General features: G+C 37.5%; 1 protein-coding gene across 1 annotated transcript; it reads right to left on the bottom strand.

Annotated features, from left to right (window-relative positions):
• Window positions 1–32,617: 32,617 nt before the first annotated feature.
• On the bottom strand, window positions 32,618–64,863 carry LOC122793335 (vomeronasal type-2 receptor 26-like). Its single transcript, XM_044061292.1, has 2 exons — window positions 64,845–64,863; window positions 32,618–33,531 (listed from the first exon to the last, which is right to left on the bottom strand). The coding sequence occupies exons 1-2, from the start codon at window positions 64,861–64,863 to the stop codon at window positions 32,618–32,620; spliced, it is 933 nt and encodes a 310-aa protein (XP_043917227.1).
• Window positions 64,864–72,089: the final 7,226 nt, after the last annotated feature.

Raw genomic sequence — 72,089 nt, 5'->3', positions numbered from 1 at the left:
TGACTACTTATTTGGAAGAATGGGAGTACCACACGGCTTGGTCCTCCGGCCTATATTATTTAGCCTATATTATTTATACCACATGACTTGGCCCTCGGGCCTATATTATTTATACCACATGACTCAGTCCTTGGGCCTATATTATTTAATATCATCTTTTTAACAATTCCCAAGAATAAGCACTGCTGGATGAACAAACATGCTGATGACTGTAAAACTGGTTTTATTGCCCAGAAATTATTTTATATCAAATACTTGAACACGTACATGAAGCACATAGGAGAATGGGTTAATAAAACTGTCATAAAGTTCAGCATGGAGAAATGTAATATAATGTGTTTTGGGAAATATAATTTAAATAAAACATAGTTATCATTACTACCTTTAAAGAGGTAAAACATTACTAAGATTCGGAGAAAGCAGTACCAACCAGTTTTATCTTTTCACTCCCACATTCAGTAAGTGCCCAGCCAATGAAGCAATGGAATATATGATGGAAAACCTTTCAGCAATGGATGTGACTTGTCTAGTGTCAGTATACATAATACTTGTATTACAGCAGTTGTGGAATATAATAAAATATTTTGCATGTACACTATTGGTTAATTGGATATTCTTGAAATAATTTAAATGAAATTTATAAAAGAAGATAACAGTCAAAGATCTATATTACAGAAACAGATGCAAACATCTGAATGTGTACACTAAATGTAATATGTACACATATGGGAAATGTATTTTTTTGTGTTTAAAATGTTTTATGGCACAATATTACAGACATCATTTAATGTGGAAATCTATAGAAGTAATTAAGCACAAAGGCACAGAATTCTAAGATGCCATACTAAACTATCCAAAATAAAGTTATGCCATTCTTATAAAAACTCAAGAATGGCAATATTATGGAATAAAACGTTAGAAGATCATAGAATGTAAAAATAAAAAAAAAATAGATATTTGAACGTTAGAAAAGGTATTCAACCCAATGATATGGTAATCGGTGTTCCTTGATGGTCATTAGGCTAGAACATTGTTTTACACTTATAATTTTATGAACTTATGAAAAAACACTTCTGAAACTAAACTCACTGACTGCAATACTTCTCATTTGTTCTGCTGCAATGCAATCTGAATGCTGCTACTGGTTCACGAAAAGAAGACTTGACAAATCAAGGCTTTCAAACATAAAAAAACTTTACTGGTTTAATTAAATAGCTCATTTAGAAGAAAAGGTGAGTATCATAATATCACTATAGCACTGTAGATGAGAATCACCATGGTAACACAGCAACAATTAAACTTTTTTTACAAAGAAGTAATGCCTTATGTCAGAATATCTTTATAAAAGATTTGCCTGCCAGAATGGGAAATTGACAGCAAATTGAATCACCGTTACTGAAACACTTTCTATAAAATTTGGAATTGACATATCTGGCATCTAACATGTAAAATTCTACAACCTCCAAAGAAAACAACCTGGCTAGCACATTAGCTGAAAGTTAAAATAAAACAACATTGTAAAACATTTCACATTTATTATTATTTTTATTTTTTATCTATTTGCAATTCATTATCCAGTTTCTGCCATTTTGCAGCACTAGTAGAAATTAAACTGGAAGATTTTTCATAGCACAGTTTGTCTTTTTTTGTAAGATAAATTTTATATACACGCACACACATATATATATATATATATATATATATATATATATATATATATATATATTGAGAGAGAGAATGTAAAGGGTGCAGCCTCCACATTGTGAAATGCAATAGAGATTGCTCCTTTAATATGTTTAACAGTGACATTTGAAGCTCAGTGTTACTTGTGTTAAATAGCATTTATTTATTTGTTTGGTTGCAAAACTTGCATTTTTGAGTCTTGAGCTTCAAATAAGGAACTATTCTACTATCAGGTATCATATTAGGCTCTGTTACACATTTTGTCAATTTTCAGTTTTGCTGATTTGTGCTCTTGATGACTTTTATTTTGTTAACTTTAGCATAAAATGTGTTTTCCATTGTTCCCTTCAAGTTCATATAATTAAATAGTGTGTGAGTAAAACCCCACATGCATAGAAATATTTTGTTTACGTTTACTGTGTGCTTGATATGATTGTCTTATTTAGTATAGATTGTAACAATTTTTTGTTTCATGGACTTAAGAATGTACTGATTGTTTTGTACTTCCTGTTACTTAGGATTAACACATTTGAAACTGCAAAAATCAGTATGTGTATTTCAGACTATGTTTTGAATTATAGGTCTATTATTCTGCTGTGAAATTGTTCAGTGAAAATATTATTTAGTGATTAGGTGTAGTTGTAGTTTTGTATATGTTTCAGTGGTTTTCTGTTTCAATAGGCATTAAAGTCAATGTCTTTTCCCATTTATTTGTGCTGCTGATAGCTTTTTGTGAACATGTGATTCAATGGATGTTGAACATGTTTATAAGCATTACATTGTTTGGTGCATTGCTAATTTAATAATCGTTAATGCTGCATTACTGAATTAACTTTTATATATATATAAGAGCCACTTGTTATTACTTATACATTATATAATTAACATATCTAATTATTTTCATTGTATAGTTTATGACCCAGTATTACTTATTATTTCTAAAATAATGGCACGTCAGTAGTTAATAACAAGTAAGAGAGACTCAAAGTTGAAATATTCAGTAGCAATTCAGTATAACACTGTGACGGAATTTAAACAGAACAGCACAAGAGCATAACATATATTATGACAACATCACTTCAGTGTTGACATGGCATGTTGAAAAGTCATTTTGTTAGTTAAGTGATCATTAGTGTAGCAATACTATTATTGTCCCTATAAAAGAGTAGTCTGTGTTTTAGTTTTGCAGGGTTGTAAAGACATTTCTATTCATTGTACACTGTAGTGTCACTGAAGTAGTGACTACAGGTTAATAATAACAATAGCAATGACTGTTATCTGTTTTAGTACTGTGCGGCTGTACTGTGTAGCTGCAACACCACTTTCATTGTGTGTGTGCTTCTCCATACTTGAAGTACCGACACTACTCATCTACATCCTATTCCTGTACTTCCCCATATCAGCTCTCATTTATGCAGCTTACAAGTAATACCTGGTCTCAATGTCTTGTATGAGAAAAGGTTTCTGACAAAACTGTGTACCACACTTCATGAAAACACTAAAGACATATAGCAATAGTGCTGAGCAAGTGATCAGAGAGACTATAAGAGCCATATACTTCTTTAAGCAGGCATACTTAAAAGTCCTTGCCACCTTTTATAAATACATAATAGTGCCCATCTCCCAAATCAAACAGGGCCATACATGATAAGCCTGTTGCAAAATTAAGTCTACTCTTCCAGTCATCAAAACTTGCCTTAAAGGCAAAGTATTACTTTATTTGACCTGTAATGGTAACTTGTTTAACATGGGCTGGAATACATTCAGTTAGGAACAAATCCCTCTAGCAAATTTTGTTATTTGTTGGTGTAAATTTAGGTCCCTAGTGCAAGTGCTTGGAGAGTCACTGGCCTTGTGATGAAAAAGGAGGTCAAATAGAATTGGGTCTTTTATGGTATGAAAAATAAGACACAGGTTACTTTACAGCAGCCAGTAGGCTACTGAATATAAGAAGAGTTGTCCTAATATATCCATATAGTCAAATAATTTAAAGCCTTTAATTTTTTTGGTTAAAAACCATTAGGGTCTTTCCAGTTCAGCAATATGCTTGGATATGCACATACCAAAAGGAGTACTGTATTCAATGGTGGGTCTGATTAGGGAGGACTACAGCAGTAAGATGGCTTCTTTAGTTCTTGAAGATATTCCCTTGAAAATTAACCGGGACAGATAAAAATATTAACTGACTATGATGGAAACATGATGATCAAATGAGGGAGAAGCTTTGTCTACATAAATACCCAGATCTCTTATGACCCTATCTTTTTGAAAAGGAGTACCCCTTATAACATATAAGATGGGAACAGCTTTTTTTGTCAGATTCTACTATGTTGCACTTTCTTGAATTTAGCCTGTGACAATTTTTAGTACAACAGATATGTGCATATTCCAGCCCTTTTCTGATTCAGTGGATGAGCAGATAATAGTGCGCAGCTTGCAGTCATCAGCAAACCTGGTCATCCACACTTCAGTAATAATCATTGGCTTGAATGTCTGCAAAATAAATGCTGAACAGGAGAAGACCCAGCTCTGATTCTTGCCATGCCTCACTGGTCACATTTTACCAGCAGCTCTCAGTAGTTGGGATCCGATAGCCAGATTTCAATCCAGTGGTCAATTAAGTCTAACTTTTCAATAATACCAATATAGCAAAAGCCTTGGCTAGAGCAAGATAAGCAGCATTCCCAGAGTGCAACATTTTCAATGAAGTTCACTGGGTTCAGCAGACAGGGCATGCCCTTTACAAAAGCAAACTGAGTGGGCTCTAGATAAGTTAAGTTGCCAGTACCTGAACAAAAGAGTACAGCTGTGATACATTTCATGCCTTTGCAAATAAGGCTGGTGAGGCAGATGGGCCTATAATTACCACAGTATGTAGAGAGGCCACGTTGTCACCTCACAGCAAGACGTTGTCCCATTCGATTCTCAGCTAGAGCGTCTTCTGTGTGGAGGCATGCGTGAATGGGCGTGCCTTCGTTGAAGGTTGTGCATCAGGGCTGGTAACTCAGCACGTAAAAATCTACTACCAAACATTAACGGACCGGAGTTCCACTGTGGCGACCCCTAAGCGGGATAAGCCGAAAGACACAACATGTAGAGAGGCCATTCTTGAATACTCTCATATAAGTTCTCCAGGCATCAGAGGAAAACCCTTTGCATATACTGAGGTTAAACGGTTTAATTACAGGCTCAAACAGTATATACTTGGCACTGGTCTGAAAACAGCCTGGCCAGTTATTTACTCCCATAGAAACTTTTTTAGCATCTGAATGTGATTTTAAGACTCATTCCAAAGTGAATACAGGTGAGACCAAGTTTTCCAAGACAGTGGGTGCAACAATGTGGGCAAGTGGGATAAAGTTAGCACTGAATTTGACTGTTCATATATTAGCTCTGTCTTTGATGTGATATTATAATAGAAGAGCTCCATGCATTGTTAAACAGTATTCCTTAATTTCCTGATATAACTAAAGAAAGATTTGCAGTTTCTTTTGGCATCTGTAGTAACATTAAGTTTGTACTCTGCTTTAGATGTTAAAATATGCCCTTAAAGTTCCTTGCTGGCATGTTTCAGCAGGGTCTTCATGGAGGGGATAGGGATTTCTTGAAACTTGTTATTTTCCTTATTTTGTTATATAGTTAATTAATCTGGGAGTTCCACCACAGAGGTTTATTCCATTTTATATTTAGGATGGATGGGTACAGACATTTGTATGCATCTGTTTAGATGCTGGTAAAAAATTGAGGTGACTCCAGTAGCCCTCTTGGTTGACTGTACTTGGAACATCCAGAAGTTAAAGTACCTTTTCCCTGGAGAAGTCCCAAATCATGGTTTCATTTGGTTGTGGGGCAGTACCATTAAGCTTCAGAGAGAAGATAACTAATTTGTCATCAGATTCAAACAAGGATGTGGAGATGTGTGGTGTGGAACAGGCAGGGGTTTGACTGGTAAGCACCAGATGAAGGATATGAGACCCTCTAGATGATGGTTTTCCAATTTGCTCAGTACATCAGTATTAACAAAGTCTAAGAAATGCTTAACATATTCATTCTAGAGGTGCAAGCATGCTAGTCAATTTTTCAGTAATTGAAGTCTCCTAGCAAGAAGGTATTTAGTTTCATATTTAACCCCCTTGGTAATATTAATTTCCCCAATATTTTTGGGACATTGATGGGGAACTATAGCTTGTTATAAAGCAATAGGTGGTGGTGTTAAGGGTAAGTTGGATCTTCAGGAGCTCCAATTTACAGCTTTGCTCAGGGATGGTGTTTCTAGCTAATACAAATACTCTCATGCAGTTACCCAAGTTCCTTTTTTCAAAACAGGTTTATTGTTTTAACATATAAGAGAAATATCATAACAATTTTATACAAGTAATTAAAAATAGGTATTATTATAATATTCAACAAAACAACTAAAGTATTTACAAAGACATCCACTACAATCAGATCAATTAATTAAACTAAAATACCATACTATTGAAATTAAAATTTTTTTAACAAATTTTGTAAATTATCCCATACAATAAAATAAGATGTTTTTCTATTTGTTCTAGTCCTAATTGTGTTTATTTCCATATGGCACACTATATTCATAACATTTTTAAATTCATTGAACGAAGGTTGCACAGCAAAATAATGGGTATAGTTCCCCATACTAAAGGGGTGGCGTAAGCCACAAAACTATGGGCTAGGCTTGTAAATGCCCTCGGGCAGATAGCCTAGTATGAACCTATGAACCTATGAACCTATGAGGTGTATCTGAAATCCAATTTCTAGTTATTATTTTCCTACTGCTAGAATAGACCATAACAAGGGAAGCTTAACCTTTTTAACACTTTGAGGTACAGGTGTGTTGAATAATATAAGAGATTTAGAAATAATGAAATTATCTGTAAAAAGAGCCTGCAAAAATTCATTAATTGACTTCCAGTATTCTTTCAATTTTATACAGTCATAAAACATATGAGCCCAGTCAGCATTAATTTCTACATTACATCTCTTACATAGATTATCTTTATTATTTATTTTATTCATCATCAAAGGTGTATAAAAAGATCTATGTAAAAATTTCCATGTATAAAGTCTCCAGACAATGGAAGACGTAGTTCTATAAGCAGATTCCAATATATATTGTTTATCTTGTTGATTTGGTGGGTCCCCATTAATAGAAGTGAAAGTTACCCAAGTTCCTGAAGGCATGATGGATGCTATACCCTGGTAAATAAAGAGTGCTGCCATTACACTGAAATTGTATGTCAGTAACTACACAGATACAAAAGTGTTTTAGTTGTACAAGAGCCTCAAGTTCGGGCATCTTTCTGTTTACACATCTGGCACTGAAGAGCACCACTGTGATGGTGACCAAATTTGAGTTTGAATTTGCTATGCAGGAATGTCCAGTAGGAAGACTCTACCTAAAAAGATTAGAGAAGCAAAGGCTTTCACCAATATACAGAAGCCCTGGTATGAGAGAAGTAAGCTACCCCTGCCAGAACAAAAAATCCTAGTTACCATCTCAATACATACCAGTACAGACTGGATCTTCTTAGAATGACACCAACACCCTTGCCAATTGTTAAAGCCAATTAGCTTTTTTTGGTATCTAGGTATAATTTCAGGTGAAGGCAATATACTATTCAAGGATAGTGTCTTTCTTGCCTCTAATAGATGTATAGTAAGTTCCAGCATGTCTATCTACATGTCTTGGGTGGAGTACCACAGGTCATTCACTCCCACATGCGGTACCACTAGGCAGAAATGATATTTGTCTGGTTTACTTGTGGTATCATGGATCCTGGCAACTGACAAGCAGCATACAGTCACTCTGTTCATGTCCAGTCTGTTGTGTATGGAATCTATATGCCTAACTATAGAGTCACCTATGACTAAGGCATTTGCTGGTAGACAATATACTTAGTGGCCTCACAGGCTTAGGCCTGCTTTCCTGATGACTCTTGGGTGATCTGTGTAAAGTTACTGTATGTGGGAGTGGTGCTAAGTGTGCTGAAGGATAAGATCTTTTTTAGAGTGTGTTCCAGAAATCTTTGGAAATGTTTTCTTTACAGCTTCAGCATAAGTTATAGTCTTTATGGTGTGATGTGACTGATGTGGTGTTGTGGGTGAGTTTCTTTGACATCTAACTTACTGCACCACCACTAATTATATTGTCATTGGAAGAAGATGTATATAAAACTACCACAGTGCTAATGCAAGCACTATTAATTCCTTATATTTCATTAAGCTTATTGTATGCCATTAGTAATAATTTTTCAAATGCATATAACTTTGCTTTCTATTACCTAACACTTTACTTAAAAAAAATGTGTATTTAGTTATTTATTACTTCTGCCTCACAAAATGTGCATATATTGTGCAATCCATAAGCTGATATAGTATATACTTTCTGATAACCTGAAACTATACTTCTATCTGTATATTTGTATATGTGTGTGGGGGGTGGACTTCATTTCTACCAGCTATTTGTTTGACAGCTTGATAGTGTTTTACTGGCTTTTGAAGTGTTTGAAAGCCAGTAAAACACTATGCTGTCACACATGCAATATAAAGATGTATGATGGGGTCTCAATGATCATAACTCTTAAGTATTCTTGACATGGATGCCACAATTCATTTCAAAAAAGGAATTTACTGGCATCCATGCTGAGAACACATAATAAAGTTGGTTATGTTTAGAAACCCAATCATAATTATCTATGTTGTGCAGTCAACACACAGCTGTACTTGTCCTTCTTTCAAGAAACTATGTCTGTTTTAAACAAGTTAGCATCAGATTTGGAATGAGTACACAGCTGGGTGATAAATAATCAGCCAAAGATCAACATTACCACGATTGTCACCACAGCTATTCATGTCAGTCTCTGGAATTCATCTCCATTGTTGACTCCTAGCATCATCTATGGTGGTGGCAAGATGGAGTTAATGTCAAATGTTTGAAATTTAGAGGTAATTGTTGATGAATAGATCGTCCTTTAAAATCGGTTTTCTCATTTTGCTAAGTCCTCTTGCTTTCATTTAAGGAATATTGTCCTTATTAAACCTTATTCAACCTGAATATCTTCACGAGGCAATACATGCTTTGGCTTCTTCCAGGCTGGGCTACTGCAGCACCCTGTATCTGAGGCTTTAGAACTTACAGCTTGGCCATCTCGAACTTGTGCAGAATGCCACAGCTCAGCCACTAAATGGATAACAAATGGCATTACATATCATTACACCATTTCTGCATAGCCTGCACTGGCTAACAGATTATCATCTACAAGGTTCTATTTTATTTAACCCTTCATGACTTGGCCTCCCCTTATATTAAACTGCAACTGGCCTAGTGTCAGCCTCTTTGTGCCTACCTGGAACCCTTGGAAGTTCCAAGGGCTCAGTATCAGGTGAAAATTAATTTGGTTATCAAGGGCTGTGCCTTTGGCACCTCTTACCTGCAATGATAAGGGTGTCACCAATGCTCACATAAATATTTGTTCTTGGTTATGAGATGTAGTGTCACTCTTTGCCACTTTGTTCTTATGTCTTTTAATCATTGTCATATTTTATATTTATTGTTTATTTACATAAGGCCATGATCTTACTGTAGTGGTGCTCAAGTTTTAAGCACCTAACTAAACTTGGCCTTGGACTTAAACGCCGGGACAGGATCTAATACCATAATACCCAGAACTAGATTAAATGGGTAACTGAAATATTAATAAAATATAAGTAGTGAACCTATTCTAGCTATCTACTTGTCCTTATATTATGGTTCATTTCAATGTCATGAAATATTAATCAGTATAGTTCATGTAGTTCATATAGTTGTGGTCAATTGCGCATGTATGATTTTATGCTACTGGATTATGCATGGGATATGTGATGCAAATGGATGAGGATTAGTATTAATACTTTAGCTGGCCATATGTTACATTACTATCTTGTGCAGTGCCTTGCTTAACTAAGCTGAATCAACAGTGTCCTGGATGCAGTGCCCCACTGAGTTCCACATATTTCAAAATTCTTCCTTTTTGTTACCAGGCTCTGTGGTGCAGGGGACTGTTTTCCAACTGTGTTCCAATTGAATAAGGTCAAGTGGTGGTACTGACACTGGAGAACCAGGCAGACAGGGAGAGGAGTGATGTTGTGTGGCCCGCTCAGCCACTAAATTGGGACCCAATACTATTACATACCAGTATATCAATTCTACATAGTCTGCAATGTCAGACTGATTTGTCCACACAAAGTTCTGTTTCATTTATCCCTTTATGACTTGGGTCCCCTTGATTTAAAATGAAACTGGCCTCTTTTATGCTCTGGGGGGGTCCACACTTAGAGGTACAGTGGGTGATGTTTATTCTCTGGTGGAGACAGAGAACCTCATTGACCATGCCTTGGACTGGGGGAGAGATGCCTGAAGGGGGAATGCCCCTATCAGAAATGAGGGGACGCCCTCTGCTGAAACCCCACTGCATAACCCTAACCTATACTTTACCAAGTGCATGCATTTGTGATAGTGGAAACTGAAGAGAAAACTTCACACCACATTGATAGTTATCTTAATGAGGGCCCTTCCCAGGCAATCCTCACCTCAGTGATGGGGAACGAATGGGCCATTTGACCATGCAGGGGGCTGATGATCAAATATACTAGGGCAAAGACTATAAAACAAAAGTCTTCTTTCATTAGTGATTCCTTGATTTTTCCTATAACTACTGTTAAACTTATTTAAAATAGCTCTCTGGCCTAGATTTAAACATGCAATAGGAGAAAAAGCCTTTTCTAGAATCGGTCTCTCACTTTGGAACTACCTCCCAAATGATGTAAGGATTAAATACACATTAGAAAGTTTTAAAAAGTCATTGAAAGAATTCCTTCATGAAGATGCAAAATACCCATGCTTCCACGATACTGGCTAGTGCTAATGTTACCTAAAACACATATTGATCTGTGACTAGTTAAATACATATATTTTTACATATTGTATAGTTGTTATATATTTACCTCATTGTACATACTCTATACACACCTCTTATCCATATATAGCCTTTGTGTAATAATACAGTAACTTTTTCTATTATCTTACTGTCTACCCATTAACAATGAAACTCTGAGTGCATTTTTTGCCATTTTCCTGTGCATTTATCATCATTTTATTGTGCACATTTTCTTTCGGGATGTTTTTCTCACAAGCTGTAACTTTAAGGGTCAGTTAACCATCTCACTTATCCAGAAAACAAATTAAAAAAAAAAATGAATCAACTGAAAGACTGATAGTTTTCAGCCTCTGTCCTGCTCTTGTTCCCATGAAAAAGAGGCACAAATGGTGTTTTATAGTCTTTAGCACCCTCCCCCAGTTATAATTCTAGTTCTCACTGCAGTACTTCTATGAGTTCTAGAGTGGATACTATCAGATCTTTCCCATGTCCACCTTCAGTTTTTGGAGGGTTTTTTTCCTTGTTTTACAGGCCTTTCCATCTGTGAAAGGACAGGAAGTAGGCTGTTGTCCATGGCATGTCTACTGTAAGGATATGATAAGTCTCTCCCTTTTTCCATTATCAATGCTGAGCAGAAATATTCATTTAGTAGCTCTGCTATGTCATAATTGTTTCAACCCACCACATTTATTTTAAGTTTCACTATTGCTCCTTTTTTCTTTATTTGCTGTCTTATGTGTGTGCCTGATTTTATATCTCCCTTACTGAGAGCATCTCCAGTCTTTGTTTATACTTTGGTCTTCTCTTCTTTGAAAGTCTGTCTTACTGTATGCTTTAACTGGTATTGGTCTCTTCCTCCTCCTTCTGTTACCTTTGCACTAACTAAATGCTATTATATTTTTCTGTGGCTTGTAATGGCATGTCATTTGAGAACCACAGTGATTCTCTCTGTTTTTCTGATTTTCATGTTTGCTTCATTTGTTGATTCAGTAGTGTAAAGATGTATACTTTCCTACCATTTCTCTGCATTAACTTATGCCTACAGGCATTTCTGCAGGTTCATCTTAACGACACCTGTAAGTGGCTAATATTGCCTGTCCATCTTTACTTTAATAACTCAAAAAATATGCTGCATATACTTTGTTGAAATTTTTAATCTTAAAGTTTACATGATGAGGAACACAACTGTATTAATGTTGTATCTCTGTCAAGTTCAGCTGAAGAGATGCTGACTGCCATTCATATACTATTTATTAATATTTTTATAACTTTCATGTTTCTCTAAATATCACAAAAATCAAGTGAAAGAGAACTGCTTAGCCTCATATGCAATTCACAGCTGGAGCACAATTGCTGCTGATTGTAGCTTGAGTGGTTTCTAAAAATTGTTTACAAAACATTAAAAAATAAATGTTTACTGTATTTAAATCCAGTTTAAGACCTAGAATCCAATGAGTGTTGCCATTGTAAATATTCTGCTGAGCGGTTTGCCATTTTACATCTTTAGCGACACTTTTGGATAGAACCTGAGTTTGTTAAAATGGTCAGGTTGCAGCAATTGGATGTTAGACTACAAACTTCAAGAGTTACATTGGAGGGAATAAATTATAGATAAATGAAGAAAAACAACATCAGAAAGGGATTCTAAATTTGCAACTTGTGCTAACAATCATAGTCTCTCCATTTGTAAATCTGAATCAGTTTTTTTCAGCCACTATAAATCAGTTTCTTTGAAGGTAAGGATTCCAGACAAGAAGTGAACCTCTGCTAGAAATGTTAATGGTTAGTTCACCATTACTTATTTTGCTGATGTCTCTGTCAGGTATGTTTAATGGGTCAAAGAAGACAGTGTTTATAGAGTTTTCTGTCCAGTAGAAGATTTTTAGAATCCCTTCCAGCTGTACATACCCAGATGCTTTCTTCAAGTCAGCCTTATAATTTCTTTGGAATTCATTGAAGAGCTAGTGACTGACAGCATTAAAGCAGTAAGGGAAAGTAGTCAGGAACAAATTTCAACTGACTTGCAGATGCATCCCTTACTGACCCAAAAGTCATGAGTTAAAGTGAAAAGAACCCACTCATAAATAATGCTAAATAATGCTAAAGCTCTCGGTTGTCATCTGTGATATGACACATACACCCCACGACCACACATTACTGAGTATCTAGTGTTTTACTAAAGTCTGTTAAGTAATAAGTCTGCTTGGTGCTTTGATTGTATTTCTCAACTATATTTCTGGAATTAATTTTCCTAATAACTGAGGTCAGTAGGTGTCAAATGATGAAAGACATGCAATGAATGCAGTCGGGTCTATATTAGAACACCGAACTTTCAAAATTTCGAGTGTTCTAATATTGAACCCTATTAATCGAAAATGTAAAATATTGAACATACAGAACAGTGAATTTTTTCCTAGGGAAAATATTCGCTGTTCCATAACACATACACACAACACAAGCACACCAAACAAACAGCAATCCACACACATACACCTAAACTCTTACACCTAACCCTACATTAAACTATACATACCCCACTAACTATCCACTTACCTTAACCCTAACCCTAAGGTCCATCACTATCGCACAGTCACCTCACCCGCGCCCTAACCCTAACTCACCTACCCTGCCCTAACCCTCATGTCCACACAATCACACACTTACCTGACCTGCGCCCTAACCCTAACTCACCTAACCCACCCTAACCCTCACATCCACACAATCACACACTTACCTGAACCTGATCCGTAACTACGAAAAAATTTGGTTTTCTGTTTCTTCGATATTTTCAGCATTCGCTGAAAACAGGTTGATATTAGAACACTCTAAATTTTGAAAGTTCGGTGTTCTAAGGTGTTCTAATATAGACCCATGCAGTCTTTGTACTATGCTATTATTTAGCAATAATCCACATCTGGGTGTGGGTATCACATAATATGCCTACAGTTTGCATGATCTGATGATGAGAATGAAGGCCAAGTGATCAACAAAGCCATCTGTGGGTAACTCCTTTGATCCCCACACAGAGGTGGGGATTATTGCTATTATATAATGACATTATTTAAGGAAAAAAACTGCATACCTTTCTTAAGTAATTTTATTGTCTCACAGTACTGTAGTGTTCTTCTGCCTCCTCCAAATGGTACTCACTCATTGCAAATGCATATGGCACACAAGTCTCTATGCTTGTACAGTACATCACTGCATCTTTGTAACGGGCTCTGTCTCTCTCTCTCTCTCTCTCTCTCTCTCTCTCTCTCTCACTGTCTGTGTGTTGTCTTATTGTTTTTTTTAACATTGTTGGGTTATGTCTCAGATAATTTAGTAAACAAATTGGGACCAAGTCTAAAATAATGATGGACAAAGGTCAGCATTCAGATAACTTTTATTTAAAAGCTGAATAAAACTACACCTTTTCATTCATTCTCCAATTATAGGGCTAATGGAACTCTAATGCCTGGGATTACTGACTGAAAGATATACTCAGCAGTTTACCAGAAAATGAAACATTTTATGAGGGACAGGGCAACAATATATGGAAAATCAGTGACATTCTACAAAACTGTGGACAGTTGTGGTACACTTACTAGCAGAGTGATCAATTGTGGAGAGTTTTGCAGACAGTCCCTGATTTTCTCATATTTTTCCATGTCCCTCATATAATATGCTATGGATGGAGTTATGCAGCATATGCCAATACAAAGTCTGACCACTCACCAATGGTTCAGTTGCTGGAATTCATTTACTAAGGGCTGTCCAACCAGTGTGCAAGTTTTTGAACAGAAGTGAATTTTAATGCATCACATGTATTATGTATGTTCTTTGTTAACAGAATATTTTCTTTCAGCTGACTGGAGTTGTAGGATACAGTACCCAAAACTTCAGCTCCCCAGAGGGGCAGTATACTGGAAGAACATTGCTTCTTACAAGGGTAATACAACTTACCAGACAGTTTACTGGAGACCCATTCCTCTGTGACTCCTACCTTGTCTGGTCAGCATTATTCAGTCTACTTTGCTTCATTCATGTGTGTTTTACCTAGCTCTCTTTAAACTCTGGGCCCCTCTTGCTAATAGGACACATATATTACTGCATCATCTTTTCCCACTGCTAGCAGCATGCACTCCAGTGAACACCACTGGCAAGCTCTCTTGATATGACACATGCTTTCTGAGTCTCAGTGGGAACTTGGGAAAACATAGAGGTATCAGCACCAAGGCAAGGCCTGTTTGAATTAACTCTAATTGCACTGTCCAGCCATCACTTATCCCCTCCCCCTCCATCCATCATCAGATCAGACTGCTAATATGTTATCCAATAAGCTTTTACTTAAAAAGACTTTAATGCTTTTTACCCTTTAGTTTACTACTTGCTTTGTGAACCTTTCCTACTCTGATACCTACATAATCCTTACTGGTTTCGGCTATAACCATAACAGTCCCTGCATCATTTCAGAAAACTCTGACTTGCCTATGAGATTAGTTAGGCTATAGATTTAAAGAGTTACACTGGAAGGAATAAATTATAGAGAAATTAAGCAAAACATCAGTAGTATGGGATTGCCAATTTGTAGGTTGTACTAACCATCAAGTTTCTCACTTTGTAAATTTGAATCACACTATGTACTTTGAAGGTTCTATATACCATCAAAGAATATGGATAGCAATGGCAGCTCCCTATGTCCTTGTATTTGTAAACATAGTGATGGTACAGTGGGGCTGTTATTATATTTTATATTCTGAATTTAAAAGTGCTTGCTGTTTTTAAGGCTGATTTCTAGATGATATATATATTGTATGGGTGGGAAGTGAACAAATATAAAGGAATTTGATAAATATATTAATAATAATACTACAGAGCTCTTGGAATTTACAATGACAACATTCAAGGAGTGAATGTATTTCTTGGATGAGGAAATAAATAAAGATCTAGAGAACAAAGTCTTTTTATTCAAATATATTTAGAATAATGACATATTCAAATACATCTGTGAATATTGGGCTCAACTACCTCGCTACTTGCTAATGTGAGCAGCTTGTTTAACTTGCACTTGCTGTTTATTTTGAGATTATTGGTCCCAGCTCTGTCGCTCTTCCAGTTTCTAGTAACTTGTTAAACTTGCACTTACGATGTATGTAGTAAGGTTCTGTATGATATAACTAATGTTTTAGGACTAATTTTACTTAACAGAAGCTGTTGTTTTGTTTAGTCCTCTTCTACACAAATGCACATCTGTGTAAGACTGACATAGCTTAATGTGTAAGGAATCATTGTAGCTGGAAAAGGTGGTTTATAGATGTTTATAGATATTTACATGCAAATAGGCACATATATGTTAATGCGATTATAGAGACTGTTGCAGTAATCCTATTACACTGCTGCTTGGTTTGAAATGAAGTAGATATTGAGGCAGCCCTAATCCTCACATCAAACTATGGTTCTAATGTGGCATTTTCCTGCTTGGTGTTGTCAAACATTATAGTTTTATGTAGTCATAACTCATTGAAATGTTCTCAGCTATTTTTTTCTAGCTATTGACCTAACCAGTAATCCATGGGTCTTCCCTTATGGTGCCTTGCTAGGTCTTCTACCTCTCTGAAGAAAAGAGTCACCAAAAAGAGCTAACAACTGCAGAAAAGAGAGAAAAACCTAAATATTAAAAAAAGGACATTCCTAACACTTGATGAAAGTATGTCCTCTACACCTTAATACCTATACTGTGAAATACTGTATTTTAGTAGTGATAGTAGCGGGCATACCTTGCTGGGATGGCCTCCTCCCCTAGGTCTTCCCCCTACATTCTAAAACTTGACTGAGGAAACTAGACCATAGAAACAACCACAGAAACCTACTGATTTCTCGTAAATTCATTATACTAAACAGACATGTCACTGTCAATAAACGTGCATTAATTTGTTCACTCTGCTACTTCCTTACCATTTTAATCCTTTCAGAAAACTTAGTGTGGGCAATATCCCCAATAATTATTACAGTATTTCAGTACTTACTGAAATTGCAAGTTAACTGATTGTTTCTTGCGGTGGTATATCTCGGACCTTGCTCTTCCAGCTCCATTTGCCCTTCACTTTGCTCAGGCTCACTCTGCTCCCCTACCCTTTCCCCATTCCCACCCAACCCCTCTTTCATTGCATTTGTACTATCTAACCACTCCTATCACTTCACATAAGTAAATCAGCGTTCTGAGACAATTAAGCAACTGTAAACCACTCCCACCTATCTAGTCACTTCATATTATGCACCTGTGTCTAATACTTTCACAATAACCCAAACCTACAAACAAATTCAGAATTACTATTAGAACTTATAATCCCCCATACTTCCTTATGACAACCTAATAAGTAATATTACATACTATCTTTAACTAATATCACCTCAAACATCCATAAAGAAGCACCTATCTTTCACTACCCAAAATCCCAACATACTATAATTTAATTATGAACCTTATTAACATCTGAACTTTCTTAGCCCTCACACTACTTGCACATATTACCTCATACTACCACACTAATCCCATATCACTACCTCATCATGTCACTTGCCACTACCAACACTAACCTAACTGAGGCAATACCTTTAAACCTCCACATTTACTCCTCCATCTTTCACATAGCTCTCATTCACCACATCTCATTGCCCCATTACTAACACATCAAACTAACAAGCTGTCCTTAACATACCACTCATATACTACTAATATCATCCACACCATAGTGCAAATCACCTCTAAGCTAGCCCTTTGTGGAGATGTACACCCAAACCCTGGCCCTAACAACCCCATCAACCACCCAATAATACAAAACTCCACTCACACCATTCCACACCTCCTCAGAAAAGCCTCAGACCTGCTTCTGCTTAACGTTGACATTAGAAGCATTACAACAAAATCTCAGAACTGCATGCAAACCTTTCTCTCTACTCTCCTGATATTGTCCTACTCACAGAAACATGGCTAAAACCTGATACAATTAATAACGAAATAATTCCTTCTGGCTATAACTTACTGCACAAAGATACAGCAACCAAGAAAGGTGGAGGAATTGCAATTTTATTTAAAAGAACAACTAAACATTGAAATACTGGACCTGCCATTACCCACATTAGGATCAGCAGACGTTATAACTCCTAAACTACATATTAATACAAAAAAAAACATAAACCTAATTAGCTGCTACCTATCATCAGGCAACAATATCGATACCATTGAAAATCTTCTTCATTGGGTCTCTAATTCACTTCCTCAAGAAACCATAAAACCAGGATCCTACAATATTGATTGGTTAACATGCAACTCCTCCAACCCTACAAACTTCATCAAACTCTATGGGTTTTCTCAACTTATCCAAGCCCCAACTTGAATGGATAAAACAACAAAGAGGCAATCAATATTGGATTGGATATTGTCAAACAGGCCAGACCAAATTAGTAATTCAGGCTGTCTCCCAGACAACCTGTGTGACCTCTTACCAGCCTTTCTAATCAGAAGTCGAACCTATCAACCAAAACCCACCACTTATCAACAAATACATAGTAAAAAAATCCTTTTATCTCAACAACTTATATAGCTGTTCTAGCAAGTTGCATCTGGGAACCCTTGAAAATAAAAAACCTAGATGAAGCTGTATCCTACTTTAATTCAACCTTCCTTGACATACTAAACCACCATGCAACTCCCAGAACCATCAGAAATAAAGCTAACTATGCCCCCTGGTTAATCAAAGAGACTAGATATCTACTACATATCAGGGACAAAGCTTGGGTAAACTGGAAGAAAACAGGTACCCTTACTGACAAACAGAAATATCTTGAGCTTACAAATAAGGCAAAGAAAATGAATAAAGCAGCTAAAGCAAGCTATTACCACAACATACAAAATAAGCATAAAAACAACCCTAAAAAAATTTGGACAACCATAAACAAAGTACTTCAACTGTGTAAAGGTGGCACCCATGTCCCTGTAACCACTGGCAGCTCATCAAACATGGCAACTCAGTTCAACAAATTCTTCACAGATTTCATTCTAGCTAACTCTCAAAACTCTTCTACTACTATCAAGTCACCCAAAAACAATACTACTAAATACAGCTTCTCACTGCAACCTGTTCCCATCTCCACTATAAAAAATATGCTTAATAAACTAAAACCTGCAACTCTTTCTGCAGATAGACTACCAGCGGAATTCTTAAAATTGCCACCAATGTAATTGCATATCCTATAGCAATTCTCATTAATTGTGCCATATCTGAAAACCTAGTCATGCACCTCTGGAAAATTTCCTACATCACTCCACTCCACAAGTGAGGCAACTCTAAAGACATTACTAACTACCCACCAAATTCCATACTCTCTCCCCACTCTAAAATCCTTGAAAGGTGTGTACACATACAAATCATGACATTCCAAAACTCTCATAATCTACTGACAAATACACAACATGGTTGTAGACCATCACACAGCACTATTACAGCCCTTATGTCTTTCACACAGACAGTCAACAACCATGGGAACAATGGAAAATATGTCTCAGCTATATTCTTAGACCTTTCCAATGCTTTTGATATGGTTAATCATGATAAACTCATTAACACTCTCTCAGAATTAAATCTTAGCTCCCCCACCATTTCCTGGTTTAGAAATTGCCTAACAGGTAAACAACAGGCAGTCAGATGACACCAAGATCTCTCAACACTACTACCAGTCTCACTAGGAGTCCCACAAGATTCCATTCGTAGACCACTGCTTTATTTTCTATTTTCACTAATAACTTTCATGCTGCCACACTTCAGGCTTATATCATCCAATAAGTGGATGACTCCACTCTAATCTATGCTTCTTCCTCCCCGCAGATGCTGCTTCAACAAATGCAATCCTCCTTTCTTGCTGTTGAAAGATGGCTCTCTGAATAATAACTAATATTAAATTCAAATAAAACTAAGCTTTTGATCTTTCCACCCACACAGCATTCTGCTCAGTCATAACCTTACATTTAACATCACCTCCAGTAATAATACAATCATATCTCCAGTCAATCACACCAAACTGCTAGGGGTTGAAATTGACAACAGCATGAAATTTGACATACATATATCCGATACCATAAAGAAAGTACATAAGAAACTAGCTGACCTTGTGGGCCATTTTAAGCCTAGCCAATTATCCCATGTGAGAATCAAACCCTGCACCAGAGCCACTACTGAGCACCAAATTCGCAACCAATACTCCTCACAGAACATACCACTGCATCCCCCTTAAACAACTTAAATGGCTGGAACTTCCCTATCTCATTCTTTACAATCAGCTTATACTAACCCACAAACTACTTCACTACTCTGAAAAGAACGCTGTATTACAAAACATACTACACCCAAGCACCAACACTAGAGTCCTACAATCAAATCCAAAACTCCTTTTAGATGTAACCAAACCCAATAATTCTGCAGGTATATCCCTCTATAGGAACACTATTGCCAAACATTGAAACAGCTTTCCTGCCAACATCTCAGCCTCAACTTCCACTGCTTACTTTAAAACAGTCTTAAAATCCCACCTGATGCAATCTTGGCTCTGTAACTGTGACAACCCAGATTAGTCTTTTATACTTACTCCTGCTATTCTACTAAGTGTCTCGCAGCACATCATGGCTGTGTAACTGTGACAGCCCTGATTAGTCTTTTTGCTTCCTACTACTCTGTTACCAACTCCCTCTCTCAGCACACTGCTTCCCCCACTAATGTATTTTTGTCTTACTCTCTACTATTTTCACTAATCCCTCATCCTACCTTTGTTATGGCAACTTGTATTACATCCTTAGCTTGATATCCTGGAATCTGCATTGCATACCTAAAAAGGTAACTATACACAATTTTAAACAAAAATAGTCTGCTGTAAGTCAAGACTAAACACTTCATGTAAGCATATTTAGGATTTGCAATGCTAAGTACTGTCCTACTGCAATAACATTGTTTTCATGTATATCAAAGGGACTTAAGTATACAAAATTGTCAGTTGTAAAGGATATATGTTGTACGTGGAGATTTTTTCCCTAGGCCTTGACTGAAAAATGACCTGTCCAGTCGGACTTTCCCGGTAAACAAATATAAAATAAATAAATAATAAATAAATAAATAAATTATTACATTATAATAGTTTCCATCCTAGACCACAGGAAAGGGCTTTGATCAAGGGACAGCTAGTCTGACTGGCACAACTGGTATCGAAAGAAGAAATCTTTGTTGCTAAATGTACAAAATCAAGTCGTATGTTGAGGTGTTGAGGATGAGAAGGAAACAAGAGAGGTTTATGGAAGGAGTTTTGAAGGAAGTTAATATGAAAAGAAAACTGTGTATAAATATATATATATATATATATATATATATATATATATATATATATATATATATATATATATATATATATATATATATATATAGTCCATTATTGGGCAGTAGTTTGGATTTTAGACAAACAGAGAGGGGGTGGACAGAATAAAGATTTTACAAAATCCATGTTTTTAACATATAACATGGTTACACAGGATATTAAAAATATTATTTTTAGAAAATGGCAGATTTTTAAAATTTATAGGGAATACGGTAATAGCTTGGATGAAAAACCCAAGTTCATATATATAGAAGGGATGTTAATTTTAACAACCTTATTGAAAGAAAAAATGTGGAAATTAATTATAGGAAGAAGAGGGGTACATTCAAATGTGGAACATGTAAATTCTATATATATATTAAGGGAGATGATTGCATCAGTATTAAAGGATATGGTATAGTAAAAAGCAAAACATCTCAACTGAGTTACAAAGGGGGTTGTATACATTGCTCGATGTAAGAAATGTCCTAGTTATTACATAGGAAAAATGAAAAGAATGTTAAGAGACATAGAATACATGAACATTTATATGACACTGGAAGAAAATATGAATATAATGTTCTTTATGAACATATAACAGATACCCAAACATGCGCTTTATCTTCATGTGTTGGAAAGAGTTTTTGAAGACCCAAGGGTTGGGCCATGTGATGTATTTTTAGAAATGAAAGAATTAGTTTTCAATTCTCCTTCACCTAACACATGGACTCCAATATGGCTGAAAATATATTATAATTATATCAAATCTCTAGACTTTAATCCTAGAGCTCTTCCTTTTCTAACCAAAAAAAAGAAATATCAGCTTATAAGATCATTGACCCTCTAAAACACTTCATCATCATACTTCAAAAGTTGTTTATTTCCCTTGATCTTGGGTCAGCAATGGACATCCTTCAACCAATCCATAATAACCCAAATTTAAAAATTAATTACTCTGTAGTAAACCTAAATAATTACCCTTTATTAAAAGACATGAGAAGTCGCGATCTCTACCCTTACCACAGCTACATAATCCCAGAGCTGAGATCTCAACTTAACTTATCAAAATCATACACAATCATTTTAAGACAAATTAAAGAACTATGTTCCAAACACCTTCAAATTACTAAATTAAATAAGGTAGATATAAACAATTGTGAAATTCTATGGAATACAATGTTATCCAGGGGAAAGTGATATCCAACACATACAAATTAATATCCGAGATTAAATTCTAAGACAACATACGCATTTCTAACTAATGGTTAAAAAGTAACTCATCAATAACTGAACAACAATTAAACCAGGCTTTGACCTTAACACTTAGAGCACTACCACTGAAAAAGTTAACATACACACAACTCACGATCAACAATAATACTTACGTTACCCCGTTAATACTACACAAATTTAACTCTTCCAACTCAGCACATTGTCCATGTTGTAAATCGCAGGAAGCAGATCTAATACATATGTTTTGGAGCTGTAAATGCTTATTTAAACTATGGAACTCACTAAAAATCCAATTACAAAAACAAGGCTATGAAAAAGCAACACTTACATGGGAATTCACACTCCTTCACATTTCCTCTCCAAAAGTATCCAAAAGCCAAACGAACATTCATATCACTTTATTCCTATTAATGAAACTATACATAGCATCCAAATGGGGGGGACAGACTGAACATCAACTGGGCTGAATTCAAAAAGTTGGCAATCAAACACCTGCTAGCTCATAAATGGGTAATTGATGTGAAAAATAATATTATTAAGAAACTAGAAATATGGGAACATGTCTTTAACACACTGCTAGCTTAATCCACCCGCATTAACGTAAGGACACAGGTCATTATTCACAAAGATACAGCTCTAACACGCATTTGGATATGTAATGACAAGAACTCTCCACAATATTGTAAGCCCACTAAATGGATGTGATAACAAAATATATGGCACTTTTACAGTTGCAAATAATTTAGCTTCTTGATTATGTATAGGTACTGTTCACTTATAATACTTTATCCAGTATACTCTTACATTGTATTTCTTGTTCTGTTTTGTCTTGTACTTTGAAAAAATCTAAATAAAAAAATTTGAAAAAAAAAAAAAGAAATGAAAGAATTAGAATGGCAATTAAATGAAATATTTATATATGTAAATCCAATATATTTATGTATTAAGAAAACTATATTATTAGTATAGATAATTGTTTCTGTGTAATCAAAAACATGGGAAATTTTTATGAGGTTAATGGGGAAAGGCATTTTATGTGTTTTTTAATGAGAGATTGGTGGGTTGTGAACATGTGATCACTGTGTAATTGTTTTAAATAAAATTGCCATGTATGTTTTTAGATGTTCTGAAGAAGTCCTGGATGTGGTGGGGATGAAAGTGCCAAACGTTAATAAAGAGTGGTTTGCTGTGAGCTTTACTATAATTGTTTCTAACAAAACATCTTGTTAACTGAACTATACACACAGGACAACTCTAGAATGTGTGAGTGTAAAACATTATATATTATCTCCCCACAGGGCCATGACTAGTGTTTCATCCACTTGTACTCAACTGGCCCATTCATTCCACAGATGCATGAGGCAGGTATTCCTGGGCTAGATGACAGCCTTACAGCCCATTAATTCCTCACTAGAAATAGCAGTCAGCTCATCCTCTTCCAGGTAAGAGTTGGGTGGTAGGGAGCAGACCAACCTCCTGGTCATGTCAAGTGGCCTACCCTTTCTCCTGATGGATCGCCCCCCACAACTGAGGTAGCTATTCCACATTCCAGAATATGCAGCTCCCTGAGCAGAAGTTTGACTCTGCACATGGAATTCCCCTTGGCTTTCTGTCAGACTACTCTCAGCAGCACAGGCTCACTAGACTTTAACTTCATGGATGGAGCACCTAGTGGTTTATGCTAGCTGCCACTTATATGGTGAGCCACTGTCGCTTCCAACCCCCTAGGATGTGTGAACTGACAATGATCATTCACTCCCACCCTTCATTGCCAGCTCCTACCAACATCCAAACCACTATATTTTCTTCCAAAACTGAGAGTAGGTAATTCACATGTCAGTCTATGGATACCCAAATAATTTAGAAATTCATTATAGATCCCTTCCTCCAACAAAGACATGGAAAGATCCCAAGGAGAGGCAGCAGACCCTGAAAGCCATGTAGAGGCAAGTCATAAAGTCTCTGCTTATCTAATACACTGTAGTGATTTTCTTTGCATGTTGCAGCATTATCAGTACCACACCCAGCACAGTCAGATGATGAAAAATAACTAGTACACCTTTAATTCATTGTCCAGTCAGGGCCTAATATGTGCTCTGACAAGACCATTGTGTGATGCCCTGCCTCAGATTTTCTGAGGTTTGTTGTTTATGATTTTGTAATTTCACTTCCTAAACATCTTTTGTAAGCTCCTTACAAAAACATGATGATGATGATGATGATGATGATGATGATGCCAATGACTACTTTATAAGTTCAGAGTTCCAGAGCTACTTCATTCATCAGCTAATTAATCAGGGTCTCCAAAATATTCAGATGATTCAGTTTAGTGCTTTTCTGCAGAAGTATGTCTCAGACAACTACTCATAATTTCTTTGTAGAAGCAGAAGTTCCTCAGACTAGCTCCACCCTAGCCAAAAAATGTTTCCACAAAAGATTTTTTTCCATAATTTGAATAGACTTTTGAGCCAACAGTGTCTTTAGAAAGCCATTCATTTTCACAAAGTGTTTGAAAAGAAAGACAGTTTAGCATGGCTGAGTCAATGCACTTAATGACTTAAAGGTGGGTTAATTTTGAATTGTTCTGGTGTTGTAGAGGAATAAAGCTCTGACTACAGCCTAGCTGAGCTGGGTTCAATTTGTGGCTTGGGTGACTGATGGAGCTGTGAGAAAGGATGGGTGTGCCTGTCCTGGGAAGGAGGATGCTGGTCTATAATGTTCCCTAATGGGAAGCATGGTCAATAAAGAGGAGCTGCCCTCAGACAAAGTCAATGTGTTTGCGGGGAACAGGGAAAGGGAAAGTGGGTAGGACATATAAAAAGAAACACCCCCAGTTGGAAGCATGTATGACCGAGCCCCCAGGATGCCTTTGGATCCATGAACTGCCTTAGCAAAACCAGACTAGTCTGAGGGGGCTAGAGGATGGCCTGCAGACCTGGCATGGATGTTGAACACTGGAGGCCAGGCCAGTACTATGAGGTCATAGAGGACCAAAAATAGTGGATTGGGTTAATGCATTTGCTGAGTTAGCAGTAACAGACTTATGTACTCACTCAGCAATAATGGGTCAGAGGTTATAGCTGTACTTGTCAGTGGCCTTTAATGAGAGCAGTTTCAGAGCCTGCACTGTTAGAATACTCAGTCTTTAATGCAAAGAAAGTTAAGAGGTTGTGTGTTCTATCCCCTTCCATGGAGTTATTGCTGTATGACATTCCAAGCTGCTGCTCCTTCTGCCTGATATGGTGATAGTTCAGGTATTCAAGTGGAAGACACAAAGGCACTTCATGTTGAAAGGCAGTGATTCACAATATTTTATTAAAATTTAAGAAAATGTGTACGCACTTTCAGAAAGTCACAGTTTCTAACATAAAATAAATCTGTACATTTCAAGAATGTTTCAGTATTACATCTTCTAAATTACAAAAGTTATATGTCTATTTATGATTCCCATTTTCTCACTCTATCCATCTGTCATGAAAGGAGATACTGCCAGCCCAGTTATCTAGAATTTTGTAAATAATAATATGTAATTTGTGAATATCAACATGATTCATATGCTTGTATTACAAATGTATTAGAACTGTATGTCATATAAGATGGTTTGTACAGACGTGTGCTGAAGAGGTATTTTACAAAGCACTGACCTTAAAAATGTAACCACAGTGTACCCTACTGGATTACAACAGAAATGTACCTGCACTATTCTAACTGTTTAGATGTATATATTTTAACAATAAAACTGGAAACACAAGAGGTTAAGTTCAGGAAAAAATAGCTGAAATTAAATTACTTTATGATAGCAAGAGACAGGATGGCTATACTAGGGAGCTGTCTGTGTTGTCTTGAAAGAAGGTTTGAGATGTGGAAGTGTTTTATTGTTTTATGACTTCCAGGATCTGCCTTAGATCTAAGAAAAGCCCTGTCTATGTACTTTCACAGGTAGATGCTAAATGCTACCAGCTGTATCAATGGGTTTTTTTACCTGGGATAGAGTCAGATGACAAGAATTGATGCCATCCTGCAAGTTATCCCAGCAGTAATATTTGAGATATTAACTTAAGAACTTTCTGAGAGAGACTGAGCAGTCTGTGTTTTGTCTTTAACCTGACAACATCAAGATCCACTCATCACATCTGCCTTGTTGCTTAAGTTAGCTAGGGTATAGTAATTCTCTTAAATTCAGTCAGCAATATAGTGAAGTATGGTTTAGATGTTTTCTTTATTTATTCAAGACTGTCCTGCAATGTTGTTTTAAATATTTCTTGTGATTTTGAACTCTGATGTAACTGTGATTATATACTGAGTATTTTCTTGTTCTTCTATTGTTTATTATTAAATATATTTAAACCTTTCATTGTGGCTGATATTTGTGAGACATATTTATGTACTCACATATTTATTTGGTGACACTGTGGGCCTCTCCTAATAGCCTTGCTCTTGGTCAAACAACCATTTGTATTACAGTAACATTACACAGTAAGATTGGACACCCTTTGTTAAGGACCTTAAATCAGCTGATAAGGAGCTGGCTGGTGGCAGTGAAAACTACCTTATATTCTGAGCAGAATGGGGCATAGCTAGTAAAGCTGTGCCAGCCTTTCCCAGGTGTGTGTACCTGTGTATAATTCAAACCTCAAAGTGGGTGTGCATCAGCTACTTGGGTAGAGACACAAATCACTGGTTAGACAGAGAGGGTGCTGGAGGTCTTGGCTTGGCCACTCAGCTGAGATCTCAGCTCTATAGCTGTGCCAGTGGGGGGTCTTATTGGGGATCTGCAGAAAGAGGGAGAAACCAGCCACAGACTGACTGTGGTTTCTGTGTGCTCTTAAGGGAAATTGCACTTGATGCAGAAAGCTGCATCTGTAAATACTGTGTGTGTACTTGTCATCCTCCCAATGTACATCTCCCACTGGTGCTAGTGGTGAGGATTGAGGCTCCATGATTACTTGGCCAGAAGTGGGGCATCACACTATCTATCTATCTATCTATCTATCTATCTATCTATCTATCTATCTATCTATCTATCTATTTATCTATCTATCTACCATCTACCCATAGATGGATACAGACATTTTTTTTTCAAGAATGGCAGAGGGGGGGTGGTAGTAATGATCAAATGTTGGGAGTAAGGAGGATATAGGGAAGATGGCAAGGACACAAGAGCAAACATATATCATGGATAAAAACTGACAGAGGAGATGGTCATACATAAGATGGTCACCAATGGACAGGCATAGATTGCCAAAGAGTGAATAACAGGTGATGGGGAGGTATGCCTTTCAAACAGGGGATAAGGTGTGGCTTAACTCGATGGACAGTGAGGCACACAGTGCTGCAGAATAGGAAGAGGTATGGAGGGCCTGTTAGCTTGGCCTAGAGGGGAATCTATCCTAATGCCAATCATCTCCATGGCTGATATCATTAGTGGGTACTGCCTCAAGTGTCCCAATGGATGCAGCTGGCTGGATCTGCAACTAAACTAGCTGCACACAGAGATACGTCAATGTGCCATTGAAGGCATTCAGCCACCAGTTCACCACGGTCCTTACCAAACACTGAAATTCCCATTTGGTGACCCATGAGAGCCCCTCTCTACCGTTCTCAGATGAGATAAAGATGCTTCACCCCACTCCAAAGAGTTTGACATGGAGTTCACCAGTGAGCCTTTCAGGTCACCTTCTGCAGCACTACTTTTGTCAACATGCTTGAAAACAGGCCTAGGGACTGCTGGGAACCAACTGGTTGGTGCAATGATAAGTGAAGAGCTTAGTGGCCACCATGTCCCTGCAGCTTGCACCATGTCTAATCCTATGGAAAAGAACATAGATGCAGAAAAAATGATAAAACAGAAAATCAAATAAAGGCAGCAGCATAATGAGCAGGGAAAAATACAGCATATTAGTAATTTGCAGTACACTTTATTGAAATGGTACAAAATACCAACACATACACTATACATGCCCCGCCTTGTCATCTCTGACAGGCCAACCTATTCACCTGTATCTCCTGGACTGCTGGAACACATAAAACAAACAAGCAAACAAACAATCAAACAGTAATTAGCACAGCATATTGTTGAACAATTGAAAGAAATTTTAGCTGCAGGTGCTTAGCTTAATATACAGTGCTAAAGTAAGAACTAACCACTTACAAAGATAAGTTGGCTTCCTCTCCCTAACCTTCTTTTCTCAGTAGCAGAGAGGGTGCAAGTGACATTTCTGCAGGTAATTAAATTTGTGAATGCACTGTGCGCCAAAATGGGTGATGCCAGTGACATCATTTGCTACCTTCGCAAGTTGCTGTTATGCATCAAAATTGTAAAAGAAGCCTTTGTTCTGACCCAGAAGACGATCCCTGAGGTCACTGTGTAGCAGGTACAGATATGCATCATATTTCTTGTGCCATGCCAAAATCCTGCCAAACTCAGTGCCTGATGAGGCAGTGTCCACTCTGCAAGTCTGAATCAGAAGGAACAAAATATCCTGATGTGCGTGGACACATACTGAACACCACTTGTCATGCACTGACAGTTCATATAGAAGCATGATAGACATTGACAGTAGTTTGGTACCACTATAGAGTAGCTCAGTCAGGTTTAACATTAGTACAGTGTAAATGAACAGCAGCATGATCAGCTGTCAGAGTGACTGTGCATGTACCCATAGTCTATATGATCACCTTGCCTAAGAAAAGGCAAACGCAAGTATTGTAGAGTGGACAAGGACAGATAACACATCCTGTTATAGCTGTAATTAAAAATAATGCATTAAATCACCTCATGAGTATAATTACTGTGCTACAGGCCCATTGTAACACAATAAAAAATGAGTTCACCTTTGTGCTGAAGACCTTGTTATAATGAGTAAGGTAGGAACTACTAAATAGTGAAGTACAGTCTCCACTGCCATATAGGCAATCTGGTAGCAGACAAGACTATAGGCTATGGCTCAATATAGTGCAATGGGGACACACGGATGGATGGAGACAACAGGGACAGTAACTGAGTGGGAGTGTGTGCGATGTTCATGGTATTAGGCATGACAGGGAGCTGACACATGGTGGAGGAAACACTAACAACTTACAAAATACAGAACAGAGCTGCCTGCAGTCCTGCTGTGGGGGTACAAACTGACATGAACCCCAATACAGGGCAGGAGAGATTGCAGTACTGCGGGGGGGGGCTGTAACTGGGAAAGGAGAATGGGGCAGGAAGATGGCAGAACCTGTGCAGGGAACAGAGAACAAGATCATGTCAGAGAGGTGTCTGGCTGCCAATTGTCTGCCACACTGTACCATTTGTACAGCTTTCAAAATGTGCTACGCAGATAATTAGGCCTACCTTTAATAGGTCTCAGCCAGTGCCATCAGTACAGTGCCACTGCATATCATGATGTGGTAACATATGCAGTGTTGTGCATGTGTTGTCAGCACAGTGCCACTACACATCATGGTGTGATAGCATATGCAGTGCCATGCATGTGCTGTCAGCACAGTGCCACTACACATCATGGTGTGATAACATATGCAGTGTCATGCATGTGCTGTCGGCACAGTGCCACTGCACATCATGGTGTGATAACATATGCAGCTCTGTGCATGTGCTGTCAGCACAATGCCACTACATATCATAGTGTGGTAACACAGGCAGTGCTGCGCATGTGCTGTCTGCACAGTGCTTCTACATGTCATGGTGTGGTAACATACACTGTGCTGCCATACTATAGCACACAGTCTGAATATTCATGGCATACTGGCAGTCAGGGCTATAGGCAGTGAGATAAGCAGGGGCCATTCATGTAGGCACACAGACTAATATGCTTGTGTACCCACAGGTGTACAAGTATTGTCATGGGACCTAAGGAAGACCAATGGCTAGAAAAGTTCAAACAAGAGATACAGAGGAGCTGTGACATGGACTACTGCAGGATGTGATTGCTCACGGCTCCCATTATAGGATAATAGTTCAGGTGCATATACTGCATACAAGAACTAAGGCATTGAAAGTGCCAGAGAAAAGTTGTTTACAGGGCTTGACCATTAACACAAATGAGCCCTATAAAAAATGGAGGGCATCTTAGTATCCTTTCCAGGGAAAGTGGCAGTGGCCTGGCTGTGGCAGCTGGGATGTTTATGATAGCAAAAGTATATGTATGTGATGTACCAGATTGCCAGATTGGCAGACACATATCACCATACTTTAGGACAATGCTTCCCTGATGTGAATGCTGTAAACACTCACTTGCAACAATAGCAACAGCCTGCACAACATGATACATATGTGCCCATAAACTATGTACAGAGTTGGCATGTAGTAATGTGTTTGTAACATGGTGGTGGGATTGTCACATATGTCCTGCCATTGATATGGGTAGGCTATCTGTCAAGGTTCTCCTCATAGATAGCCCAGCACAATAGACAGAATGTGCCTGATGTCAACTGCCATCAGTGGTAGAAAATGATGGCACTATGCACATGGCACAGTCCAATGACACAGTGACATTATCAGTGAGGCTAACATTTGCGGGCACCTTCCTATCAACCACTGGTGACAAACAGGTGGTGGGACAAGCTGCACCTCTGGCAACCCTGTAATTAGTGCTGGATAGCCTTTCTATGGGAGTCCAAACCAAGTTATCCAAATCACCTACACAGCTGGTGGCAGAGAACATTGCTTTCTGCAAGATGTGCACACCTAATATAGGGGAGAGACTTGGTGGCTGTCACTACCATGTTTCCAAGGCATTTTCTGACCTGAGTGTCACCCATGGCATCATTGTAGATCAGTGATCCAGGCAAAGACAGCTGTTACTCATACCACATCAGACATAATGTGTGCTCTGCGTGTTATGCATTGTGAGCTACATGACTACCTGCAATGCACATCATGGATTTTGTCCAAGTACTACAGTTTCTTGTCAATTTCCAAACACACATTGGTTGATTAGCTATTCTATAGTACCCATTCATACCACATTTGTCCTTATCCTTGTGGGTTAAATCTTAAAGAGTAAAAGGCCCACAAGGATCAGTCCACTTATCTTGTCTTGAAATAGTTTAAGATTAATGCAACAATAACAACTACTTCTCATTCTGCAATATTTCAGATGGGGAAAGGAAACCATAATTCTGTCTTCTTCCTAGATACACCTAAATCCACTGATGCACTAACTTATACAAACTCTCTAAACAGCACATTAAAGAACTGATATTCTAGCCATTTTTATGATTCAGTTAATCCCAAGGTAACAGAACACAGACTGTCAGATAGTACACTTCCCTTATCTACTATATCTGGAATAACTCTTAGATCCATATCTCTAGTAACACTTCCCATACATTATCTATGTCAAAAGAATGTCTCTGAATACAGACACTGCCTGTCTGCTGCAGTACACAGATATTATAGATCACTGAATACATGCACTATGTACCTGCTGCAGTACCCAGGTGTTACAGATGGCTGAATGCAGACACTGCTTGCCTGCTGCAGTACACAGCTCTTATAGATGGCTGAATGCAGAGACTGTCTACCAGCTGTATTACACAGACATTACAGATGGCTGAACACAGACATTGCCTGTTGCAGTGCACAGATGTAACAGATTGCTGAATGCAGACATCGTCTACCTGCTGCAATACACAGATGTTACAAATGGCTGAATGCAGACATTGTCTACCTGCTGCAGTACACATACGTTACAGTTAGCTGAAGGCAGACTCTACCCACCTACTTCAGTGCACAGATGTCATAAAGGGTTGAAAGAACCTTTTGCAGTGCACAGATCTTAGCGGTGGCAGAATACAGACACTGTCCACTTACTGGAGTGCACAAATTTTACAGATGGCTGAATATAAACATTACCTGCTGCCTCAGTTCACGGATATTATAGATGGCTGGATTTAGACACAGTCTCCTGCTTACACAAATGTTACAAATTCTGATGCTCTCCATCAAATCACTAGCTTGCAGAACAGTATCCTGCTTTACTTCATCATTGCAAAAAGCAGAGAACACAACAATCTGCTCCTGAACTCTACAAAAATTATAGTTTGCTTGTTTTCAAATAAAATGTCTTTGTCTGACTTTTTGCTCTTCCTCCTTTTGATCATGCCAACCTGCTTTTGTTACAGCCTCCCCCCAAGTTTTTAAAAACATATGGTATCATAAAACTTTATACACCAAATAAAGTATTTTTTCTGCACCATTCACCTTGCACAAAGTCAGGAGAAAAAAAAAAAAGAACTACATAATGGAAGAATATTGCATTAGATGGAAATTGGAATTATAGTATTAAAACTGCTGTTTCATGGTTAGTTTGTTTATCCCCCAAGCGATATATATATATATATATATATGTATATAAAACTAATGCTATCTCTTTATACTAATGTTTGATAATACAGATTTGCTTGCATGTTAAGTTATGTTTTGTATTTAAGTCAGTTTTTACAAGAATAATGTAACATTTTGGTAGAAAAATGCAAATGAGTATAGCAGCACTAGATGAAAGAATGGCAAATATTTCTGTTGCAACCATGAACTTACCCTTTGTGCTATGATAAGCTGGTATGAATGACAACCAAACAGTAATAAAAATAATCATACTGAATGTGATATATTTGGCTTCATTAAACCTATCAGGCAAATTCCTGGCAAAGAAGGCCAAAACGAAACTCATACCAGCTAACAGTCCCAGATATCCCAGCATGCTGTAGAACATAATTAGTGATCCTTCATTACATTCAGCTATAATCTTCCCTGAAGCTTTCTTATTAAGTTCTGGGAATGGAGAGAATCTTGTCAGCCATACAGAACATATTGTCACTTGTAATGCCGAACACAAGATGATTATATAGTAGGGTGTCTTAGGGCCAATCCATGCCTTTAACATGCTGTCTGGTTTTGTTGCTTTGAAGGCAAGAACAACTACAATGGTTTTAGCCAATACGGAGGAGACACACAGTGAAAAAAATATTCCAAATGTAGTTTGTCGCAAAATACAAGTCTCATACCTTGGATAGCCAATAAACAATAAAGCAGTAAGAAAACAAAACCCAAGAGTTACGATAAGGAAATAACTGACATTACAGTTGTTAGCTTTCACAACTGGTGTATTACGATGTTTTAAGAAAATGCACAGAACTACAGTTACTGTCAGAGTAGAGAGAGTAGCAGTGGAGGCGAGCAAGGCACCCAGAGTATCATCATATGAAAGGAAGTCTATATCCTTTGGAAAACAGGCATCCCTCATCAAATTTGACCAGTAATCTTCCGAACACTTTGTGCATTCATTGCTTCCTAAGATATATATAAAAAGCAAAGAAAGAAATAAGTATAAAAATAAAAAAATATTAGGCGGTATACCAAACCATAGACTAGTAAACTGCATAAAACTCAGAACTAGAGAACACATAAAAAAGACTGAAATGTGTTATTCTTAAGAATTTATGCATCTTTGCTGTACACATTTGTATTTTCTTCCGATTACTTTTTCATTATCATTAGTTGTGTTGTTCTTTTATAATTTATTGGCTTTAGTATGAGGAAGTTGGCATACATTTGTATTATTAAAGCATTAAAATGCAGCTTATGTTGCATTACAAAAGATAAAGGGTGACAAGCTTATGTGATACATTCCAAGACCATAGTGACCCATCTAGGGAGAATTCTTTTACCAAATAAGGAGATGTAGGACTGTACTAGATTCAAAAATGTTTACATCTAACATCTGCCTTACAGGTTGACAATAAAACTATATCCTTACAATACAGTTTTTACAATGAGAGGAGAAGAATGCCACTGAAACAATGTATCATTGTGTTTTCTGTATCATTATGTGGCTGTTTTAATGATGTAGCCAAACTTCATGCTCTTATGGAATCAGTCTTGATGAAAACCCTATGCACCTCTTTAGGCAGTGTACTACCACTACAAATGAACCTTATTTTCAGAGATCTGTTTCTGTATTCCTAACACTGGAAGATGTGTTTGCTAGTTTATCCTGCTTTCCTTGACTTCTTAAACTCACTAACTATTCCAGTACATAAGATATGTATAGATAAAAGGCCATTTCTATACTGGGCCAAAGTAAATTAGTCACTTTTCTGTTATATAAGAACAGATTCTTCCCAGGAATCAATAATGCTTACACTGAGTGTACACCATTCTGAGTCAACAGACAAAACAAACATAACTCACACCTTGTTCATCCTAATTTTAGTTTTCCTACTGATATTCTTGTAGCTTTAAATATTTGCAGGGATTCATAAAGGTTACCACAAAGTGTAGACTACATGTACACTAAGTGTAATCTTTCTGAGTGACTAGAAAGCATAAAAATATGTTAAGAATGTTCTTGAATACATATCATGTACACTTAGTGTAAGCTTCATTGAATCCATGCTATTTTCAGGACATTGCTAATCTCCTGAACAAATTCAAATGTAGGTGTATCCATATGTGACTGCATAACTTACTAGTGCATTCAGCTCTGTCTGTCTGCCACATAGCAACACAATGCTGTCTTCAATTAATCTGACTTCCAAGGTCTGTCACAGCAACATGCATCTGTAAATACATATCTGTCAATGTCTAGCTAGTGTTCTATTCCTACATGATATACCAGGTAAATACACCTACATTTCTTCCTTATGCAATCATAGTTCATAACTATTAATCCACTGAGACCAGCCTACTTATTCATTACAAAGCAAAATGAGTACATAAACAGCCTTACAGAACAAATTGTCACTTGGGTTTAATTTGTTTCAGTTTTAGTCTGATTAACTTTGAAGGTCTGAACCAAAACCAATATCCCAAATAAACCAATGTGATCACCTCTTTCACATAATTACAATAGCTTTACTCTCTATACCATAAACTCAAGTTAATTTTGTACTTCACAAGCGCACACTATTAGGTAATTTTTAATGTGACCTGTAAAAGTCTTGGAAGGGTACCTGGACTATCATTCTTTTTGCAAATATGGTAAATATTTTCATAGTTTATCATTTGAATTCCTCAATTTGAAGTGAGAAGTAATTAAGAAAAATAGAGCAACAGCTATGAGGCAGCATGAGCTAAGTGTAATATTCTTTAGTGATGATGTTAAAAAGAGAATTGGAAAAGTCCAGCAATAATTTCCTTGCTAGTAGTATCCCGTGCAGCTGTGCGCTCAGTATACATGACAGTTACACATGTTGGCTCGTGTAGTGATGCTTGAAGGACTTTGCGATATTTGTCCAGAGAACCCTATGAAAAAAGTCTTACCATGTTTTGTACCTCATAAATAAAGGGCATGAGGTTTTACTGCAGTTTGCATTATGTTTCAAATGTGTTGGACCCTAACATAGCAGTATTACATGTCATAGTATCTCTTATATAACTCTCTTGATAGAATTACCTTTTCAACAGGGCATATTGAGTGTGATATATAAATAATTGCAAACATAAATAATGTCTTTGTTCAAACCTGAGCTAGAATCATTAGTATTTAAAATGTTTATGCATTCATAAAAGCATTTAAGAGATTTTTAAATGAGGTTGACTACTCACTAAAAATCAAGCAGCACTTTCTTTTCTGCTGAGGACCTTATGTCATCCACATCCCCAGTGTGTCTCCAAGCATAGTATGTAACAGAGGTGCCTCAATTTTGTAGTTACACGGGTGAAATTATGTATCATTACACAATAGACTGAGGCCACTAAGCCAAAACAGCCCATGATAGTAAATAAATCAAAACATTTCCATGAGTAAAATGCAGTATAACTCATGGACAAATGTTCTAAAACATAAACCAAAACATGAAATACACCTACCCATGAGTATATTGTACTAGTACTCTCAGAGGAGAGTCTTTAGTTTGCATTGTCAAAAAATCAGTGCTGCTTAGTGAAAAAAAAGAAAACCAACAGGCAACATTTTTTCCTCACCTGGTATTAAAATAAACATTATTTGTACTTTACTAAAACGTATACCACCACTATCTTTTCTACAGTATTTCCATGTTACGCAACCGAGACAAACGCTCTTTCCCTAGTTACAATGGAACCTTGATATCACACAGGAATGTGCACTACACTGCCCCAACACTCAGTGCCCGCCTTGTACAGGTTCTCGATGAAGCAACAATTCTGAAGCTAGAGCAATGTCAGAAAACTCTGTGTGACTGGCAGTGTGGCTAAAGAGTTGTTGAAAACAGCCCGGATGAGCTCATGATCTGTGTTAGAGTTGAGACTCCCTAGGTCCTCCCTTTGACATTGCACACTCTTATGTGCCCACAGTGTAGCTGGGTGAGGTTCTTGACTCTCCCTTGGCGGCATTAGACTAGCATGGTCTGCCCCTCACCCTGCTGACAGGTACACCAATTCTTCCATGCCAGCTCCAATAGATGCCTGAGCTGCTAACTGAAGCTTGGCACCTGGGCCATAATGATGGTTTATTGATGCACATCATTTTTAACACAATGTGACTGCACGATACTTAACACACACTAGCAGGCTGAAATCTGAAATAAAGTTGTACGATCACTGCGATATTCATACTGACCAAGTTAGGATACTGTGGAGGGTTATTCTGAAATTAATTTGTGGCTATTAAGACAGAAAAATATCCAAATTACAACCTTAATTGGTCAGCCCAACAAATACTTTATTCACTGTACTCTTTCTTTGGTGAAATTCCATAATGAATTTTAATACATTCACTACAGGGAACAGAGTAAACATTTTAAGCTGTAGTAGTTCCCTGCAAAACTTGATATTCAGCAGTTTTATGACATATTATTATTACATAAACTATCTGCTGAAATGCCTGTTATGAACATTTACACTTCTCTGAAGTAATTACTTCTCAGACACATTTTTAAGAGCTGTTATACTGGCCGTCATGTAATAGCAATGACAAATGATAAAAGAATGACTCCTGCCTGAATTTGTTTACTTCTGCTGTGGATTAATTTGCTCGCTCAGGCTTTGCCTTTGTGAATAAACCACACCAGATTTGAGCAACTAAGAAAAATTCACACCTTGACCATGTAAACTGCCACAAGTTACAGTATATCAAAAGAAAATGTAAACAATGAATGTTATAAGCATTCACAAAGGTGTTTAACTTTCAATAAATTTGTGCTTGCTGTTCTCAAAAAGGTAGACAAAGACCCTAGGGATTACCAATAGGAGATAGAAATTGAATACAGAGAACTCATATGAGAGTTCACATTACATCTATTAATAGTGTCGTAAACATGTGGGCAACTAAATTTTATGGGTTATTGTTATGATATTTTACATGTTTTTATAAATTACTTATTCAAATGATTTTTTTTTTTTGGATTTGTAACAATGTTTTAGCATTTCTAATGATGTGATTTGTGCAGTTATGTTTAACAGTTAATATATCTGCTTGTAATGAATTTCACAGACCAACAACAGTCATGTAGGTCTTTAAATGAGTTCAAAGAGTAAAATCGATTGTGATCATGTGATTTACTTACTGGATTTTATTTCTGATGAAGTTTTTTAATCACATACACATAGCTGCCTTTTTGTCTTTTGTATATAAAATGCAGAGCAAGTGGTGCAAGTTGTGAAATAATCAAGCTTCAGTAGCAGCAACTGAACTTGCCATTAACAGCAAATTAATATATTAGGGCCCCTATTAATCTGCTATTGTTTGCAGGAGCCACAAAGCAATTGAGAATAAGATGGAGTGTATTAATAATATTTTAAGCTTTTAAGTTGTTTCATCATCCTTAATTACTGGGATTTTTACTTTTGTCCTTTATATGCATTCTTTGTAAGGAATGACTTGATTGATTGTTTTTCTATCATATAATTTAATAGAATATATGAAAGTGTGATCATTTGATCATTTACATTTCCGAAGAAGTCATTATTAAAGTGACAAGAATGTTAAATTACTGGTCTTTTGGGGATTGTTTAGCGGAACCTATTTTGTTTATTTTTAGTTTGGCATTTGATACATTACACAGTTTATTATTATTATTATTATTATTATTATTATTATTATTATTATTATTATTATTATCATTATTATTATTTCCTTCAGACAGTAATTTAGACTTTAAAAAGTATGTATCTTCCATAACCAGAAAAGCAGGTTTCACAGCCCACTTAATTCTAAAAGCCATGTCTAGTCACTCCAAGGGGATCACTGTACCTTTTTACATCTCACAGATCTGACCTATTAATGACCAGAACAGAGTGACATATTATGCAATCTTTGAACAAACCTCTTAAAAAACTTAAAAGTACAATTTCTTGCTAGAAATATCAGAAAACAAAAAATATTAATTATTCAGAAGTGTTTATTTACAACATTTAAAACAACAATGAAATATGGTGCAATTTTGTGGCAATATCTTATAGTAGTGGAATGCTGAAGATTAATCATGCTAAGCTACAAGGAAAAATATACGAGGAGTATAAAATATGAGGTGAAAAATAAAAAGAGTATTCAGTATAGTATATTAATTATTGTAAAGGAGCAGGTCGGTAGGCTGATGAAAAAAAGAGGAGGTGAGTTGAGAAATGTAAGAAAAGAGAAAAAGCAGGAAAGATAAGAGAAAAATGTAGGTTGCAGACTGTATTATAATGAGAGGTGAAGGAGAATGAAGGATGGTAGACTGTATAAGGATGACTTGTGAAAAAAAGTAGTAAGGTGAAAATATCAGAGAGGGAAGAGAGTTCAGGAAATGGATTATATTATATTATATCATATTATATTACATTATATATGTTATATTTCTTGTAGGTTTCATAGAGATGACCACTACTGACTACTACTTGGTCTATAAAGCAATGTATGATCTTGTTCTGTTTGAAATTCTGTGCCTGAAACACCCTACTTGAATAGCTATCCCATGCTGGGGAACATAACAATAAAAAATAAATATAAATATGAATAATAGGGGAAACAGTATAATAAGTGCAATATACAATGCCTTTCATGTTTATAGAATATACATTTCCTTAGACATCAGTCATTAACGTCCTTCAAAAATAATACACATTTATACACTGTCACACACACACACACACACACGTATATGGGGTCTATATTATCTTGTTGAAAGATATGTTCAACGAGCTCTGTAATTGCCAAATGGCCAAATCTGTGACTTTTTTCCCAGGGGGAACATAATAAACAAAAAACAAACATTCAAACCCTACATAGTGGGGGAGCTTCACCCCCCACACACACCCTAACTAAATATATCAACTCCGAGATCATACTACAGTGTGGAAAAGGGCAAATCCCCAATGACGGCCAAGTGTTTTTTTTTTCCCCCTGGGAAAAAAGTCTCTGATTTGACTATTCAGTGATTACAGAGTTCGCTGTTTACTTGATGAAGACGTGTTCACTGAACACGTCTTTCAACAAGATAATATAGACCCGTATATGGTGGTTTTGAAAGTAAATCTCCTTGAAAACCATTAGGCTTTAACTAACCTTGATGACTAAACCTATAAACCTATGAAAACATTTGAAATATACAGTTTAATATTTACCTGACTGATTTGCAATCTCCCCTTCTGGACATGGGACGCAGTCAAAGCAGCATACAGGCTCTCCCTGACGAGGAACTTTTCTGTACCCAACAGGGCATAATGCAAAGCAAACAGAAAGGGGAATCTGAAAAAGATCATTTTAATGGAAAGGAAGTAAGTATTTCAGATACTTTACTAAATAGTCCAAAAGCAAAAAAGTAAGAAAGCGTTTTTGACTGACCCAGCAAGGAAACTGTTAAAAAACACAGAAAAGATTTGCTTATAGATTTTGTAAATACTTCATTAGAACATTGTAAGTCACATCAAGTAACCCTTAAATATAAGTCTGTAAAAATAATTTCATGTATACGAGCAAACACAATATATTACTTTTTGTTAAAACTCTGCTATTATCTAAAAATGTGATGCAAAGATAAGACTAAACATTTTAAATTATGACAAATCTTTGAAAGGTAACTTTAAAATATTATGTTGAGGCCTTTGAGAGTTATATGTGGCCAAAGTACTTAACAATAAACAAGTGAATAATAGAAGAAACTTTATTCCCAGTGAGTTTTTTGACATATATTAACAGTACTTTAATAAGCATAATAGAACATGTAAGAAAATAGCTTCCTCTAAGATAAGTAATTTAAGCTCTTTTTTAAATTGTTGTCTTTCAGATGGATCTCTTGTTTTGTTTGAACACTGGATATGGCAATAAAGAGAGTTTTTAAGTATTATCTTTAGGAATCCTCGGTAAGAAGAACATGTTTCTAATTCTTGCAGCTACTTTCTCAATACCACCTCAAACTGAGGACTTGACAAACGTTGCTTAAGTATTCAATTGTTCATGTATGTTCTCCATAAACTGGGAGACTTATATGTCCTCAAACATATATGAACAGAAATTTCTAGATTACATCAATATAAAACTCCATGGACCAGTTTAGTTCACACTTCAACTAGGGGTGATAAAATCCTGGATTTAGTCCTTACCAATATTGGGAAACTTTGCTCTCCACCAACTGTAACTTCCCCATTAATCAAATTAGACCACAAGTCAAGCATAGTCACAATATGAGTGAAGCCTGAAGTATCTTCTAATACTTTGTTATGCAGAGATTATGCAAAGATTAATCTATTAAAACTAAGTGATGACCTGGCTAAATTCAAAAAACAATTCCATCATGATGACACCATTGCTTATGTAGAATCCTTCACTGCCAAATGTTATTACATATAAATAGTTACATAAATGCATCTGTCCCCCTCAGGAATAAACGCAACACCAAATTCAAAAATAAACTGCTGAGTTGGAATCCAAATATAAACAGCTTCTGTAAAAAAGCACCTTATTACAAGTCTCCAAATCCAATAACAAAACTGGGACTCTCTTTTCTCCAACTACATTTCCAAATTATGGAATTCTACCCCCCTCCAAGTGCATATTAACTACTACTTGACCCAACACACTTCAAAAAACATCTTAGAGTCTTCCTAAGGAACAATCGTCTCTGCCCATGTACTGAACCTGGATAACCTCTTCATACCTCTGTTAGCATTCTACTTCCCCTATATCCAACCTACTTACTTACTCATTTCCTCTCCTCCTCCTCCTCTTCATCTAAATATCACCTTTATATTCTCATGCACTTACATTATATCTCATCTCTGCCCTATTTCTCTCTTTTTCTTCTTCCTACCTAACATTTCTCCCCTACCTTACCTCTCCCTCTATCTTCATCCTTCTTTCTCCACCTTCCCTCTCTATTCACGTCTTCTAGCCTCTACCCCCTCCCTTCCTGGCTACTTTCAAGTCTTTTACTTCCTCTCGTTACTTTCTCTTACCATATTCTACTTCTCTTCATCCGTACTGCACATAAATTTTTATTTGCTCTTTTATCCTTGTGTACTTACTTATCCTACCTAAATCTACTTAATCTCCATAACAATGTAATCTAGTTTAATTCTATACTGTGCTTAGTAATGTACCTTTGATGTTTATAATTCTCATGATGTTTATAATATGTTTGTTCTTATAATGTAAAGAGTTCTTAAGATGTTCATAATTTTAGTTTTTCTTCTCTAAACCATATACAATTTTCCATGGAGCTTTTCTCCCTAGGCCTCCCCTAAAAATGGGCTTTTCACTCAGCTGGACCATCCCACTCAATAAATGTAAATAAATATTAAATAAAATAAAATATTGCACACAAAAATAAATCTAACACTTATAATTTCAAAAACAATTTTTCTAAACTAAACAAGGAACTCTGGATCCTGATCAAATCAACTAAAGCCAGATATGAGGAAAATAGCCACTCAAGGGGAAGAATAACGAAAAGGCCTTCTTGATTTGTGGCAAAAATGTCAGAAATCCTGCCCAGCACAATGGAGAGCTAATAGTAAATGATATCACATACACAGACCCAAATGATATAGCCAATCAACTAGCAGACAAATTTAACTCAAACTTCACCCCCGTCTCCCCTCCAATATTCTCATCACATACCCATACATACATACTCCCCTGCTCAAATCACTCAAGAGCAAGTTCTCAAGGTGCTATCTAAGGCCAAGAACACTGTGAAGCCAGATAACACAAAGCCTGCTTACTGGTAAACATAAATTGTCTAATCTGCAGAAGCTACTCAACATCAGGCTTCAAGCAGGATGAATGGTGGACAGCTACAATCATATTTTGCACAAAGGTAGAGCTTTGATGGCCCTGGTAATTATAAACCATAAGCCTGACCAGTATTATCTGTAAGACTATGAAAAGGATCATTATGGAATTACTATATTAGCATATTTATGTATTTATTTGTTTATTTATTTATTTACTTATTTATTTATGTATTTATTTATTTATTTGTTTGTTTATTTATTTATTAATTAATTAATTAATTTATTTATTTATTCATTCATTCTTCTGACTTGGGTAAGAATTGGTGCGGCATTCATTAGAGTGGAGAGTAGATGGGTTTGGGCTAGAATGATCTGTGCCTGTTCTGAGAGGAATTGTTTATGCCTATATGGGGTTCCCATGTTTTGTGGACCTTTTTTATGGTTTGTGAGATATGGACATCGAAGACTAGGTTATTGTCAATTTCTACACCGAGGAGTTTGGTATGGTCAGAGGGATATATGATGGTCCCATTTTTGGAAGAGATTGAAAAGAATAGGGGGGTAAGTATAGATTTGTTGGGGGTGAAAAACAGCAATTTTGTCTTATTAGGGTTTAGAATTAGTTGGATATCAGTAATCCAACTTTCTACAGAACTGAAGGATTCTTGTGTGAGTTTTTGTAGAGTGGAAAGTGATGGAGCAGAGCAGATAAGAGTCAAATCGTCAGCATACTGTGTAAGGGATGCATGCTGGGTGGAGGTGTATAGATTGTTGGTAAATATGGAGAAGAATAGTGGGCCTAAAACTGAGCCTTGTGGTATGCCTATAATAGTTGGGAGAAAGGAGATTGTATGCCTTGTCATTGAACTGATTGCTGCCTATGTGACAGATAGCTTTTAAACCAGGCAATAGTGGAAGGGGCAAAGGATAGGGAGGCCAGGAACTCTAGAAGTTTAGAGTGTGAGACCATATCAAATGCTTTTGAGAGATTTAAAAATATTGCAGAAACAGAATTATTGTTACTTCTGTGAAAGTTGACCTGGTTGGTGAAAGAGAGGAGAGCATTTGTTGTCCTGTGATTTTGTTGAAAGCCATGTTGAGTGAAGGAGAGAAGATTGTGTGTGTGTTTAGGAATTTCATGACTTGAGAGTGAATACATTTCTCAAGCAATTTAGATAAGGGGGATAGTATGGCAATACGATGGTAGCTTGAGAATTCATCAGAATTGCCACCTTTATGAAGTGGTATAATATTTGAAACTTTCCAGAGTTGGGGGATGTAGGCTTCCTGTATGGAGCAGTTGATGAGGATAGAAATTGGGTAAGATAGGGATTCAGCAGCAATTTTTAGGAAATTTGCTGTTAGTCTGTCAGCTGCAAGGGTGGTTGGCTTTAGTTTTAGGAGGAGTTTTTAATAGTGGAAGTGGGAACTGGTGAGAGGGCAAAGGAGGGGATATTGTCGGTGCATTTGGTAGGCATATGTGTATGGTTGTTATTGGATAGCTGGGGGATAGAGTTAGGATGGACTCTTTAAAATAGTGATTAAATTGGTATTGTTGTCTGAGGAGGGTGCTGGAGTGGTAATTTTTACTGGTTTTATAAGGGAGCTGATAGCATGCCAAAACTTTTGGGGGTCTTTTGAGTGTTTGTTTAGGACCCCAAGGAAATAGTTATTTTTGTCTAGTTTGGTTTGTTTCTTGGCCTGATTTCTGAGTTGTTGGAAATTTTGTTTGGCTATGCTAGTGTTATCCCTTTTCCAGATTTTCCAAGCTTTATCTCTAGACTTTAATAAGGCCCTTGTGTCCCTACTCAGCCATGGTGCATAGTTTGCCTTGACTCTGATTTTTCTAATGGATGTAACTTTGCTGAGGACATTTAAGAAAGTACTATTAAAGTATTCAACGGCTTGGTCTAAACCTAGGATTAGTAGTGGTTTCCAGTTAGTTTGTTTTAGAATAGAGTTTAGTTCCTCTATGTTTAGTTTATGGTCTTCTCTACCTCTAAAGGTTATGGGCTTGGGTATGTTGCTGTATTTGCGTAGGAGAAAAGTAGGGAGATGGTCACTGAGACCATCTGTTAAACAGCCTGTCTGGTAGTTTTGTTTGGGGTAATTGACTAGTGTCCAATCTAGAATGGATTGTTTATGGGTTTTTTTATCAACTCAAGTAGGTTTTTGAATGAGTTGTGAAAAACCAAAGAGATGAATATGATTAGTGGGGTTGTTAGAATTACAGGCTATCCAGTCTGTGTTTAGATCACCTAGTAAGATAGTTTCTTGTTGCAGATTCTCTGAGGTCCACTGTAATATTTCCTCAATAGTAGGGGAGTTGTTTCCTGGGGGAATATAACAGCAAATCATATTAATTTTTTTTGTTATTGTTTAAGTATAGAATTATACTTAAGATTTCGGCATTTTGAAACTTGGGAAGTGAGATTGGTAGAGGTTTCATTTTGAGGTTATTTTTAAAGAAAATTGCAATTGCACCTCCCTTCTTGCCTATTCTGTCTAGTTTTAAAATAGTGTATCCTGGTGGGTGGATTTCTTCATTTTGGTTGTTGCTTTTTAGCGAGGTCTCGGTGATTATTAGTATGTCTGGAGAGTAGTGGATTATAAATGCATGTAGGTCAGGAAGCTTATTGGATATACTCCTGGTGTTGATGTTGAGAATAGCAGGTCAAAGTTTTGTTTGTTTGAGGGTGGGGTAGTAAGTGGACCTGGGTTTGGGTGTATGTCACCTGATATAAGTAGGCGCTTTGTGATCAGCAGTATGTGTTTAATTGTAAGTGCTATTTCTAAGTTGGATCTGAATGATATTTTAGTAGTATAAGATGTAGTTATGTAGAATTTAAGTATGTGCATTATTGAGCTGTCTCTAAATAGTGTGGGACTGATAGGAAAGTTTATGTGTAAGTTTGTCTTTATGGAACTATGTGTAGTATGGAATAAAGTGTTTTCCAGTGGAGTATTTGTGTGTATACAAGTGATATTTGTTAAGTATGTGAGGGTTAGGAAGAGAAATCCTAAGGTGATTTGTATTTTTTGTGGGAGTAGTAGTTTGGTGTAAGCGTTGCTATGTTTTTTAGGTCGAGGGAGATGTGAAAGCATGGCTAGTTGCATCTTTGTGATTGTTTAAGGCAAGGCTAGATAGTGGGTGTGGATTTCTTTAAAGAGTAGAGGCAACTGATTGGTTTAAGGTGTGGTCAGGTGATGAGGGGTTAGAATAAAAGTAGGAGTAGTGGAGATGGGTAGGAATTGGGGGGCAGGGTAGGGGAGCGGAGTGAGCTGTAGGTGAACAAAGCGGGGCCAACCAGACCACAAGAGTGTGGAGCCAATCTGTATGCAGGGTCGGAGCAGAACAGTGAGAATGAGAAATGAATGGGTGTAAGTATATCACAAGTTCCCTACCAAATCCTCTTGTAGCTTTAATTTGTTTCTTTTTTCTTTGGCTTGTCTTTTAGTGTAGAAGTATAGTTAATGAGATTATTAGATTATTAATTCAATCAAAATGACTGTAACATTATTCCAGAGTACAGTGGTATCAGTTGTTGCAAAAAACAGAAAAAAAACACTTAACTTACAGCAAGCACACTTCACAGAGAGGGGAGATGACTGCAGAAGAGAAGTATTAGTGTGTTTTACAGATGGAGCTGTTCTTATCAGGCCTTTATATAACTTCTGTCCTATGCATTCCTAGAGGGGGAGGAGGGTACGGACTAATTGCAAGACAAGTCCTGTGGGGGGACTAATTGCAGGAGAAGTCCTGTGGGAGTGATTGGCAGGCCTCTCAGCCAGATTCTGGAGGATGGGCAATTCAAACAAAAACAAACAATTGACTCAAACTGTAGGTAAGTGATATGGAGAGAGTACCAAGAGAATAGATGAACTGCAGTTAAGTAAGTGGCAGTACAGTTCAAGGGGGAACTAAACTAGCACAAGTTAATTATTTCTGGTGTTACTTAATTCTGGGGTAGTGCCATTTAGTTTGGAAGTGGATAGATATTGCCATACAAAAACAGTCTAATATTGACTGGTCACAGATGAAACTTGAGAAAAAGGTACAGTTGGATGGGTCTTACAGGACTGGCATTAAGAAAAGTGGGCTAGCTAGACAGGCCTCTGCAAGTGTGCATGCTTTAAACAGCAAAAAAACTCAGTATATAAAGGCATTAACACTAAGTCTTTATGTTGAAAGTTAAGACATACATTGCTTCTAATATAAAGAAATGTCTTGATTGCACAGAAGCCTTTTAATATTTTCCTTGGAATTGCACTTAAACTCAGCAATAGTACTTATTCAAGTTTGAAGGGTAGGGGCGGTGCACCTGTGGCCTAAGATGTTTAAGCAGATTGCTTCTAATATGAAGAAAAGTCTTGACTGCAGAGAAGCCTTTTAATATTTTCCCTGGAATTGCAATAGTGCTTATTCAAGTCTGGAGGGTGGTGGTGGTGGTGGTGGTGGGGGGGGGGGGTGCACCTGTGGCCTAAGATGTTTAAGCAGATTGCTTCTAATATGAAGAAAAGTCTTGACTGCAGAGAAGCCTTTTAATATTTTCCCTGGAATTGCAATAGTACTTATTCAAGTCTGGAGTGTGTGTGTGTGTGTGTGTGTGTGTGTGTGTGTGTGTGTGTGTGTGTGTGTGTGTGTGTGTGTGTGTGTGTGTGTGAGGGGGGGGGTGCACCTGTGGCCTAAGATATTTTGTTTAAAATTTCAGTTTAAAATTCACTCATTTTTCCAAAATAAAATATAATGAGCCTTCAGGTAGTTTGGTTTCCAAAGAAAGATGAACAACCTGTATCCACTAGGAATTTTGTCACTGTCAGAGAATTCAGCTGAACACTAGGAAATGTGGCTGCAGGAAGTCAGTTTGATCCTTACTGGAAAGGAATAGCCAAGAAGCCTTAAATGGTACAGTAAGCCACATGTCTACATATAGGAATTACAATGAAGGCAGAAAAAAGTCCTTTTATTCATCATTTTTTCCTGATAAGAAACCAAGACTCAGTCAAAGCAATAGATGCTTACATTACTGAGTTAAAAAGTGGAGGCAAAGTCTTTGAACTTGATGAGTACCATGAGTTTTTGATAAGAGACAAGACAGTATAAATAACAATTATAGAAGACCACAATTTTAGGAAAAATAGACCTGAACTTAACTAAAGCTCTGGATGTACGCAGAGTGAGTGAAATTACAAATACAGATTTAATGAAATATACTATAGAAATAGAAGTGTATAAGAGAAAAGGTGAGTCATCTTATTATAAAATAAAACTGAAAACTAATACTGTACCACCACAACAGTGCTGACAAGAAGGATAACCATGTCATGCATAAGAAGTGTTCTGCAGCTGAAATTCAAGCTTTGCTCTCTCGGCATGGCTGTAAAAGAGGAAAAAGCGGCTAGCTTTTAATGATCACCTGCAATATTTTGCTGCCTTTGCATTTTCAGCTTTTCATTCTCATTTTTCTGGAATGTTGACCTTTACTTAAAAAATAAAGTTGCTTAAAAAAGAAATTATTTCTCATTGCTCTTTCTGCATGGATGGTGAATGCATGCCAGTTACCAGCATTCTTCCAGGTTCAGTGCCACCATGTACATTTTGATGATGATTATGTATATTTCTTTTCTTGCAGCTGCCATTGTTACGTGAGCAGTTTGAAAGCTAACTCAACATATTTCTTGCAACTTTCCATGCACATGTAGTCATTATTTGAAGCACCCTAGTAACACTGAAAGCTGAAAAGAAAGAAATCTTTTTTTTTAACATGTTCAGTTTTTTTACTGGATATTAGCATTTCTTGGGAAGAGACACTACACTAAGGTGAAGAGTTGCAAACAGAAGTTCACATATAAAACTAATACTAGGAGTGTAACTTGCAATTTAGTGAAGCATTGCACAGAGTTAAGCTCAGAGCAGCTAGCTTGCATGTCAGATAACACCAATAACATATCCAAGCACTATCTAATACCTTATCCAGTGTTGTTTAACTCTAGTCCCTAACACCATTCTAGGAGACCTCTATAAAACACAGTCTTCAAACTGTAATAGTCCACCCTAACACAGGTCTGGATAACATTAATACACAATTTCCTTGGAGGCAAAAAGCTTGCATACAAACAAGGTCATCAAGAACACACACTACATCCACCATACATAGTGTCAACACACATAGACCATCTTATGCAGATGCACTAAAAAGCAATCTCCCCAAACCTCAATGACCTCCTAAGCCAGCTTGCAAACAGCAATGCCAATCCTCACCAATCTTTTAAGCATACACCGAAGAAACACCACATATAAGCCTACACACAATGGGACCCAAAAAACAAAGCCCATAAGGCAAGCAAACAATTTGAATTTACTCAGGACAATCATACAGGGGACTCCATTTAATGACACACAGGTGGCTCACCCACCAGACTAGACAAGCAGAAGATTATAGTCAGTTGCTTATCTGGACCTAGGATCCATCTAGTTACGCATGCACTTAAGTCACTGCACCACATTTACAATTATGATTTTATCATGGTCCATGGAAGCATAAATGACCTGAGACATACCTCTCTGGATTATATGAAGAGAGCCATTATGGACCTCTCTGAATATGTGTCTCAGACCAGTATGTGTCTTGCATTGAGCAGCAGTCTACCTTTATGAGGGACGATGTCACAATATGAACAAAAAATGTTTGACTTTAACAATTGGCTTAGCTTTTGGTGTCAGTCCAGGGAGATTCCATATCTGTCAGCCTGGGAGGACATGGTCAACAGGCCACATTACTTTGCCTGCACCTGTCCCCTCGGGTTTCCAGATTTTGGCTAAAATGTCATCCAACCTCTTACAGTCTTTTTTAGCCAATGCCAAAGTTACAAACCTACCGTCTTTGGATGGGAAATTGCAAATTGACCCCTGAGATGGACTCCATGTCTCTTACAGACAGAGGTGAATTCATCTCCCGACTAGTTAGACTGGACAATGCCATGGAGTTACTCCATGTTCAGATTACTGTGGGTAAGACCCCCATTCAAGTCATAACTAGTTATAGATCCCCCTCCATGGATCATGATGGGCATGAGGCCTACTTGACCAAACAGGAGTCAATCCAAATACTGCCAAATGCTCTGGTCATGGGGGATTTCAATTATCCCCCCATCAACTGGGAAACCTATTCTAGCCCTAACTCACTATCAAATGACCTGGAACAAACTGTTCAAACCTCAACAAGAAGAACAAACATGCTAAATCTGGTCCTCACTAACATGACAAACAGATGCACCACCTCAACTATCGGACCCTCAGTAGTTAAATATGACCACAAATCAGTCACCTTTGAGCTGGCATTAACACCAAAACTCACAAAGGGCAAAGTCAGACTAAAATACTGCACCAAAGCAAACTATACCCCCTAGGAGAAGGTATAAATGCATTCCAAGTCCTAGCCCCAGCTAGAAGTGGTAACTACACCAAAGCTTACTCTAAAGCCCTGCACAATCATTTGTGTAAGTGATTTCACTCTGCTGTTCCAGAGATCATCAAAGCCAAAGCCCCAAGTAGAAAAGAGCCACCCTGGTGGACATCCAGCATCAACAAATTTTACAACAAATGCAAAAAGTTGTTGTTTAGGAAAACTAGGGCGAGGCCACAACAACGGAAAAGCACCTTCCTCAGCCTCAACAAGCAAATAGATAACATGTCAAATCTTCTAAGGGTAACTTTGAGAAAATATTAGCAATCACAGCCAAAGATAATCATAAGCCCTTTTACTGCCATGTACATTGCTTAAAAGGTAGGATCCAAGCATGTGCCAAACTAATGACTAATGGTATCACACACACTGATCCTGCATAGATAGCCAATGTGCTAGTGGACAGATTTGGTGAAAACTTCCCTCCCTTATCCCCTCCAAGCTTATTGCAAACCTTGCTCCCAACTTCCCCTCCACCCTACATATCTGAAGAGCATGTCATTAAAGCCTTGTCTAAGACAAAAACACAGCCTCTTTGTGACCAGACAGCATCCCAAGTTGACTTTGAAACAAACTACAGTAAACTCAGAATTAACTGGCACCCATGGGGACTGGTAGATGCTGGATAACTGTAGTTTCTGGTCGCTTGAGAGCTACTATTAAAAATAGGTCTGAAAATAGGTCTGACTAATACTGTACCCTATACTATTTGCTCTCAGGTTGGAGAGAGAGAGAGAATTTATTCCTATCTTCCTTTTTAAAACTCTAAAACTCTAAACACGTAGGGTATGTTTCTGTGGAGGGGGAAAACAGACAGTGCAACACATGAACATTGTACTGTATTGCTTTGATTTTTGTTTTTTTGCAGGTTGTTTGAGAGTGCCAGTTGCTTGAGTTCCAGTTAGCTGAGAGTTTACTGTAAAACATGAACTAGCATCACCATTAGGTATCCTATTCAATCACAGCTTAATTGCTGACTTTGTTCCTGTGGAATGGAGACCAGCAACAGTTATTCCCCTCCACAAAGGTAGTTTAGCAACAGACCCAGGGAATTATAGACCCTTAAGTCTGATCAGCCTCATCTGTAAAGTCCAAGGAATGTATCATCAATGACATTATAAATAAGGACATAGGCAACCTCCAAACCCTGAATTTGATCCAATTCAGCTTCATCAAGGGCAGATCCTGCTTGTTAAACCTGGTGGAGTTCTTTGAAAATATGACTAGGGCCATTGACAAGTGAAAATCTGTGCACACAGCGTAACTTGGCTTGACAAAGGCCTTTGACTCAATTCCCACAATCAAGCATTACCAATAAACTTGGCAAACTAAATGTAAACCCCTTTGTTATAAGATGGGTTGCCAACTGGCTCACAAATCGGTCCCACACTGTCAAAGTGGGTAACTCCACATCAACCAGCATACCTGTCACCAGTGGTGTGCCACAAGGGTCAGTGCTAGGCCCCCTACTGTTTGGTATGTACTTCTCAGAAGATCAGGCCAAAACTAAGGGACTGCAGCTGACCAAGTTTGCGGATGACTGCAAAATGGGTACAATTACTGAATCCCCAAATTATGTCAGTGTACCTCAGGAGGGTCTTACACAGACCAACAACTGATATCTTAGTCACGATCTCAAACTGAATGCAAAAAAAATGCATTGCCATTCCCTTCAATAAAAACAATGTCCCTTCACACTATCAAATTAACAACAATACCTTATGTACTTACAAAGTGGTGAGAGCTCTGGAATCACAAGTAGATTGTGACCTTAACTTTGACCACCATGTGCCTACTGTAGTAAGGAAGGCTTTCTATGTAGCACACTTGATTAGCAAAGGCATCACGTCCAGAGCAAAGGAGGTTATAACCCCAAAATACTCGTCACTAATCAGGCCCATAATTGAGTATAATGTCTCTTTTGGTATGTACCATGCAAATCACCTGCAGCAACTGGAGAAACCTCAGAGGTTTCTAACTAAAAAGATCAAGGGACTCGAGCACGTGCCTTACACAGACCGACTAAAGTCCCTGTCACTACTGTCAGTATTGTATAGACTTCTTAGGGAAGACTTATGCCTGCCTTACAGAGCAATCTCTGACCCAACCTTAATGAATTTGCTACACTTCCATAAATCAAATGAGAATAGAGCTACCTGTTCCAGAACCTAAATATGGCCTACAACTTGAATATGACATGCTGGAGGGAAAGATTTGTCTCTCAGTGCCTGTCAAATCTTTGGAATAGACTGTCAATTCATGTGAAACAGAGCACCTTTATGACACTCTCCAAAAGGAACTTGGACAAGTGGATGGGGCACCATAAATTCTTACCGAGGACAGTGCCCACAACCCTTCTAGACATGGGAAGTCATTAATAAATATAATCCTGGGTATTGATTAGAATATCTATGGTATTACATTGGGATGAAACAGCTAGGCTTGAAATGACCTCCAGGCCGATAGCCTAGTAACCTCCTATGATCCTATGAACTAACATTGAGTGGGTTATCATAAATTAATTTCCTGGCTTCCTCTCATGTCTCTCATAGTCATAAGCTAACAGTAAACATTCCTAACTAAAATACTCCCCACATAACTTTTTAGCAATCTCCTAACAAACATACCCCCCCAACAAACATTCCCCCCATTTAAGACACACATGTTACAAGGGAACACAACTGGGTTGGGTTGCATAGCTAGGCTTATGAAGGTCCTGGTGGTAATTAGCCTAGTACATGGCTATGTAGCTATGATCTTTTAGGAGAAGTTTTTATATTTTAGCCAGTATAGTCCGGCATTCAAGATATTTATAATTATTAATGTACTACTAGTAATAGAGTTACTGATACCAAGGCTATCAGTCTGAGCCACCATAAAAGAGCATGTCATGGTTGAAAAGGGTCTGTTGAACAGCTGGCTTAACTAACACAGATAGTTAAAAGGTAAATATACTTAAAAATATAAAAAAAAATTAAATAAATAAATAATGTGCATTTTCGCATCCTTTGTTTTGATTAGTGTGTATGTGATTATAACGTGTGTGAGGAAGGGATGCTATTTCAGAATGTCAGCTATGTCTCAGCTGTTTCAATAGTTTAGTGGTAGAACAACTGGAATAGTGGACCAGAAGGTTTAAGTACAAGTCCTATTTGCAGTACAGATTTATTCTTTGTTGCGCACCTCACCATTGACTGGGTCCTTTGTCTCTAAAAGTTTGTAATTGTTACAACAGTTCATTTTAGCTCAAGGTCAGGTAAAATGATCCCTCTTTCTGTTTCCCTCTCTCTCTCTCACTCTCTCTCTATCTCTCTCTCTCCCCTGCTTTCCATCAGTCTCCCTCTCCCTCTTCTTTATGCTCTTTAAGTGATTGCTTGATGTTTTATCCTGGGGAGAGGAAAGTGATCCTACATTTGGTTCTGTATGACCTTCATACAGAGCTGAAGCTTTGTTGAAAATGGATCTGGGTAAAAATGGGTCTGGGAAATCATCCAGTTACCTGTAAAACACAAAATGTTAAAGATAAATAGCTAATATATAAATATAAACATATATAAACAAATGTAAATATGCATTCCCGCTGCTCTCACTATTTTTGCTCTTTTTCCCCCTGATTTTTATTGATTCTCCTGAACAATCAACCCATTTGTTCTCTGTCACTGTGAAGGTCAATCAGGAGGGGCCATAATTTACAGAGCTTTCTGGTGGTGGTGGGGGTGGGTTAAGATTTTTTATTTTTTATTTTTATGGCCTTGTGCTACACATTTACTCAGTAAAGTACAGAGGAGGGATGTACAATGTGTTGATCAGAATAGATCCCATCATGGGTTTTTGTTCATTTGAAGTAGAACCATATATACACGTGTATACTCACTTTAGGTGAGTAGCCAAAACATCAACTACAAAAGGTCGACAAACTGAATGTTGGCACGTTATCACACATGTGCCAAGAAAGAACCATGGCACGTTCAATTTTTCAAACAACAACAAAAAAATAACATTGTTGTTTAAAGGGGAAAGGCCCCCTGTAACTCCACACCCCCTACAAGTGGCATATACTCCGAGATCGCACAATCCCTGGGGAAAAGGAGTATTTCCTCTACCCTGGGATTGTTGATTACACACCTGTCGACCACCTGTATATATCAACCAAATACAGTCAATTAAACATCTGTTAGCAAACCTAAATTTCGGCCAAATGCAGAGAATCCCTATACACATATATAGATACATATATTGATAATTACACTCTCTCTCTCTCTATATATATATATATATATATATATATATATAAACATATATGGATATGTGATGTTTCATCTTGACATGTTTAATCTAAACTGAAAATGTCTAAAAATTTGATCTAAGACCCATTTAGTCTAATACACATTTGTTTATTCACATTTTATAGAAAAATGTAGTAGGCTATAGAGAATTAATGGAGTCTATATTATAACATCGAAGTCTTACAACTTCGAATGTTATAATATCGAACCCATTAGAGCAAAACACCAGAAAACCAAACAGTCAGAATAGCAAATTTTTTCCCAAGGAAAAAATTTGCTGTTCCGACAAACATACACACAACACAAGCACACCAAAATAAATAATCCATGCACATAACTTCACAAAACCCTACACTAAACCATACATACACCACTAGCTATCCACTTACCTTAACCCAACCCTAACCCTAAGGTCCCTAACTATTGCACACTCACCTTACCCGCTCCCTAACCTTAAGGTCCCTATCGCACACTCACCTTACCCACTCCCTAACCCTAAGGTCCCTATCACACACTCACCTTCATTCACACACTTACCTTAACCCGGTCCATAACCTTCGTTCCACTGTCAAGGAAATAGCGAAGCTGCAGAAACGGCCCACCGAATACTTTCCCTAGGAAAGTATTTGGTGTTCTGCAGCTTCTCTATTTCCAGCGTTTGCTCTAATGGGTTCGATATTATAACATTCAAAGTATTTTTAAGACTTTGATGTTAGAATATAGACCCGAATTAATGCTGGTATGGTTTAGGGTGATAGGGTGGCACTAACTGCAAGGCAAATTATTCTAGTATACCACTTATACCTTGCTATTACCAGCCTGCAAGTCTCTGCATCAATGATTGGCAGTGATTCACTGCATGTGGTATTTCCTTTTTCTCTGCGGTTGTGCAAGTGTGGAAATATTTAATTAGGGAGGGTGTGGGGGCCAAAGCCTCCCACACTGGGGATGCAGGAGTGCTTGGCTCATGCAAAAAAACAAGAGGTTTTGGAGGCGTATTTGCTGTGTATGAAGTTTTGGATGTAATGTGATTTAGCTAAACATATTTTAGAATAAATGTATTTTACATTAGATTTTTACATGTTTTGTGATTAGATAAAATGTTTCTTATCAAGATTCATTTTATTTGACATACACCAGTCCAGTTTCTTTAGTCTGTTAATAAATCAGCATGGTTCTTTAGGATATTACTATTTTACATCAACTGATATAGGTTTCTCACTGACTGGTTAATTATTTCTTTTCACCTACATTCTTCACTTTGGCACTCTGAATTCATTTTAAAATTTCTGTCTTCTCACAAGCTAAAATATTCTGAAATGTAAGGAGAATTAAACTTTTTAAGTGCTACAACATTCAAAGGATCTTGCATATCTTGTTTTAAAACTGGCATGTCTGCAGTTTTGACCAAATAGTGCCTTCAACTGAGCAGAGCTACTAACATTGAGAATACATTCTCTGCTCACTGCATAATGGACATAAAGTTTTGCCAATATTTTCAGATAAACTATTATACTCTGCACCTGTGTTTGGTTATCATTCAACTTTTTTTTGTTATTGTTTCTTAACATTTGTTTATAACAATCTGATTGTCACTCTTCTTTGAGTGCTTTTGATGTGTTTTTCAAACCAGTGTTTCAAAACTTTTCACTTCCACAATTTAAACATTGTGGGCAGTTCTATAACATGCATGTTGTTTTGCACACACATGCCTTTACTAGTATTCTACAGAATTTATTAAATGTAGGGCATCCCTTGCTCTTATAGCTGCACCTGTTACATACGGCTTAAATTTTAATTTCACAGTATTTCTCTGTTCTTGTTTTTTTATTATTGTATGCTGCCATGTAACTACATACTACCAATTATTTTTCAACACATACTCTCTTTATTTCTCATTTTGCCTATTTCTTTGACTCATATTTTGTCTTACAAGTATTTTTCTTCACTTAACTTTTATAATTGTGTACTAATAGTCTTATTTGCTACAGACATCTACAGCTTCAGATAAGCTCAGATTTATTTCTCTTAATAGCCTGTCCCTTGCTTCACCATTGCTTATGTCACCAGATAGTCTCTTATTAATAAATCGTGCAACTCATCAAATTTATAGTCTTTCGTTATATTCTTCTTCTCAGGTACATATGTATCTGTAGTTTTTAAATGACCTTCTAATCCTGTAAAAAACAAGTGGTGAATAAATAGTAAGTTATTTCTGGGTTCACAATAATGGCTGAATCTCTCTCTCTCTCTCTCTCTCTCTCTCTCACTCTCTGAGTATTCTTAGTTTATTTTTCTTCTCTTCAAGAAAGTGTGACAGTTGAGTATCCAAAAGGCTTCTTCCACAGTGTTATGTAACACAGAAATATATTGTACCTTTTTTTTTTAACTTTTTGATTAATCTACTTGCAAGGAAGAATAAATCTAATTTATTTATCAAAGAGCTTTCAGTTTTCTTCCAAATTTTTGTGCAGCAAGAGGAATCTTGCTTCTCACAGCTGTGCCATTTTTGACTGCAAATTACACTTTTTGAATTCTCAGCAGGCAGGCACTGTAAAACAAATATATTCTTCACTTTTGCAGATGCATTTCCCAGTTTTGCAAATATTTCTTCATTTCTAACAAATATATTTCTGCCCTGCGGCACCCTACAATGGTTGAATTTTGAGTAATTGTGAGTAAATACATTGTGGATGCAGTCTAACTCCCATGAGGTTTGTATTCAGAACTGAATTCTCTAGAAGAACTGCATGGTCTATGTATGGTCTTGTCTGAAGATTTTCCACTCCTCAAACATTCAAGTATCCTTTTTGAGACTCCCTACCCATGCACAAAAAAAATCCCCTGTTTCCCACACAAGCCTGTGACCTCTTTCTAGAACTAGACCTAAGGTCATTGTTGCACTGAATATGTAAAACTTCAAATATACCAGCCACAAGCTATGAGATGTTGGCTTCCCCTGTGGTCACCTCCTAGCATTTCTACTTAATCCTACATATTGTTGTCCCTTCCATGTGCTGAACTACTTCACCATGTCTGCTTTACTGCCACATGTTGGCCTACATACACATTCTATTCCCCCCAATCCACTTTTTCCCTTTTTCCCTTTTCAATAGTCTTCCCCTTACAGGATGCTTCCTCCTCTCATTCTTCATTACCTGCAGTCCATATTACGGTTTTATTTAAGGTGCTTCATTTATAATTCATTCTTCTTCTTCTATCGGCTGCTCCCATTAGGGGTCGCCACACTGGATCATCTGTTTCCATTTCTTCCTGTCCTCTGCATCTTGCTCTGTCACACCAACCACCTGCATGTCCTCTCTCATCGCATCCATAAACCTTATCTTAGGTCTTCCTCTTTTCCTCTTATCTGGCAGCTCCATCCTTAGCACTCTTTTCCCAATATACCCAGCATCCCTCCTCAGTACATGTCCAAACCAACGCAATCTCACCTCTCTGACATTGTCTACAAACCGTCCAACCTGAGCTGACCCTCTAATATACTGATTCCTAATCCTGTCCATCCTTGTCACACCCAGTGCAAATCTTAACATCTTTAACTCTGCCACTTTCAGCTCTGACTCCTGCCTTTTTGTCAATGCCACTGTCTCCAACCCACATTTCACTCTTACTGGTACCCGTCTGTCACAAATCACTACTGACAATCTTCTCCTCCCATTCCACCCTGCCTGTACTCTTTTCTTCACCTCTCTTCCACACTCACCATTACTCTGAACTGTTGATCTCTAGTACTTAAACTCATCCACCTTCCCCAACTACTCCCTGCATCCTCACAATTCCTCTATACTCCCTCTCAGTCACACACATATATTCTGTCTTAGTCCTGCTGACCTTCATTCCTCTTCTCTCTAGGGCATATCTCCACCTCTCCAGGATCTCCTCAACCTGGTTCCTAGTCTCACTACAGATTACAATGTCATCTGTAAACATCATAGTCCATGGAGCCTCCTGTCTGATCTCATCTGTCAACCTGTCCATCACCATTGAAAATAAGAAAGGGCTCAGAGCTGATCCTTGATGTAATCCCACCTCCACCTTAAATGCATCTGCCACTCCCACCGCAGTCCGCACCACTGTCAAACTACCCTTGTACATATCCTGTACCACTCTTACATACTTCTCTGCCACTCCTGACTTTCTTATACAATACCACAACCCCTCTCTAGGCACCCTATCATATGCTTTCTCCAAGTCCACAAAGACACAATGCAACTCCTTCTGACCTTCTCCATATGTCTCCATCAACACTCTCAGAGCAAACATCACATCTGTAGTGCTCCTTTCCAGCATGAAACCATACTGCTGATCACTAATCATCACCTCCCTTCTTAACCTAGCTTCTACTACTCTTTCCCATAACTTCAAGCTGTGACTGATCAGTTTTATCCCTCTATAGTTACTACAGCTCTGCACATCACCCTTATTCTTAAAAATCTGTACCAAAACACTTTTTCTCCACTTCATTTATAATTCATTAATACTTGTAAAACAAGACCTGCTGAATCATTAGAAAAAAATTCCTGCACAATACCTCTGCCCCACCCTTATGAGATGGACTCCCCTTGCTTCCTGATAATTTTTAATTAATACCCCTCACCCTCACCTAGGGCCTAACGAATACGATAGCCACCCACATGCTCAGCACTAGTTACCCTTAGTCCAAACTTGTATCATCAAGAAAAACAAGGTGAAGGGAAAAAATACAGACACTCCAAATTGCAAAATGCCCCATTTGGTTTCCTTTCTCCATCAAGATTAAACCAGTAGAATATTGACATATTTTTTTCTGTCACTAACAGCCAGAAATATTTAAAAACCTACTACTCTAACTTCTTACCATATACTACCCTGCATTAACTCAACATCTCAAATTCCTCAACATATTTTTTTCATTCTATAACTCTCAGAATGATAGGCTATGCCCATAAAATGGTATGCACAAATAAAATTTTATGTAGTCCTGATGTATTATCTTTTTGGTTATCCCTTCAGAATTTTATGGCACAGATGCAAATACCACATGTACATTTTATGATACCTGTCATTTATTATTCTCCCTTAATTTACTTGTTTTGGTAAAAGAGCCTAATCCAGAAATGTTACACTGAGATGTAAACCTGGTGTGCATTTTGTGATAAACATTTGCAATTCAGACACAGCTCTACCACAGTACAGTGCTGCACAATGATGCAGCACCACACTGAACCTTCTCTATGGCTTACAGCAAATGCTGTTGAAGCCTTCTAGTGGAGTGATTTACTCCTCCCAAAGAAATGCCTGTGGTAAAGCATTTACATAGCCAAGTGATTCAGAAAATCATTCAGCTGAGTAAATCATCACTGACAGCTTTGTCAATGAATACTACCAAAAGCTTGTATGTACCCACTGCTTTCAATGGTTGAGATCTCATTAGAGGTAAGTGTCAGGGAGTTTATCACAATGGCAGTGATGGAGGAGTGTGTGTGTGTGTGTGTGTGTGTGTGTGTGTGTGTGTGTGTGTGTGTGTGTGTGTGTGTGTGTGTGTGTGTGTGTGTGTGTGTGTGTGTGTGTGTGTGTGTGTGTGTGTGTGTGTGTGTGTGTGTGTGTGCGCGTGAGTGTGTGTGTGTGTGTGTGTGTGTGTGTGTGTGTGCGTGTGTGTGTGTGTGTGTGTGTGTGTGTGTGTGTGTGTGTGTGTGTGTGTGTGTGTGTGTGTGTGTGTGCTTGTGTGTCCTTGAATGTGTGTGTAGGGGGGGGGGGCTGTCTCACCTCCACATTCTGAAAGACCAGAAATACTTTCTTTATAATTGTGCTCTAAAAAAGATAAAATAACAACCATTGTGCAGCTCTAAGACATGGGCAGTGGGAACACTAGACACCAGAGATAATCCTTTATATCATGTCTTAAAAGCACTTGCAAAAAATGAAACCCTATATCCTCGACATTCATGCATGAAGATAGCTCTCTGTGCCACCAGAAGACACCAGAGGTAGTCCTTACGTATTCATTAGGTGTTTTGAAAATAAAAATAAATAAATAAAATAAAGTAAAGAGGAAAAGCTTCAAACTCAGGGAGTAGAAGACTTAACTCTGCACTAATTGATGTGCCCATGCAGTAGGGCGTTTTATGTAGTAAGGAGTGGGACATGCTTGGCGTTAATAAATGACTGCACTGGTCCATGAGAATACATTTAAGAGGCAACAGCAGCAGCATTCTGTAAAATGTGAGAGAATATTGAGGGATGGGGTGTGTCCATGTAGTGGGAGGCTTCAGCACAAAGCCAGGACGAACACTAGGTGATACTACAGAAATTATTAAACTATTACTTGGACTCGCTAAAAAAAGTTAATAGAGCAACAGATCTAGTACTAAAATGCACTTTACAATTAGCAAAAAGAATAAAATTCTAATGTCTGGCATTATCAACTGGCTGATATGCAATTTATTAGGGCAGGGACAGAAATAACAAGAGACTTTGGGGACTTTCTGTCAACTCAGGGACATGTAAGAGGTCTGTCAGTGTGTATGTGCATGGTGTATTTGAATGTATGCATGCATGTAGGAAAGTAAACGAGTGAGGAGTGCCTGTGCTAATAGGATTCATGGCCACCAGTGGGAAATATGCTGATTTGCATTTGCAATAGTTTGAGTGATTCAGAGACATGGAAAATAACTTGTAATGAGGTCTTTTCCCATTGCATTTTAATGTACTGCAGAAACAGTTCCCGTTGGCTGAAACTCATACCACTAATGGTGGGGTTCTTTCTAAATCCCTGGTTAGCCTTACTTGTTCAATTATTCTGATTATTTAGTATTGATACCTATACAATGGTTTGTTACCATTATCATATGTGACTATACTCATTTGATTGTTATCTTGGTTATTTTTATTTATTGTATTAATCACAACATGGTTACTTCCAAGAATATTAATTGTAATTGCACTTTGTTTTCCTCTGAGAAGATTCATCCTGTTTTAAATCTGAAAATGGGCACTGCACAGTGGGGCAAACCCAGTTTACAGAGCATAAATAAATAAATACATACATACATACGTAAATAACATAGTATAGGAAAGTTTTGCACAAAGTCCTTTTATATCCACCTGTTTTAATCAGTCTTTACACTACAGATATGCTCCATTCCTCTAGAGGATTAAATAGCTCCATAAATGAAAACATTTTTTTTGTGTGGTCCAGCTCTCCTCTAACAACTGAGATTTCTCCTTTGTCAACATTATACTGACCTCTAAGTTCCCCCTGGATTACAGACATATGGCTCATTGGTCCCATTGGAGCAAGCATCATGTGTTCTGTTGGTCACACCATCATCTGTGAGGAAGATCAGGATTTCTGATTTAAGCCCCAACTTTCCCTGCTCATGCCTGTTGGTATGGAAAGGGCTGGTACACAGTGGATCTTTAATTTGTACTTTTATACTTTTGCATCATTTGATCAGGTGCCCCCCCCCCCCACCCAGTTGAAGATGATCATTTCTTCATGATCCCCATTCTACACCAGGGATTCACCACACAAAGTGTGCTTCTGAGTACGTGTCCATCCCTTCTTCCAAGTTTCTTAGTATCTGATTAAACTAAGGTCACGTCCGTTTTAGTTAGAGATTTTTCCTCCCTATGCTAACAAAGCTTTATCAGTACAAATGTTTACACCTTCAAACATGCACTGTACCAAAGGATCGTGATCACATTCATATGAAGATTATAAATTTAGCCACTGTGAGTACCATTTTCACCCCCTCCTATATATGGTTCTAGCAAAATCGTTTTAGTACTGTGACTTTCTTCCCTCTTGCACAACATGCAGGTAAATGGCACACCTAGTAACACTCACAGTAATATTACTATATGTACTAAAACTGTCACCCTTAACATACCCATGTATACATATTGATATAGCTATCCTCAAATCATTGAAGCTATAATGTAACAAAAATTGAAAGCAACAATAAATACCTGCACTTACTGTTAAATTGCCATCCCTGCAAGTTCTGTCTGAAAGAAAGTCACCTTAAATGTTATATTTCCTACTCATTATAGAATAAATATATCCACCAGTCGCTACCCCGTAACGTGCATCTTACAGAGCTGGGACTGTCTGACTATAACATGTCACTAAAACTAATCCATCACTTTGAGAGAAAGAACATTTAAAAGGTAACTAGATGTTCATCCTTATAAAATAAATAGATGATGACACTAATAAGTACTGAACAATTAACATTAACATCATAAACATATGAATGAGCATGAAATGAAACCAGTCAATAATGGTTTGAACATCACCAAGTAACAATCTTGTTGATAACCTACATAAGTAGGACCCCCTTAGTTTCATGAAACAACTATGTCAATTAATAATACCTTTCATATAGATTCTCTTCTCTCTTTTGGACCCAACATAGCATGACTTCAGTTAAAGTATAAACTTTAAAAATAAAACAAGTTGTTGCAATAGAAGCAGGAGCATTAATATTTTGCATTATAATACTTTAATGCATTAAGAGCCCAACACACCGTTGAGTACCATAAAGGAACTGGCTCTCATTTTGGTTACCACCCTTATCCTGCATATAGTCCCAGCACCTGTTAGTTAGAGGAATCTGTATTGAACTCAGAAAACACAGCTTTCCCCAGCACATCTCCTGCTGTCCTTGGCCTTCAGTCCAATAATCCTCTTATCTCCATGCCACTTGACCGCATGAAGCCCACTCAGGAAGAACCCTTGGGGGGAATAAGAAGAAAATGCAAAGGCAAGTCACTGGCTGCAGCATCCAAAAGATCTTTTGAACCAAAACTACAAAGACTCCTTTCCTTTCCTTGTACTTTACTATTGTTGAATGGACGATTGGTCAACAGAAACCCCTTCTGGATTCTGTCACAATCATCTGCACCTTCAATCATCTAGCAGCTTCTGTCAGTCACTTCCCCTAGGAGTGTCCATCAGAAATGTTGGGGTAACACACTTATTCTGCTACTCCTCAGTTTCTGCTAACTCCACACCACCTGCTCTAGGCCAAGTATCTGCTCAGCTGACAGACAACCCCATAGCTCCCACTTAGTGAAGTCTTTGAGCTATACTTTCGTTCCCTTTTGCATTTTCTGTCACCACCTTCTGCAACAGGATTACTTTTCTATATATACTAACTACATTGTCTCTTGAGTCTGACACTTCTGTTATGAGGTTATTCTGTATGTGTTGCACCTTGTTAAATTACATTTTGTGAGACTCCATAGCTCAAATGGAACAATTCAGGGGATTCAATAATACCTTATGCATGCTCAGGTGCCATTTATGTCACTATGTCTCTCATACAGTTTCACTGACTAAACTGACAATTCATAATGAGCTCATTTAGGCTGCATTCATTTGCAAATGGATCCACCTTTTTTATTTCCTCTGAACAACTGACCATTGGTTGCCACCAACTCCTCTCTTCATTCACTGGGTTTACTGGACCCATCTTTGTTTCCCATGAGCCCATCTCATACCATGTTTTGAGTCATTAAAGAGATCAAAGACAATATCCTCCTGTTACCAAGAAATGTGGCCAAACTCCCACCACCCCATGGATGCCTTGCAGGTGCTGCAGTTCCTGCCTTTGGAAGGTGCATGTGAGCTTCCATGCACATGAAACATTCCAACCAAGCAGTTCACTGCTTAAGCAGCATGGAGCTCACAAGAGTCATAACACTGATTATTACAGTGAGCCTAGGCTGCCTCCCTCCCCACTACCAGGAGAGGCAAACCTACATTAGGCACTCATTTCCATGCTTCCTTCTTTCACTCATTCTCATCCTTTCCCTTTGGCCCTAGCAGCACCTGCGCTGTTAATCAAACATGGCTATAAAGTGTGGTAAGGGCTTTATCCCTCTGTGCCATTGGGCTACTAATGAACTCAACATTTTTTTTCTTCTCCCCAATGCAACATCATCCTACGGCTCCTTACTCTGGGACCACATTTATTGCCAGGTCTAACAGCCACCTGCAGACCCCAGATTTCTTCTGATAGGGCTGTGGCTGAAGCAGAACAGCATCTACCAGGGGAGTTGCCATTTTGGACCTACCCCGTTACTCCACCTCTATCACAGTTCCTGTGGTAGCATCCAAGGGGTGGGCATGCAATGGGGATGCACTGCATTTCACCCTGCCTCTGCAGCATCTCAGGTAAGTCCCCAACTTATCCCCTCCTTGGACTACATCTCCTGATAGCAACATTCCCAGCCTCCACCAGGGGCTGTCACAGGAGACACATACAGAGGTAGCCTCCCACCAGGGGTTGTAATGTGTATCCCTCCTTGCTAATCTATCAGTAATCCAAGCTATTAACTGGACCCAGATCAGCTGGGCCATAATGGCTCAGCTTCAGCCTTTAATGAGATCAGAATGGCAAAAACTCCATTCATTATAGACAGTACCACAAGTGTATCCTACTACCCCAAAACCCTTAGATCTAAGCTTAATTTATCTGAATTTGCTACCATGATATGAATTTTTTGCAACAGACATATCAGTGATGATAATGCATTGTCATTACCCAATTTTAACTCTCTTCTTTCTGTCCGAGACCATAAGCATCCCATGTAAAAAACCTAATGAAGCCACAATATCGCATTTATACCCATATGGTGAACATTTCATTCACAAACATATTATGGGCTAATTTTTCATTGTTAAGAACAAAAAAGAGCGGAAATTTACCAGAAGTGAATTTCCGCATCATAGACATAACACCATGAAATCATGAAAACACCAGATAACATACATTGAACTAAGAAAAAATATGAAATGGATGTATATTAGTCTATAATGCACATAATCTTAGAGGGTATCTCCCAAAGACTCCTGATGCTGTTATGCTGTTACTTAAAAGAGCCAATAAAAGTAATGGATTAAATGTCTGGAATATGAAGTCTGGGTTGTAATTTGTTAAGACTAGAAGGAAAAGAAGAAGAACATGATGGTACTACCGTAACAAATAGACTGGTACAAGTGAAGGAAAAGTAATGAAAAGGGAATGTGCTGGAAGGTCATGCTCTGTAGACAGAAGGCATCACATTCAGGTTGGATAACAACATATACATTTTTCTTTTTGATATAAAAGGTGGCTGTTGATTGAAAAAAAAGCTTCATAAACTGCTACTGCAGTATAAAACTCCTGAGTCATTTAAAAGGGATAGAATTAGTGGTATGGAGGAGAGGTTATGGAGGGAATAAGGGCATGCGGTGGACAGGTGAGTGGTGTGAGCCTGATAAACAGTACATTCCTTCTGATAGTACTATGAATACATATGCAATACATATCAGGCAATGAAAGGAATTGTTAATCAGATAAAACCAAATTAAATATACAAAAACATTATTAAACCTCTTTATGTTCTCCACTCCACACAATAGAGCTATTATGGATTATGAGCCTCAGATGCTTTTTGAAACTAGGATTGTACGAACCCACTTTTGTACTTCTCATATTTCCATCTTCAGTTAATTGCCAATTTAAAATATCAAATGAAGCAGATACATCGCCATTCTCATCAAAAAACACTTCTTCACCACCACTATTTGTAAAGTGAACTTTTCTTACATAATGAAGGAGCTAAACAAAAAAAGTAAACAAATAAAATAAAACATGTATTACTCATTTCAGATAATTTACAAAACACAACATTTCTAATATGTCATGTTTAGACAATGAAGAAATTTAACAATAGGTGATAAAATATGAACATTCATATTGGCCTTTAACTTACAGATAGTTTCCAAGGTATGTATATTGAAGAAATGTTATACTACATGATAACATGGAAAGATTGACATCTGTCCTTAACTTAATTTCCAAATTGATGTAATAAGACTACTTACCTGTCAGGCAGCAATGGTATCCTGTGTTAATCCACACATGAACATTGGATCAAACAGTTAATCTGAGGAACTACCTTCTGAATATGTACATGAGGAAAGTAGCACAGAAGCAGGGAATCTCAGCTAATTCTTTACAAAGGAATCACATGTACTCAACAAAAACCTCAATATTTTATTACTTATTTGTCAAAAGCTGCCATTTTTATTTTCTTTACAGGTAGAGCACTGATCTCCATGGACCTTTTCCAAACTCAGCCTGGGAGCAGTGTCTGGTTAAGTGATTTGTCCTAAGTCACACAGTTAAGCAATGGCGGCTAAGGGAATCAAACCAGGGACCACTGGACCACAAGAAACAAGCTTATTAATCTCCTAAACCAACTGTCAGACTATTATACTGATTAGAGCCAAAGGAAACATTTGTGTTTTGCATCACTATTAATAGAATAATCAAAAGAATAATTATTTAAACATTGTTCCATCTTCTGAATCAATATCTAACACATTCTACAGGAGGTTAATGGAAAGAAAGTGTTCAAACTTCACTACAACTTTCAAACACCCATGCCAAAGAATAACATGTCCGAGATTAGGGCCAGGAATCATTTTTCAATAAGATGTATTTCAACAATCACTTTGTTCAAAGTGGAATAGCTGAAATTCTGGTGAAAAAATAGTCACAGAGCTCATAGTAACTACACATGCCAGAAGAATCTTCAGTGGTCCAAAAGCCAGACAGCTGTTTCTTGGGTTGGAGCACTTCAGCAGCCATAGAGATACACTAGAGCTGTCCCTATCTATTCTGGTACTCTGTGCTCATCTCCAATCTGGCACTCCCACAACTTTAAGTTGAGGAGCAATAAAAAAGGTCCTCTCATACTTGAGTTGAGGATCAAAATAAAAAAAATTATCTCGTACTTGATGACCAAGTACTTGAGGACAGAAAAAAATCTGTTTCTTGTTTAAAACTTTTATCAAATTGCTTGCTACATTTTTAGCAAGTGGCTTGCTACGTCTTATACCAAAAACAAAGCACTAAAATGCTTATACCTTGACAACAAATGTGCTATCGATATTAATTTCGTAAGAGTGGTAGTGCATTATTGAACAATCAGCATCTCCTGATCATGTCCCTTAGCACTTTGCACCCCAGGTGGTTGCTGCATTTCCCCCACCCTATCTATACCTCAGATCCAAGTATGGTGCACAATGACTTTTCCAAGTTATGTGTTAGTAATATGTTTGCTGTTATTAACATCTCTGTCTTTCTCTGCTGTACACTGCTGTTTTTTTTTAAATAAACCTTCTCAAAGAAGTTAATCAGATTAAGTAGATAAGATCTGCCTTTGACAAAACCAAACTGTTCTGTTGCCATTTCTGTCTTTTTTGTGAGGGATTATCTATTCTATTATTGAATCCTGCTTCTACTGCAGTAGACCTTATTTAGACACTACTCTTTGTGAGAATAGTAGAAATATCAGCCTTTCTGACTTAAATAGAATGTTTTTACTGTGCTGTGACTGTCTCTGCAGATTTTTAGAAAGAGTGAAGCATCATACATATTTCAACTCCATATTATACAAACTGTTTCTGGATCCCAGACCAGTTTCTTCAACACTAAAATAATGTCAAACTAATGACTGTTTTTGATTGCCTTTTTGTTGGCTGCAAATGAGTTAAGATGACAAATTATATATATTTCCATTTTTAGCATACCTATATGATAACTTTAAAATACAACATGATAAAAGAAACTACAAAAATGAGTCATAGGATGATAAGATAAAGGATCATAGGAACTAGAAAGCAAGAAAGTAAGTCTGAAGACCATGTGTGCCTTGTCAAATACTACCCTCAAAATGCAACCCCTATTTCCAGAAAGGCAAAGCATTTCAAGCATGGGATGAATTTGTAGGTATCCATCCAACTGTCAAGGTTAGCCTTAAAGAAGTCCAGGGTGTCACTCTGCTTAATGCGTATGGGCAATGTGTCCCAGAGATTGGTCAACCAATGACTAATTAATCTGTCCTTCTAATGTGTTTTATGTGCATGTTGGGAGAGGCTCAACTCCTTGCTTTAGGTGTTTGCAGAGTCATTTATCCTGTGAAGGTATGAAAACCTCCATTAGGGTTGTGTCATTGACAGCTTGAAATTCCAGACATAGATATCCACACAGGAGTCTATAAGAGACAATGTATAGGGATAGAACTTATAGTCTGTCTCGGGAACCTGGACATTTCTAGTTGCACAATATGCCTGGAAAGCTACATGCCAATGGGGATATTGCACTTAACAAAGAGTCTAATTAGGATAGTGTAAAGAGGGACAATAACATCCTTTTTCATAGTTGATATATTTTAGGAAGTCAGTCATGTTAGATAGAAGGATTTCCAAACTACTGTTGCAACATGGTGGTTAAAGATGAAGGAACTATCAACCCACCTGCTGAAATCTCTGAATGTCATATCTCTGTGGAGTTCTTGTGTGAGTTCTGGTCTTCAGACAGTTTGCAATTCATCATACCATGTAAGAGTCTGCCTTTAGCTCTTGTTTACAATGCCAGCATGGCGTGTGATGTTGAAGGCCTTGACCAATTCTAGATAAATTGTCTGGACTGAGTGACCACTGTCTACTGCCCCTGTAATCTTCTCAAAGAAGTTAACCAGGTTAAGGAAACAAGATCTGTCTTTTACAAAATCTAATTGTTGTGAGACCAATTGTATGAGATTTTTAATATCCTATTTTGTGATGTCAGAATTTATATGTTTCATGACCTTATAATTTAGGTTCTTTAGGCTGATGGCCCTGTAATTTTTGAGCACTGTTGTAGGTCCCTCTTTGTGCAGGGCCGTTACTGTAGGTGTTTTCAAAACTTCAAGGATGTACACTGTGGTTAGGCTAACGTTAAACAACAGCAGAGTGGGTTCAGGAAGGGCATGACTGACAGTGTTAATTAAGCATCCAGGTAAGGCACTAGGCATCCAGGTAAATTGTCTGGAAAATGGAAGCAGTGCTTTTAGTTTTATGAAGCTAGGGCTTGTTACAAGGTGATCTTAATGGGTGAATGAGAGTCAAGGATTTGTGGAATATTGATTGCTTCTGGAGTAAAGTTAGTACTAAATCTGTCTGCAAGTATATTAGTAATGCCTTTAGAACCAGAGTGGGTAATGCTATTTTGAGTTGGTTCTGCACATTGTAAGATGTTATTTTTTACTTTCCTAAAGAAAAATCTGTAGTCACCTTTGGCTTCCAATGTCAGTTTCAGTTCATGTTCAGCTTTGATCTTTTTGAAGATTGTTTTAGCTCCTTGTTGATTTTTTTGATAAAAGGCTTTAATGTTAGTATGTTTGTTATGGGTCTTTAAAAGTTTTCTTTATTTTGTTATACACCTTATTTATAGTGGTGGACTACTAAGGTGGATTATTTTCATATTTCCATTCATACTTTTTGTTCTGGAGGGCACTGCCAGATCTATACATTTTTATGTGGGAATAGAGTTCAGAAGAAAAAGTAGCACCTACAGTTTCATAGGGTTGTGATACTGCAAGCAAACCTAGACTGTCACATAATTTAAGCAAGCTTGTATGTTTAAAGTTCTTGAGTCCAGAGTTGTTTGCCATTGTGCGGATAGTGGTTTTCAAAGAGGGGGTTACTAATTTGTGATATGATTTAATCAAAAACAGAGATACTAAAGGGTCAGTTTTAAGGCATACCTCTCAATCTGTGTGCAAGAAATCTGGACAAGCCTAAAATAATAGTGGTGAGACCAAGGCCCAAAATCAGGGATAGATTTTAAATAATTGTCTTATAAACTTATAAAGTTGTTAGAATGACAGGTTTTTGCATTAGCATGCATTTCCTGAAGTCTAAAACTCAAATGTTTGTCATTATTTAGTGATTCCAATAGTCGGTTATTTGCTAGAAAACCAGACATTTTATGGGAAATAGATTAAAGATATGAGGAAAAAATGTGGACATTCTGCAAAATTCTAGATAGTTGAAAGTTATGTTTGAAGGCAGTGTTGGTAAGGATCAGATCTAGAATGTGCTGGCTTATATTGGGCTGGTACTGAAAGCAGCCACCTTGATGTGGTCAGAATTAGGATTTGCAATGTCACTATTTTCTGTGCTGGAATTTTCATTAGTTAGTCTTGGTCTAAACAAGGCACTAAATGGTTAGCTAAAGCTTTGGCCATTAAGAGAAAGCTAAGGAACAAGAGATTTAGAACATTTGTAGCAAAACAGATTGTCCTATCTTACATTTCCTTCCAGACTGGCAAATTTCCCCCCTCCTCAAAATTACTCCAGCTAACAAATTATTGAAAGATTTCATCCAGTGGTTATATTTAGCTATCATTCAGGGTAAATTCACTAGTCCACTCAGGCTCAGAGTCTTTCCATCTAACACATCCATGGTGAGATTCAGCATGCCTCCCTGTATGTCCCTTAGGATTGAGTGCCACAAGCTATTTATGCCTATATGGACAGCCAATAAGTTATATTCATATTTACTTTATATGAGAAACTGAAGATCTCTTGTGATTTCATGGATCCTGGCACTAGAGAAACAAGTAGCTGTTATTGTGTCCTTATCCAACCTCACTAACATGGTGACTATGTGCCTGACAATTGAATCACTAATTATTAGAATATTTCTACTTTTTTATTTATTTGCGTATTTGTCATTTGTTAACTGGGGTAAAGCACTGGTATAGCTGGACAGTTTTCAGACCCAGCCTGGGAGAAGCAGATTATAAATGCAGCAATATAAAAACAGGGGTAAAATACAAACTCAGTTATCAATCATGCAGTTTATCTATAAAATGTATTTGCAAATGAGGATAGCTGCAGATGGGACAAAAGCAGATGTGGTAGCCATGTCAGCCAGGTGAGTTTATTTCTTGTGATTGATCAGTGACACAGGTGTTACCTAAGAGTTAGACAATGATGTTCAGAGCTAGAAGGGAGGTTGGCATCAGCAGCTGAAGGAAATGCTTCACTCAGATACTTAATAGTTTAACATCTTAGGCTGTCAATGTCAGAGGCTTCATTTCTGCAAGGAGGGGCAGGAATGTAAGTTTTAGTAGGTTATTTAAGTGATACAGAGTGAGGATATAATAGTCACTAGTAGAGTTTAAATAGTAGGTATCCTGCAGTTTGCAGTGCACTGAGGCTCATAGTGCAACAGATAGCAGCAAGGTTGAGCACCAACTGAGGAAAATGATAGCTATAAAGAGGGTACTAATGTTTTTGATGGAGCTGATTTTAGTGACTTGTATCTATGGACTGCACTGTTTCCCATCACTTTGTGATGTGAAATTCAGAGCAGCCTATCATAACTGAGTGGAGAGGCATGCAAGATTCTGCTATTTAAACAAGACAAAAGCTAAACACAATCATTTTGAACTTTCTTGTTTAATGGATCAGACATATTTCTTTCTACATACTTTTTTGTTAACAACAGAAGCACATGGGATGACAATGAGTACAGGCAAGACAGCTGCTGTGGAAGCAAATGGGAAGATTGGAAGCAGCTGAAAACTGAGATAAAAGGAAAAATAGAGAAACAGGTTAACAGCTTCAAGTATCTGGGAGGGATGGTTGTGGAGGAGGGGAGGCTGAATAAGGAGGTCAAAGCTAGAATCAACTATATGTTCTAGTTCAGTTAATTATGCTTTATGGCTGGGCATGGGTTGGGGTAGTTGCTGTAGACAATGACTTTAGTATGCAATGTAGCCAGCAACTCAAGGACGAGTCAACAAAATCAGGAAATTTATCAAGCATCTGGGAGGGTGGTTGAGGTGAAGGGAAGTCTGGATCTGGAGGTCAAAGCTAGAATCAGAGAGTCTGCAGCCAGCTGGCACAGAGTGTCAGGGGTAGTGTATGACAGAAGAATGGCAAACAAGCCAAAAAGTAAGGTGTATAAAATAGTAGTGCCACCAGTACTACTATATGGTAGAGAAATCTGGGCAGTGAAAACAGAGAAGTTACGGAAACCAAAGGTGATGGAGATGAACTGTCTGAGATGGGAGGTAAGATACACACTGTCGGACAGACAAATGAATGATGAAATTAGAACAGAACCCA

The sequence above is a fragment of the Protopterus annectens genome, chromosome 1.part0, assembly GCF_019279795.1.
Source record: "Protopterus annectens isolate FY-2018-M chromosome 1.part0, PAN1.0, whole genome shotgun sequence".
Taxonomy (NCBI): Eukaryota; Metazoa; Chordata; order Ceratodontiformes; family Protopteridae; genus Protopterus; species Protopterus annectens.
The sequence above is the reverse complement of the archived record's forward strand: the minus strand, read 5'-3'. Positions and strand labels throughout refer to the sequence as shown.